Source organism: Panthera uncia, chromosome D2, assembly GCF_023721935.1.
Source record: "Panthera uncia isolate 11264 chromosome D2, Puncia_PCG_1.0, whole genome shotgun sequence".
Taxonomy (NCBI): domain Eukaryota; kingdom Metazoa; phylum Chordata; class Mammalia; order Carnivora; family Felidae; genus Panthera; species Panthera uncia.
In genome coordinates this window covers 8,416,479-8,477,426 of record NC_064818.1, presented here as the reverse complement: position 1 = coordinate 8,477,426, position 60,948 = coordinate 8,416,479, and the positions used below count along the sequence as shown (strand labels likewise).

Sequence of the window (60,948 nt, the reverse complement as noted above, 5' to 3'; positions counted from 1 at the left end):
TTTAAGGGAAGAAGCTGTCTCCCTGACATCACAGGGCCAGGTGGAGGGGCACGTGTTAGTGTGGAAGCTGTAGCAAGTTCTCCAGAAGATCCAGCTGAGAGAGTTCAGGAAGGCGGCTACACCGAACACATTTTCAGTGTAGACAAAGCAGCCTTCTATTGGAACAAGATGCCGTCGAGAGAGAGGTCAACACCTGGCCTCAAAGCTTCTAAAGAAAGCCTGACTCTTGTGAGGGGCTAATGCAGCTGCTGACTTTAAACTCGAGACAATGTTCATCTACCATTCCAAAAAGCTTAGGGTCATTTACAATTATGCTGAATTTACTTGGCCCGTGTTCTATAAATGGAACAAAGGCTGCATGATGGCACATCTGTTTACAACATAGTATACTGAATATTTTAAGCCAACCGCTGACAATTATCACCCAGATAAAAAAGATTCTGCTCGTGGACGATGCAGCCGGTCACCCAAGAGCTCTGATGGAGATGGACGAGATTAATGTTGCTTTCATGTCTGCTAACATAACATCCATTCTGCAGCTCATGCTGCAAGGAATAATTTTGACTTTCAAGTCTTACTATTTAAGAAATACATTTTAAAAGGCTGTAGCTGCCAGAGATAGTGATTTCTCTGATAGATCTGGCAAAGTAATTGAAAACCTTCCGGGGAAGATTTCCTATTCTAGATGTCAGTAAGAACACTTTGTGATTCATGGGAACAGATAAAAACATCAACATTGACAGGGGTCTGGAAGAAGGTGATTCCAACCCTCACGGATGACACTGAGGGGTTCAAGAGCTCAGGGGAGGAAGTAACCACAGATGTGGTGAAAGAGCAAGAGAACTGGACTCAGAAGTGGAGCCCGAAGACGGGACTGAATGGTCGCATCTCATGATCACACTTGAACAGATGAGGAGATGCTTCTTACGGATGAGCGAAGAAAGTGGTTTCCTGAAATGGAATCTGCTCCTGATGGAGATGCCATCAAGACTGTTAAAATGACAACAGAGGATCTGGAATATCTCACAACATAGTTGATAGACCAGTGACAGGGTCTGAGAGGGATGGACCCCAAATGTGAAAGTTCTACTTGAAGCAGAATACTAGCAAACAGCAGCACGTGCCCCAGAGAAACTGCTTATGAAAGGAAGAATCCACTGAGGTGGCAAACTTTGCACTATTGTCTTAGGAACTTGCCACAGTCACCCGACCTTCGACAACCACCACCGTGATGGGTCAGCAGCCATCAGCACTGAGACAGGAACCTTCACCAGCCAAAAGTTACGACTCCCTGAAAGCTCAGATGATGGTTAGCATAATTTAGAAATAAAGTATTTTTTTTTTATTCTTAATGCTTATTTATTTTTGAGAGAGCACGTGCAAGTGCGCCTGAGTGAGGGAGGGGCAGAGAGAGAGGGAGACACAGCATCCAAAGCAGGCTCCAGGCTCTGAGCTGTCAGCACACAGCGTGACGTGGGGCTCGAACTCACAAACTGCGAGATCATGACCTGAGCCGAAGTCAGACACTTAACCAACTGAGCCACCCAGGCGCCCCAGAAATAAATTATTTTGAAATTAAGGTATGTACTATTTCTTTCTTTAGATATAATGCTATTGCACGCTTAATAGATTACACTATAGTGTAAACATAACTTTCATATATACTGGGAAACCCGAAAATTAATTTACCTTGCTTTATTGCAATATTTGCTTTATTTTTATGGTCTGGAACTGACCCTGTGATATGAGGTATGCCTGTATCTGACAGAGAACTACAGTCCAGAATATATGGAGTACTCTCAAAACTCCACAGTAAAACCACAACCCAGGTAGAAAATGGGCAAAAGACAATAGAACCTGTTTCACACAGACAGCAAATACACTGATGAAAATATTTTAAACACCATTAGGGAAACACAAAGTAAAATGACAATGAGCGTTCACTACAAACCTATCAGAATTGCTAAAACAAAATATAGTGATAACACAAATGATGGTGAGGATGCAGAGAAACTGATCACTCATACATTATTGATGGGAATATAATACCGTGCATTCATAGCAGCGTATTTCCAATAGCCAAAAACTGCAATAAAACCAGATATCTATCGATGAATGAATGGTTAAGGAAACTGTTATATATATATATAAAATGAGGAACACTATTCAGCAACAAAAAGGAATGAACTACTGATACACATAACTTGGATGAATATTGGAGGTATTATATCTAATGAAAAAACCCGATTCCAAAAGGCTACGTAACATACATGTTTACACATAAATACAAATTTCTGAACTGACAGTGCGGCCACATCAGAGTAAAGGCGGTGTGGTTACAAAAGGGCAACACAAGAGGCCCTTGTGATGAGGGAACAATAGAGTATTTTGACTACAGTGGCAGATACATACAACCTACAAAAGTGACAAAGCTGTATTGTACTCAATATATACACGCAAACAAATGAAAAATATCTGGAGAAATCCGTACAAGACCTGAGGATTCTATCAATGTCATTATCCTGGATGTGATATTTAATCCAATGGTTTTGCAAAATGTTACCATTAGAGAAAACTGTGTAAAGTTTTCACAAGACTTATATGCATTGTTTCTAAAAACTTCATGTCAATCTACAATCATCTGATAAGAATTAAAATTTTAAAAAATAGCAAGATGGCAATGTTCAAATAAAAACTTACTCCAAATAAAAGCACTCAAATAGAAGGCAGAGATTATCAGACAGGATAAGAAAGTAAGTGCAAACTCTATCCTACAAAAAATTCACTTTAAATATAAAGACAAGTACAGATTTTTTAAAAAAGATGGCATTAGATATACCATGCAAACACTAATCATAAAAAGCGTAACTGGTTACATTATTATAAAAAAAAATTCAGGAAGATAAGTTTTGCCAGGAATAAGTAGAAAAATTTCACAATGAAAAAGAAGACCTAACAATCTTAATGTGACTGTACCTAACATTAGAGCTTCAGGTTATATGACAAATGACAGAATAGAAAAACACAAAGTCACAATTACAGTTGGAAACCTCAACATGCCTTTCTCAAAAATGGATAAAACGGTGAAAGGGAAATTTATCATAAATACATATAATTTGCAAAACATTATCAACCAACTCGACCTGACATTTTATTTATTTTTGCTTATTTATTTAGAAAGACAGTGAGAGCACATGAGTGGGGAGGGGCAGAGAGAGAGGGACAGAGAGAATCTCAAGTAGGCACCACACCCCCGGCATAGAGCCCCATGTGAGATCGTGACTCAAGCTGAAACCAAGAGTCAGACGCTTAACCAATGGAGCCACTAGGCACCCCGTTTTTGAACATCTCGCCTAATAACAGCAGAATACATAACCTCTTCAAATGCGCATGGAACATTCACCAAGAAAGATAAACTTCAGTGAAGTCATAAAGATTATATTCTCAGAACACAAACAAATTAAGTTAGAAATGAATAATAGAAAAGTATGTGAAAAAATACCCATATATTTAGAAATCACACAAGGTTTTTCTAAATAACCCATGGTAGGGGGCAGGACATCTCAAGGTAAATTAGAAAATATTTTTGAACTAAATGAAAATGAACACATAACTGTCCAAAATTTCTAGATGCTAGAGTGAAATTCAGAACTTTAAAAGCTTATAATTAAAATAAAAATAATATCAAAACCAATGAAAAACCCAGGTTTCATTATAAGAAGTCAAAGAAAGAACAAACTAATCCCCTAGTGAGTGGAAGGATAAAAATAGCAAAGAAATGAAGTCAATGAAATAAAAAAAGGATAAATAGAGAAAAATCAATGAAACCAAAAGCACGTTCTTTTGAAAAACATAATCAGGAAAACTGGTAAATTTCCTTGAAACTGATGAAGAAAAAGAGAGAAAACCAATTATCAATGTTATAAATGAAAGAGGTGACTAGTATAGTTCATACAAACATCATTCTTCATGAATACTGACACAACCAACTTTTTAACACAGTGTCTGCAAACCAAACTCACCCATGTATAAATGACAGGTCACAACCAACTGGATTTTATTCCAGAAATACAAGGTTATTTGAACATTTAAAATATATATAAATTAATCATATTAGAAAAATTTAAAAAGGAATCATATGACTATTAGAGTTTGTGCTTAAAAGACCGATTGACAAAAATCAAACTCCATTCATGATACAACTCTGAGCAAACTCAAGTAGAAAACACCATTCATGGCGGACATGAGACATGCGGTGAATGACTCAATGCTGTCCCCAAAGACAGAATAAGACAAGAATATCTTGTCACCAATTCTCTTCAGCATTGTAGTGAAAATGCAGAAAGGGCAAAAAAAAAAAAAAAAAAAGATATAAAAAGCATAAAGATTAAAAAGGAACTGCAGGAGACATGGTCATATACCATCATTAGAAAACCTTAACCAAAAAGCCACCAAAATGAAGTTTGCTTATCAAGGTTACAGGAAACAAGGTCAATACACAGGGATCAACTGTGCTGCTACTGATTAACAAAGAACAACCAAAAAGTGAAAGTACATAAACAGTACTGCTTATAAGACACAGACCTAGGGATAAATCTAATAAAACACACAATATCCATACTCTGGCAATACAAAACGCTGCTTCAAGAAATTAAAGATCTAATTAAATGGAGGGAAAGAGATCATATTCATGGATCAGAAGACTCAATATTATTAAGATGTCAACTTTCCCCAAACTGACTTACATAGTCAATAAAATCCTAAAGCAGTATTAAAACAGCCTTTCTTTTCTTTTTTTGGAAATCGACAAGTTCATGCTGAAATGTATGTGGAAACACAAAAGACTTAGAAGGTCCAAACGATACTGGACAAGAGAACAAAGTTGGAGAATTTATACAATTTCATTTAAAGACTTATTAACAAAGGTACGGGAATACAGACAATGTAGAGAAGATAAACAGGTTAGTGAGACAGAAAAAAAGCGTCCACAGGTAGAACCCCCAAAAACACAGACACAAATACAAATAATCAACTGGGACTTTTAAGAAGGTACCAAAGTAATTCAATGGAGAAAAGACAGTCTTTTCAATAAATAGTACTAAAACAAGTGAATGTTCAAATGGAAAAATCTAAATCTCGACGCTTAACACACACTATACACAAAAATGTATTCAAAACAGATCATACACCTAAACATAGAGCCAAGGCATTTAGAAAACAGGGGGAAAATCTTCGATGCTACTGGGTCTGTATAGATTTTTTAGAAAATATTAAAACCAATAAGCTGGATTTTATCAAAATGAAAAACTTAAAAAAAAATTATGCTTATTGATTTTTGAGACAGAGAGAGACAGAGTGTGAGTGGGCAAGGGGCAGAAAGAGGGAGACGCAGAATCTGAAGCAGGCTCCAGGCTCTGAGCTATCAGCACAGAGCCCGATGTGGGACTCGAACTCACGAACCGTGAGTTCATTACCTGAGCCGAAATCAGAGGCTTAACCAACTGAGCTCCCAGGCGCCCCATCAAAATGAAAAGCTTTTTGGAGTTCCGGAAGATGGCGGTGTAGGAGGACGCGGGGCTCACAACGCGTCCTGCCGATCACTTAGATTCCACCTACACCTGCCTAAAGAACCCAGAAAACCGCCAGAGGATTAGCAGAAGGGAGTCTCCGGAGCCAAGCGCAGACGAGAGGCCCACGGAAGAGGGTAGGAAGGGCGGCGAGGCGGTGCGCGCTCCACGGACCGGCGGGAGGGAGCCGGGGCGGAGGGGCGGCTCGCCGGCCAAGCGGAGCCCCCGAGTCTGGCTGGCAAAAGCGGAGGGGCCGGACGGACTGTGTTCCGACAGCAAGCGCGACTTAGCGTCTGGGAGGTCATAAGTTAACAGCTCTGCGCGGAAAGCGGGAAGGCTGGAGGACAAAGGGAGGGAGAGCTGCTGAGCCCCCGGACGGCAGAGCTCAGCTTGGCGGGGAACAAAGGCGCCAGCGCCATCTCCCCCGCCCATCCCCCAGCCAAAACCCCAAAGGGAACCAGTTCCTGCCGGGGAACTTGCTCGCTCCGCGCAAACACCCAACTCTGTGCTTCTGCGGAGCCAAACCTCCGGCAGCGGATCTGACTCCCTCCCGCTGCCACAGGGCTCCTCCTGGAGTGGATCACCTAAGGAGAAGCGAGCTAAGCCTGCCCCTCCAGCCCCCGTGCACCTCGCCTACCCACCCCAGCTAATACGCCAGATCCCCAGCAACACAAGCCTGGCGGTGTGCAAGTAGCCCAGACGGGCCACGCCACCCCACAGTGAATCCCGCCCCTAGGAGAGGGGAAGAGAAGGCACACACCAGTCTGACTGTGGCCCCAGCGGTGGGCTGGGGGCAGACATCGGGTCGGACTGCGGCCCCGCCCACTAACTCCAGTTATACACCACAGCACAGGGGAAGTGCACTGCAGGTCCTCACCACGCAAGGGACTCTCCAAAATGACCAAACGGAAGAATTCCCCTCAGAAGAATCTCCAGGAAATAACAACAGCTAATGAACTGATCAAAAAGGATTTAAATAATATAACAGAAAGTGAATTTAGAATAATAGTCATAAAATTAATCGCTGGGCTTGAAAACAGTATACAGGACAGCAGAGAATCTCTTGCCACAAAGATCGAGGGACTAAGGAACAGTCACGAGGAGTTGAAAAACGCTTTAAACGAAATGCAAAACAAAATGGAATCCACGATGGCTCGGCTTGAAGAGGCAGAGGAGAGAATAGGTGAACTAGAAGATAAAGTTATGGAGAAAGAGGAAGCTGAAAGAAAGAGAGATAAAAAAATCCAGGAGTATGAGGGGAAAATTAGAGAACTAAGTGATACACTAAAAAAAAATAATATACGCATAATTGGTATCCCAGAGGAGGAAGAGAGAGGGAAAGGTGCTGAAGGGGTACTTGAACAAATTATAGCTGAGAACTTCCCTGAACTGGGGAAGGAAAAAGGCATTGAAATCCAAGAGGCACAGAGAACTCCCTTCAGACGTAACTTGAATCGATCTTCTGCACGACATATCATAGTGAAACTGGCAAAATACAAGGATAAAGAGAAAATTCTGAAAGCAGCAAGGGATAAACGTGCCCTCACTTATAAAGGGAGACCTATAAGACTCGTGACTGATCTCTCCTTTGAAACTTGGCAGGCCAGAAAGGCTTGGCACGATATCTACAGTGTGCTAAACAGAAAAAATATGCAGCCGAGAATCCTTTATCCAGCAAGTCTGTCATTTAGAATAGAAGGAGAGATAAAGGTCTTCCCAAACAAACAAAAACTGAAGGAATTTGTCACCACGAAACCAGCCCTACAAGAGATCCTAAGGGGGATCCTGTGAGACAAAGTACCAGAGACATCACTACAAGCATAAAACATACAGACATCACAATGACTCTAAACCCATATCTTTCTATAATAACACTGAATGTAAATGGATTAAATGCGCCAACTAAAAGACATAGGGTATCAGAATGGATAAAAAAACAAGACCCATCTATTTGCTGTCTACAAGAGACTCATTTTAGATCTGAGGACACCTTTAGATTGAGAGTGAGGGGATGGAGAACTATTTATCATGCTCCTGGAAGCCAAAAGAAAGCTGGAGTAGCCATACTTATATCAGACAAACTAGACTTTAAATTAAAGGCTGTAACAAGAGATGAAGAAGGGCATTATATAATAATCACAGGGTCTATCCACCAGGAAGAGCTAACTATTATAAATGTCTATGCGCCAAATACCCGAGCCCCCAGATATATAAAACAATTACTCATAAACATAAGCAACCTTATTGATAAGAATGTGGCCATTGCAGGGGACTTTAACACCCCACTTACAGAAATGGATAGATCATCTAGACACACAGTCAATAAAGAAACAAGGGCCCTGAATGATACATTGGATCAGATGGACTTGACAGATATATTTAGAACTCTGCATCCCAAAGCAACAGAATATACTTTCTTCTCGAGTGCACATGGAACATTCTCCAAGATAGATCATATACTGGGTCACAAAACAGCCCTTCATAAGTTTACAAGAATTGAAATTATACCATGCATACTTTCAGACCACAATGCTATGAAGCTTGAAATCAACCACAGGAAAAAGTCTGGAAAACCTCCAAAAGCATGGAGGTTAAAGAACACCCTACTAACGAATGAGTGGGTCAACCAGGCAATTAGAGAAGAAATTAAAATATACATGGAAACAAACGAAAATGAAAATACAACAATCCAAACGCTTTGGGATGCAGCGAAGGCAGTCCTGAGAGGAAAATACATTGCAATCCAGGCCTATCTCAAGAAACAAGAAAAATCCCAAATACAAAATCTAACAGCACACCTAAAGGAAATAGAAGCAGAACAGCAAAGGCAGCCTAAACCCAGCAGAAGAAGAGAAATAATAAAGATCAGAGCAGAAATAAACAATATAGAATCTAAAAAAACTGTAGAGCAGATCAACGAAACCAAGAGTTGGTTTTTTGAAAAAATAAACAAAATTGACAAACCTCTAGCCAGGCTTCTCAAAAAGAAAAGGGAGATGACCCAAATAGATAAAATCATGAATGAAAATGGAATGATTACAACCAATCCCTCAGAGATACAAACAATTATCAGGGAATACTATGAAAAATTATATGCCAGCAAATTGGACAACCTGGAAGAAATGGACAAATTTCTAAACACCCACACTCTTCCAAAACTCAATCAGGAGGAAATAGAAAGCTTGAACAGACCCATAACCAGCGAAGAAATTGAATCGGTTATCAAAAATCTCCCAACAAATAAGAGTCCAGGACCAGATGGCTTCCCAGGGGAGTTCTACCAGACATTTAAAGCAGAGATAATACCTATCCTTCTCAAGCTATTCCAAGAAATAGAAAGGGAAGGAAAACTTCCAGACTCATTCTATGAAGCCAGTATTACTTTGATTCCTAAACCAGACAGAGACCCAGTAAAAAAAGAGAACTACAGGCCAATATCCCTGATGAATATGGATGCAAAAATTCTTAATAAGATACTAGCAAATCGAATTCAACAGCATATAAAAAGAATTATTCACCATGATCAAGTGGGATTCATTCCTGGGATGCAGGGCTGGTTCAACATTCGCAAATCGATCAACGTGATACATCACATTAACAAAAAAAAAGAGAAGAACCATATGATCCTGTCAATCGATGCAGAAAAGGCCTTTGACAAAATCCAGCACCCTTTCTTAATAAAAACCCTTGAGAAAGTCGGGATAGAAGGAACATACTTAAAGATCATAAAGGCCATTTATGAAAAGCCCACAGCTAACATCATCCTCAACGGGGAAAAACTGAGAGCTTTTTCCCTGAGATCAGGAACACGACAGGGATGCCCACTGTCACCGCTGCTGTTTAACATAGTGCTGGAAGTTCTAGCATCAACAATCAGACAACAAAAGGAAATCAAAGGCATCAAAATTGGCAAAGACGAAGTCAAGCTTTCGCTTTTTGCAGATGACATGATATTATACATGGAAAATCCGATAGACTCCACCAAAAGTCTGCTAGAACTGATACATGAATTCAGCAAAGTTGCAGGATACAAAATCAATGTGCAGAAATCAGTTGCATTCTTATACACTAACAATGAAGCAACAGAAAGACAAATGAAGAAACTGATCCCATTCACAATTGCACCAAGAAGCATAAAATACCTAGGAATAAATCTAACCAAAGATGTAAAAGATCTGTATGCTGAAAACTATAGAAAGCTTATGCAGGTAATTGAAGAAGATATAAAGAAATGGAAAGACATTCCCTGCTCATGGATTGGAAGAATAAATATTGTCAAAATGTCAATACTACCCAAAGCTATCTACACATTCAATGCAATCCCAATCAAAATTGCACCAGCATTCTTCTCGAAACTAGAACAAGCAATCCTAAAATTCATATGGAACCACAAAAGGCCCCGAATAGCCAAAGTAATTTTGAAGAAGAAGACCAAAGCAGGAGGCATCACAATCCCAGACTTTAGCCTCTACTACAAAGCTGTCATCATCAAGTCAGCATGGTATTGGCATAAAAACAGACACATAGACCAATGGAATAGAATAGAAACCCCAGAACTAGACCCACAAACGTATGGCCAACTCATCTTTGACAAAGCAGGAAAGAACATCCAATGGAAAAAAGACAGTCTCTTTAACAAATGGTGCTGGGAGAACTGGACAGCAACATGCAGAAGGTTGAAACTAGACCACTTTCTCACACCATTCACAAAAATAAACTCAAAATGGATAAAGGACCTGAATGTGAGACAGGAAACCATCAAAACCTTAGAGGAGAAAGCAGGAAAAGACCTCTCTGACCTCAGCCGTAGCAATCTCTTACTCGGCACATCCCCAAAGGCAAGGGAATTAAAAGCAAAAGTGAATTACTGGGACCTTATGAAGATAAAAAGCTTCTGCACAGCAAAGGAAACAACCAACAAAACTAAAAGGCAACCAACGGAATGGGAAAAGATATTTGCAAATGACACATCGGACAAAGGGCTAGTATCCAAAATCTATAAAGAGCTCAGCAAACTCCACACCCGAAAAACAAATAACCCAGTGAAGAAATGGGCAGAAAACATGAATAGACACTTCTCTAAAGAAGACATCCGGATGGCCAACAGGCACATGAAAAGATGTTCAACGTCGCTCCTTATCAGGGAAATACAAATCAAAACCACACTCAGATATCACCTCACGCCAGTCAGAGTGGCCAAAATGAAGAAATCAGGAGACTATAGATGCTGGAGAGGATGTGGAGAAACAGGAACCCTCTTGCACTGTTGGTGGGAATGCAAATTGGTGCAGCCGCTCTGGAAAGCAGTGTGGAGGTTCCTCAGAAAATTAAAAATAGACCTACCCTATGACCCAGCAATAGCACTGCTAGGAATTTATCCAAGGGATACAGGAGTACTGATGCATAGGGGCACCTGTACCCCAATGTTTATAGCGGCACTCTCAACAATAGCCAAATTATGGAAAGAGCCTAAATGTCCATCAACTGATGAATGGATAAAGAAATTGTGGTTTATATACACAATGGAATACTACGTGGCAATGAGAAAAAATGAAATATGGCCTTTTGTAGCAACATGGATGGAACTGGAGAGTGTGATGCTAAGTGAAATAAGCCATACAGAGAAAGACAGATACCATATGGTTTCACTCTTATGTGGATCCTGAGAAACATAACAGAAACCCATGGGGGAGGGGAAGGAAAAAAAAAAAAGAGGTTAGAGTGGGAGAGAGCCAAAGCATAAGAGACTGTTAAAAACTGAGAACAATTTGGGGGTTGTGGGGGGTTGGGGGGTAGGGCAGGGTGGGTGATGGGTATTGAGGAGGGCACCTTTTGGGATGAGCACTGGGTGTTGTATGGAAACCAATTTGACAGTAAATTTCATATATTAAAAAAAAAAAAAAAAATGAAAAGCTTTTTAAGAGGCCACACTCTGGGGGAGAATATTCACAATCAATACAAATAAGACAAATAACCTAACTATGAAAAGGGCAAACGATTTGAACAGATGCTTCACAAAATAAGATACACAAATGGCCAGGACTTGAAAGATGCATAACATCATTATTAGGGAAATGCAAATGAAAAGCACAGGGAAATTCCACTAGGCACATGAAAATGGCTACAGTCAAAAGTCATGGTACCAAAGTAGTGGCAAAAATGTGAATAACTGCGACTCTCACGCAAGGGTGACGGAAATGCAAAACGTAACAAGCACTTCAGACAAGTCAGACATTACATATACTAACCTACAAACCCAGAAATTTTACTCCTCAATATTTACCCAAGAGAAATAAAAACACGCCTACATTAAAATGCACAAGAAGTTCACTGCAGCTATGTTCTTAATAATCAAAAACTGGAAACAGAATGGATAAAGAAGCTGTAATATATGCATACAATAAAATACAACTTTGCAATAAAAACGAATGTGTGACTGATACGTGCTAAAACATGGATGCATCTCAAAATCATGCAGAATAAAAGACAGATGAGCAAGAGGACATCTTGTATAGATCCATTTACGTGAAATGATATTAAGAACATCAATCTAACCTAGTGACAGAAAGCAGATCACTGGTTGCCAGGGGCCAGGAGGGAGGAGGAAGTCCCAGGAGTGGATGGGAAGGGGAAGGAGAAACCCTCCTGGTGATGAGGGTGTTGTCTCTCTTAATTGTAGAAGTAATACGTGTGAGTATACTCTTACTAAAATTCAAGTAGGAGGTGACAGGGTGGCTCAGTTGGTTAAGCTGGACGTCCAAATTCAGCTCAGGTCATGATCTCGCAGTTCGTGGGTTCAAGGCCCACATCCGGCTCTGTGCTGACAGTTTGGAGCCTGGAGCCTGTTTCAGATTCTGTGTCTGCCTCTGTCTCTGCCCCTCCACTACTTGTGCTCTCTCTTTCAAGAATAAATAAATATTTTTTAAAAATGTTTAAACAGATCTTTCTTAAAAATATATATATCCTCACAAAAAACAAAAAAAAACTAAAAAAAAAAAATATATATATATATCCTCAAAAAACTAAAAATAGAACTACCCTGTGACCCAGCAATTGCACTACTACGCATTTATCCACGGGATACAGGTGTGCTGTTTCAAAGGGGCACATTCACCCCAGTGTTTACAGCAGCACTATCAACAATAGCCAAAGTATGGAAAGAGCCCAAATGTCCTTCGATGGATGAATGGATAAAGATGTGGTGTGTATATATACAATGGAGTATTACTCGGCAATCAAAAAGAATAAAATCTTGCCATTGCACTACATGGATGGAACTGGAGGGTATTATGCTAAGTGAAATTAGTCAGAGAAAGACAAGCATCATATGACTTCACTCATACGAGGACTTTAAGAGACAAAACAGATGAACGTAAGGGAAGGGAAACAAAAATAATATAAAAACTGGGAGGGGGACAAAACAGAAGAGACTCATAAATATGGAGAACAAACAGAGGGTTACGGGAGGGGTTGTCAGAGGGGGGATGGGATAAATGGGTTAAGGGGCACTAAGGAATCTACTCCTGAAATCATTGTTGCACTAGATGCTAACTAATTTGGATGTAAATTTATACACACACACACACACACACACACGCACATATATATATATAAAATAAAACTCAAGTTGGATACTTAAATAGGGTATATTTAACCATATTTAAATGACTACCCAGAGTTGATTTTTTTTAATTTTGAAACATTATTGTTTTAATCATGAAACTCTTAAAATTTTGAAAATCACAGACAGGAAAATAGACATTATTGTTACAGTTACATAATCATATATTATGCTTTATTAAAACAAATCAACTAAAGCATATGTATAAATATCAAAACCATACATCTGAAGACAAAAACAAGTTACAAAACACGTGTTCCCACCGATACCCTAGCAAATCAATCACACACACACACACACAAACATACATTAAAATATTATTGTATAAGTAATGAGACATGGATCAATATTAAGTAAATCGAGAAAAGTGCTGAAGGTGGAAAAAGTCATAGGGTATGGGATAGTTTTGAGGACGGTGTGCAGATAATTCAACTATTCTCGTAGTACATCACTTCCAACCTGCAGCAGGCACACAGGCACACAATGGTTATGCTATTGCTCATAATTTGACACACATAGGAAATATGTCAAGTTTCTCCCCCCTGGAAAGCCAGGCTATCATTGGGTCAACAGGCTTGAATTCAAGCAACAAAGCTAAGATGCTCTTCCTGTAAATTTGAACTGGGGCACAAAGGTCATATGCACTAGAGTACTACAGAGTAGACACTCAATGTTATTTCTGGTTCCAGAACCTACGAAGAGGAAGCAGACACATCCTTCAGACTGCCCCTGGCTGGTGGCGGTGTACATTCTGGGCTGGGCTGGTCCACGGTGGGAACCCCTATAGTAGATCCCAGGAGGAACCAGACCATCACACATTATTTGCAGAGGTGACAGCATAGTTGGGGGGGGTGGACTAATCAAAAACATACGATGGCTCATGATAGGGAATGTCACGGGGTGACACGTGTTTCTCCAAAAGTGAAATCAGAGACTGAGAAGATTATTCTGTTTATTTGTTCTTTTCCAAAAGCTTCACGTTGCATGGTTAGTATTTTTATAAATGTCTACCATCAGCTTTATTTCTATTAAAGAATTTTGAGATCAGAGAAAAGCATAACTTTAGGGATAAGAGATCTAAAGGAAAATTTCTGTCCATATTTCCTAAAGACATACTTCCTTCAATACAATCTTCAGATATAATAAAGTCTGGATTTTGTTAAAGCCTGTACATTCAAAACACGTTTAGGACTTCCTCTCACTATCAATTGTGTTGCTCAACAAAGGGCATTTCTGATAAAGTTGCTCAACTACGTTTGCTGCATTGTTTGGGTATCCCCCCTATTACTCCTCTGACCTACAAATGAGTACAACTTGTGGACGAAGGTCTCAAAAAAAATTAAGATGCTGACAGTTTTTCCCAAATGTGGTCTGATTACTAATGGCCAAATTCTGGAAGAACATTTTCATTTCTCTGATTGACAGGATTACCTCCTATGTAAATTCTTGGTTTAATAAGCTCTAATTCATAATAAAATAATCCCCCATACTCCCTACCCGTATTAGTAGGCTTTCTTCCACATGCAGTCATTTTTAGTTGTCTTATTTACATCAGATTTTCAAACATTCATCAAATTCAGAGTGTTTTCCCCTATGAGTATTCTCGTTTGCTCTGGAAGATGACTTCTGGTAAGAGATTTGCCATGCTTTACATTCTTTGAGTCACATCCTTTGTAAATTTTCCATGGTATTTTGAGGTATGACTCACGAGAGAAAGATTCCTCTCACCGCTATATTTACTAGTTTTCTTCCTCTGTGTGTAACCTTGGATGTGCTGTGATAACTGATTCCTTGGCAGTTACCTCGCACTCAATACATTCATAGGGTTTCTCTCTTACGTGTCTTCTCTGATGTACTTTGAGGCCTGAGTTGCAACTGAAGGTTTTCCCACAATGCTTACACTCATAGGGTTTCTCTCCTGTGTGTGTTCTCTGATGCTTAGTGAGATCTGACTTATGACAGAAGGACTTCCCACATTCGTTACACTTATAAGGTTTCTCCCCTGTGTGTATCCTCTGATGTACGGTGAGAACGGATTTCTCCGAAAATGATTTCCCACACTCGTTACATTCATAGGGCTTCTCACCTGTGTGAGTTCTCTGATGTGATCTGAGGACTGAACCGCAAGTGAAAGTCTTCCCACACTGATTACAGTGATAGGATTTCTCCCCTCTGTGTGTTCTCTTATGTACTGTATAGTCTGACTTAAGGTAGAAAGTTTTCCCACATTTCTTGCACACATAGGGTTTCTCCCCTGTATGACTTCTCTGGTGTACTGTAAGGTATGAATTCCTAGAGAAGAATTTCCCACATTCCTTACATTCATAGGGTTTCTCACCTGTGTGAGTTCTGTGGTGTTTAGTGAGGTCCGATTTATTGTAGAAGGTTTTCCCACATTCATCACACTTGTAAGGTTTCTCGCCTGTGTGTATCCTCTGATGTACTGTGAGAACTGATTTCTCAGAAAAGGATTTCCCACACTCGTTACATTCATAGGGTTTCTCCTTTGTGTGAGTTCTCTGATGAACTTTCAGGCCCGAGTTACGACTAAAGGTCTTCCCGCACTGATTACATCCATAGGGTTTTCCCCCTATGTGAGTTTTCTCATGTTTCGTGACATCTGACTTGTGACAGAAGGTTTTCCCACAGAGCTCACATTCGTAGGGCTTCTCCCCTGTGTGAGTTCTCAGATGTACTGTAAGGTACGAGTTTCTGGAGAAGAATTTCCCACACTGATTACACTCATAGGGTTTCTCGCCTGTGTGTGTTTTCTGATGTATTGTGAGGACTGAGTTGCTTATGAAGGTTTTTCCACATTGGTTACATTCATAGGGCTTCTCCCCTGTGTGAATCCTCTGGTGTACCGTGAGATAGGACTTATGGTAGAAACACTTCCCACATTCCTTACATTCATAGGGCTTCTCTCCTGTGTGAGTCCTCTGATGAATTATGAGGTGTGAACTCCTAGAGAAGCATTTCCCACAGGCCTTACATTCGTAGGGTTTCTCTCCTGTGTGGATTCTCTGATGTAAAGTGAGGAGGGATTTCCGAGAGAAGCATTTCCCACATTCCTTACATTCGTATGGTTTCTCTCTTGGATGTATTTTCTGGTGTTTGGGGAGTTTTGACTTTTTGCAGAATGCTTTTCCACATTCGTTACATTCATGGACTTTGTCTCCTACGTGTGTTCTCGCAGTTATATTAAGAACGGACTTCTCCCAGAAAGGTTCTCCCAAGTTGTTATATTCAAATACTCTATCTCCTGTGTCAGGGAAGTCTGATCTCCTATTGAAACTAACCACTCTATCAATGTACTCATAACCCTTCACCTTTAAATGAACTCTAGGTTTCAAGAGGGAGGACTTCTCAAATGTTTTACCGTATTCATTAAACTCATGAAGATTTTCCATTCTTTGTGCTATCTTACGGACCACGAGGGTTGCATTATTACAGAACGTTTTATCAGATTCATTATGTTCACGAGGACTCTCTCCTATACAAGCTTGGTTATATGGGACAAGTGCCTTCTCATGGAACTCTTTCGCGTATTCCTCATATTCCTTATTCCTTTGAATTAAGCATTGTTGTACATTTTTAATTTTCTGATATGGAATGAAATCTTCATTACGACTTACATATTTTTGATTTTGAATGAATTCACAAGGTTTCTCCCCCATTTGAGTTTTTTCAGGGTTACTATGAAGGAACAATTTCCCACATGGATTGAGGTCATCAGGCTTCTTACTTAAATAGTTTTTCTTATTAATAATTAATTCTGAAATACATTTCAAATTCATACCACATGAGTCACATTTACAGGGTATTTTTATGGAAGGAATGCTGTCTGTGCTGAAATTAAAAATGTTTCCTAATACATTACCTCTGTGTACAGTCAGTGTTTTGTTGTTGATAAATGGAGCCTGCCAGAAATGTCTGTGCTGGATTTCTTGATTCTGTTCTAGTTGGTTATCAACTTTGCAGACTTCTAGAAATGAAGGAAAAAAACAAAACAACCACAACAATCATAAGTAATGAATCTTATGGTAATTATGATGAAATTACACTTACAAACAAATGCCCCTTTACACAGTTGACTTAGTTTTATGAAATAAGACAGATCCAAATAGTCGTGTTGCCCCATCCTTTTGTATCAGAAGAAATAAAACCTGACAGGGTGGAAAAAGGGGGATAGAAACTTATAACAAACACAACTATATTTGGCAATTTACAAATAGGTACTTCAAGACTTCATATACACAGTAGAAATAAATATAAAGCACGGTGAAGAAAAGGAAACAGTCATTGAAAAAAAAGGGGGCTGATCTAGGAGTGGGAAATACAGAGAACTAGAGAGGCCCTAAAGAAGTAGATGAGAATGCCCTAAAGAGGTACCAGAGGGATGATCTGATATTCTGAAGGATCAGACTTTAGGTAATTTTCTTCCCATCCTTACATTGTGCACCTAAATTCTATGGTTTACATGTTTCCAGTTTCATCCCCTTCTTTTTAAAATTACCTCTGTTTTGGGGTGCCTGGGTGGCTCAGTCAGTCAAATGTCTGACTCCTGGTTTCAGCTCAAGTCATGATCTCACAGTTCGTGAGTTCGAGCCCCACATCGGGCTCTGTGCTGACAGCATGGAGCCTGCCTGGGATTCCCTCTCTCCCTCCCTCTCTTTCTGCCCTTCCTCCAGTCTCTCTATCTCTCAAAATAAATAAACTTAAAAAAAATTTTTTTAATTATGTCTATTTTGTTACACGTTAACTTATTATACTGTCAATGCCAAATTAAATCCCCAAAACACCAATTTCTTTGTGCTTATGAAAGGACTCCTGTAACGTAGCTTCTAAGTTTCCCTCCAGTCATGTTACTTACAAATGTCTACCAGGAAATATGAAATCAGATGAGAAAGAAGGCTGAAATGACCAAATCCATCAACTGTTTTTAGTTGTGGTATATTCAGCTTAGTCTCAGAGTCTGTTCAAAAGGGAACATCTACTACCACCAGATGCTAGTTTTCCCCCATTTTAAACATGCTTTGATATAATAGTAATAATTTTTTCTTGACACTCAGATCTCTACCTTTATTGGTTTTATTCATAACCATGGAAGACCTGACCTAAAACACTTACCCTAAGAATTCTCAGCCATACTTCACGTTACCTTCTTGCTTAGTACATACAACGTAAAACCTATTCACAGCTCATTATCTCTAAGTGCCATCACAGCAAACAGACTGCAGTTATAATTCTGGGGGGGCGGGGGGGGGGACTTTTTACCAACAATATACATAATTAGCTGTTGTTCAACTAATTATGTTGTTCAACATAATAAACGTCTTCTTTCTACAAATGCCAGACTATTAATTTGCCAAAACTTGTTCAAGTTCAACCAAGACTTTTCACTCAGCGAGCTTACATTCCCACTTTGGACTTGCTCACAACTTCATTCTTCAGGAAAATGACATGTCTCATAACTCATGTCTTCACAAACTTCTCTACAATTTCAAGTCCCACATACACTGAAATTTAAAATCAATCACATTCTATACATCTCATTCTATCACAATGTTAGATTACACTCCCTTGAAACATAAACATATCCTGTTAATTGCTGAAATTTAGAATACTCAGTAGTCTTTTTTTTCTTTTTCCAACCGCAAACTATGGTATCAGAAGTATTTATATCTGATTTCCTCTAAATTCATCTGAGTGGATTCTGGAAGTAATGGTCCTTAACAAGTGGTGTGCTTTCCAAAACAAAGATCAAGTTTGTTCTTGATCAAATTTATAATTTTGGACAAGAATCTACAGGTTTATAACCCAACATGTGGGTTTAGAAATTAATTTCTCATAGTATTTTATGAATGAATGTATATAGGCTCTCTCACTCAAGAGTCACAGTTAATGAATTAAGTAAGGATCCAATATCTACTCTATGTTATATAACAAAAAAAAGTATGCTCTCAGAAAAAATTATAATCCAGATAATAGCTTCATTCAAAATCCATACACCATCAGGAACCAGGTTCTACAGCAGATGATGTAAACCAAAGCAATGAAGGAACATTTTACATTACAAAAGGTGTGGAAAGCTGAGTGTAAACTTAAAATTCATGACGATGATATTCACAACAGGAACAGTAACAGACCGTTTCCGTGAGCCAGGTACTGTTCCATGTACTCTTCATGTATTAATTCTCACAAGAATTACCAAATACATTAGAAATGAAATGTGACGTTGTAGGGCAGGAAAGCATATCTGGGGGTAAAACTCAGGAAGAAGGATTAAATGGGAGTTTAGCACCAGTTCTGTGCCACACAGATGAGATGTAGCCATATTTAAGGGTCATTAAAGGAGGAAAACTTAAATTTGCTATATTACATATTGGGGAAAATATAACTCAGGATATTAACATGATAAATCAGATGCTTTGTGGGGCAAAGTCTAATTTCATTTAGGAATTAGACCATCAAAGGGTAAAACAGTATGCCCAAGTGTTTTGGGGGATGTCAGTGCAAAATGAGAATAGAAAATAATTTGCAAAGTTTACAAAATAACAACAATACTGATCTAACATTAGGAAGGAAGGAAGAAGGCAGAAAAATAAAATACCGTGACGGTCAGTTGTAAGAGTGGAAGACTCAGAGAATGTAACAAATCAAGTGGGGAAAATCTATGATTTGTAAATGCTAATTGTAATATTAGTTCTTGCCACACTGAAGGGATCAGGATATCCTACCCAGGACGTCCTACACACAGGCAAGTAGAACGCTGAATGTTGAGTGGGCAAAAGATGAAGACAGAAACATGGACTTCTCAGGATAAATGAAAACCTGGTATCTCAGCCATAGGAAGGCATTACTCTATTCTGAAGATCCAATTTGACAAGATGTCTTTTAACAGATAAATTTAGTCGGTTCGATGGTGATAATTGAAATGTTGCAAAGTCCTCTCTTGCATTTTACTTGGTACTTTACATTGGCCACAGTTATCCATTCTATTGATTCTCCTTTCCTTTTTGGGCTAATTTTGTATCTTTTCTACTTTTTCTTCTTTACAACTTTGAAAGTTACACACACTGGTTTCTCAGCTTTAGGTGGCTTTCTGTTAATCTTACCATAAATACTTAACTTAAAATCTGAAGTAATTCAAAATCTTGAACCTCTTTTTCTGAATAAAAGAAATATCAAATTTAATTTGACCACCCCTCACCTCATTTATATGCAGTTATTGTTTTGCAGATCATAGTGTCTTTTTTAGTCCCACACATTAGATATCTTCATCATGTTATACACATTATTGTTCAGATTTACCTGGATGTTTTCTAATTTCCTATCACTAACTGCTCTTTCTCTCATCTCCAGCATCCTTTTGGGGATCATATTCTCTTTTCTAGTAATCTCTCCATTAGAATTTTACAACGAAATTACACAATAAAAGGTACGGCTTCTATCGTTTATTTCAGGATCAACCCAAGTTTTACAATATGCTCCGACAAGAACTCTCCCGTTGACTAAACCTTAGTTAGGCTCCACTGAGCCCTGTTCTCAACTAGGCCTTTCCATGTTTATCCAGGCTGAATTCGGTTCTAGCAAGAGTCCTTTTAAGTCAGTCTAGTGGGAAGCCCCTCACCCTTGATATCTGATCAAGTTCCTTATTCCCTGCCCTTGATGTGCCTGGTCTGCATTTAGCAAGAATCCCCCTACCCCTGATGTCCCTCTTAGTACTGTTCTATCCAGTGATCCCCCCAGATTGTTGGCTGTAAGTCCCCAGCTGCCTTAGCAGTATTTGGAGTTGAGCTCAGTTTTACTGAAGCTTCTCACTTACTATTCCCATAGCTATTGAATAAAATCTGTATCTATCACCTTTAGCTGGAGTCTGGCTTTATTCCTCTTTGAAATAGCATCAGCTCAGTCAACTGCTGCAAGAGGAACAGGAGCAGAGAGGTAAACCCTCTGTGACACAGGCTTGGAAGGGCGGCTGAAAATGCAGCACAGACACTGATGAAATTCTCCTGACACAGGACAGTCAAGGACTATGGAACACAATCAAATACAGCCACACATAAGTAACTGCAGTCCCTGCCAAAAATAAAGGATGAAATACATCAAACCACAAATTTAAGAAACAGAAAGCAGGGGCACCTGGGGGGCTCAGTCAGTTGAACATCTGACTCTTGACTTTGGCTCAAGTCATGATCTCACAGTTCTCGAGTTCGAGCCCCACATCGGGCTCTGCGCTGACGCGCGGAGGCTGCTTTGGATTCTCTCTCTCCCTCTCTGCCCCTCCCCCACTCGTGCTCTCTCTCAAAATAAACAAACTTAAAAAAAAAAAGAAAAAGGAAACTGAGAAAACAGCAAGGAATACCCAGAAAACCTCAAAATCAAATCAAAGCTAAACAGCTGAAAACCAAAATGAAAAGAAAATCTTGAAAGCAACAAAACAGAATATTAAAGAACAGAAGAACAAACACTTGAAAATCACAGGACGAGGGACGTTAAGCCAGAAGAAAATGAAGTGAATCTTTCAAGTATGTGCAGAAATGAGTGTCAATGCAGAATTTTGTATCTAGAGAAAACATGTTTTATAAATGAAGAGGAAATAAAGGCTCTTTGGACAAATAAAAGTGGAGAGAATTCACTGCCAACACATCCATGTTGTAAGAAATACTAAAAGGAGTATTAGAAAGAGTAAGCTGCACAAAGAAATACAGTGCTAATGGTTTAAAAAAAGAAAGTAAATAAAAGATGCCTTGTGGGGTTTGAAGTAAAATATCACATAGAATGGGAGGAACAGAAGTATATTGACATAAGATTGAAAAGCTACATGTAAACTAGTATGTCATTTGAAATCAGACTGATAAATTAAAGATGTTGTATTCCATAGGGCAAACACTTAAATGCTTGAAATATTCTTATTAAAAAATAGAGGTTTTCACACTAGGTAAAATAGACCCAACCATACGGGTCTTTGAATGCTATCGATAGAAAATCCACTCTAAATATAAATAGGCTAAAAGTTAAAAGATGGAGGGGTACCTGGGTGGCTCAGTTGGTTAAGCCTCCAACTCTTGATTTCAGCTCAGGTCAAGACATCATGGTTCGGGAGTTCAAGCCCAGAGTTGGGCTCTGAGCTGGCAGTGTGGAGCCTGCCTGGGATTCTCTCCTTCCCTTTCTCTCTGCCCCTCCCCCACTTGTGCTCTCACTCTCAAATAAATCAACTTAACAACAAAAAAAGTAAAAAGATGGAAAAAGATATACATGGAAACGTTAACTAAAAGAAAGGTGAAGGTACTATGTATGCGTCTTTCTTTTTTTGCCTCCAGCATTCTGACTAAAAACTGAGGGTTCCTGTGACTAGCCAGCCCACCTCAGATTTGATAATATGCTAGAACAACTCACAGAACTCAGAAAACAATTTACTTATTTATTACTAGTTTATTATAAAGGATTCAACTCTGGAACAGCCAGAAGGAAAACACACATTGGCAAGGGTTTGGGACGTGAGCAGTGTGTGAGCGTGTGGAACTCCGGGCACGCAACTCAACACTCCTCAAACTCTGTTGTTCAGAAGTGTTTATGGAGGTTTCATTGCCCAGGCTTGAATGATTAAATCACAGGCCGCTGGTGGCAGCCAGCCCCTTGCTGAAGCGGTCTAGTGGCCCCCAGCATCTGGTCAGCCCAGTATACCAAAGACCGTCTTTTCATGCCAGAGACCCCAAGGGATTATGGAGCCATGTGTACAAGGAATCACATGTGAAGTTCAAAATTCTGTTATATTCTAGCCTCTGTCACTACCTAAAAACTGCAATAGACCCCCACAGTTTTATCTGAATGAAATTCAAATTTAGCGGCATGGCTGAGAACATCAAGATCAAGTTCATGCTGAGGTCTCCAACTTTACTCCATGCTGTTGCTCACTGCACTTGCCACGCCAGAGCCACACCAGCCGTCCTGCCGTTGACCCAACAAGTCAAGCACGCTCCCCTCTCTCTCAGAAAACGCTCTTCTCAGGGATCACATGGTTTAGGTCCTTTTCAACTAAAATTTTGAAGAAGCCACGTGGACCACTTGGCTTAAACAGTCCACCTATCCCAAATGCCCTCGATCACATCACCTCATTTTCTTATCTTTAAAACCCTTCATAATGGGGCGCCTGGGTAGCTCAGTTGGTTAAGCATCTGACTTCAGCTCGGGATGATCTTGCGGTTCATCAGTTCGAGTGCTGTGCTGACAGCTCAGAGCCCGGAGCCTGCTTCCAATTCCGTGTCTCCCTCTCTCTATGCTCCCAACTCACGTGTGCGCGCACGCGGGGGCTCTTTCTCTTTCTCAAAAATAAACATTAAAAAGAAAATTTAAAAAAATAAAAAATAAAACCCTTCATAGCATTCAGCATGACCTGAAATTATAAGATTAAATTATTTGCACCCTTGTTTATTGTCTACTTCTTCGTCTATGGTCCTTACCTCTATGCCTCCCTCCTGAATCTAAGCTCCACGAAAGCAGAATCCTTGATGTATCTCTGATGTATCCCAAGCTTTTAGGAGGGCATTAGTTAAATGTTAGCTGGAGGTGTAAACTTCCTGAATGCCTATTTTAGCAAGGCACTGTGATTTGTATCTTGCCTCATCTGATGCTCGTACGTATTGTGACAAAGGTCTTACTACTGAAATATACAATGAGGAAACAGAGGCTCACAGAGGTTAAGTGACTTGTCTAAGCTAATAAATGGCTTACCTAGGATTTGTGGAGTAGGCGTATGAATATCAAAGCACACTTCAGAACAAAAAGTTCTACGAGAGATAGAGACATCATAACGGGGTCATCTCATTAAGAGAAGAACATAAAGATTCTTATATTTATACACTTAATAATAATTCTTAATGATTCTTTAAAAAAAAGTTTTTTTAATGTTTATTTTTGAGAGAGAGAGAGAGAGAGAGAGAGAGAGAGACAGAGCACAAGCAGGGGAGAGGCAGAGAGAGAGGGATCCACAGTCCAAAACAGGCTCCAGTCTCCGAACTGTCAGCACAGAGCCCAACGCGGGGCTCGAACCCATGAGCCGTGATATCATGACCTGAGCCGAAGTCGACGCCTAACCAACTGAGCCACCCAGGCGCCCCAATAATAAATCTTTAAATAGATAAAGCAAAACCGAACAGAACTGAAAGGAGAAATAAATGAATACAAAATTCTAGCTGGAGACTCGAACGGTGCTATCTCACTGTGTCACTGACAAAGCTTTTGAGTGTTCTAGCCCCAATCCCATTTTGCCATCAGCCCAGTGACTTTTAGTTTACTGCTTCATATGGAGCAGTGATTTTTCAGGAATGCACATATCGTGTTATAACAGGTGTATTCATACACCTTCATTGCTCTCCACTTGTTTTTAGCCTTTTATCTACACAGACACCCAGCCTTTGTGTTGCCCAGATTTGCAACTGGTACATTCTCTTCTGTCAGCTAGCTCCCACAATTGCTTTAATTAGTTCTTCAGTTAAATTCAAAGCCCACCACCAGTCTTTTTACCATGCTTTCTTTCTGTCACTCCTTGGTTACCTGATACTCATTCTCTAATAGAGGCTTCCAGGAACAATGATCCTAGGGTTCTTGCCTATTCGAAAAAGGTTTGTTCCTCATTAAAGAAGATCCTCTTAAATGGGTATAATACTGTCAATGGAACACACTAAGGATTTTGTAGGAACTGCTGTGCTAATTCTTACCTACAGATTTAACTATGGAAAAGTCTGAAGCTAGTTGGACTTTCTCTCATATTGGCTGGTTATCAAACTCTTTGTTTTTGAAATCCCGTCCCTTTATTAGAATCTATCCTAATGTGGATGCGACTGGCCCTTTTATACAGATTCAATTGCACCTCTCCCTCCAACCCCCCCCACAAAAAGTGTTCCTGGGTTATTTTAAATACTTGTTCTATTTCCTTTACTTTCCCATTTGGGGGACGAACTGTAGGCAGAGCATGCGGGGGAGCTCTAATCTTCAGGACTCATTTCAGCTGCTTCTCGCTCACATGTCTCACTTCCTTCTGAATGTAATTTCAACACTATCTGTTTTTTCTTGCGATTCCTCCGATTTCCTTTCTTGACTGTGATTTTATTTTTTGTTTCAATTCTTTTCTGACTTTGACACCCCACAATTTGTTTTCTATTAACATCTTCCTTAAAAACTCGTATCACAGAGGTAATTAATTCCATTAGTTCTCTCTTTTGAAACTCATTATTTAATATTTGGTCACACTATTTATCTACTTTATGACTACTTTGATCAAATGACAATTCAATCACCTACTATCTTTCTTGCCGATCTTTGTCCTCCCTTTTTTCTTGCAACAGTTTCGTATGTATTTTGTGCTGGTTCCTGTTCAATTACTCAGGCTGAAAGGAGGTGAGCTTTGTAAGGAACAGCACGCTGCACAAGGTTTACTCGAGAGAAGGGAAGAGAGTCACGTCTTAGGCTGACAAGGTAATTCCTTATGAACAAGCATTTTGCACATGTACTGGACTCAGTTTATAGATCAGCCAAACTCTGCCTTCCTTCGTAGCCAGAGCGGCCTTGGCAGCGGCTTCTCTCTTGGCGATCCCTGCGTCGGGTCACCGGGCTGGCACTGCTGTCGCTCCAGAGTGAGGAACGGCGGGTGTCGAGCTGACTTCCAGAAACTACGTGCCCCGGTAACCGAACTGGACCCACGGAGGCTCTGGGGCCCCAGCATCTGCCCAGACAAACCGTCTGATGCAATCCAGAAAAGAAAGGTAGTCAAACCTCTACAGAACAATTGCATCTAATAAAGGAGAACAGGAAGAAGACCACAGATCTATCGTTCTCCCTTCCACCTCTCCGACGCGCCGCTCTGGGACACAGCGGTTCACATGAAGACTCTGACAATACCCTGTTGGTCCGAGCGACCCGATGCGCTAATTACAGAGCTCTGGTCACCAAGGCAACTGCCGTCTGGAACTTTCCTTTCCTCCTAACCGCTTCCCTCATTTTTGTAGAAGGTCTGCACATCCTTACCAATTGTTACCGAGCGAGTTTTTGCTTCAAATCCTGTGGCCTGCAAGTACCCGCTAAGAGAGCGTAAGATTCTCTCTCCACATTTAGACGTCTGTGAGGCGGTTTTCCCAGACGTAAAGCCTCTCTTGCGCTATCACAGAAACAGAAGAGGCTACTGGAAGATATGTTTGGTTTCTACACTTTACTACATCTGCTTGGCAAAAGCAAACTGCATCCGAGGGAGCTCAGCCATCTAGAGCACAGCACTGCTGTTAATCTAAGTTTTACGTTTCACACCTCAGACTACGTACTCTGTTCACGAAAAGCACTGCGCCAGTCCCCAGAGCATCAGAAATGCTTTTGTTTTCTACCCGCCTGCTGATACACACGCTCCTTGATTTGTCCAATTTCGCACCGTTTACACCTGCACTGATTTGGGATTTCAGATATCCTCTCGTGTCATAGTGACATGTATGTGGTTCATTTTCCTTAATGCTTCTGGATGGTTTGTGAGCAGAGAGAGAAAAAAGGCTGACGTTACATATTCTTCAAAACGTTCATTTTGTTTTTGAAAACTGTCTTAATTTGGCTACAGGACGCCACATTCTCTGTTTCCACCTTATCCCCAAAATGCTTGTCTCTCTTCTTCACTGAGCTTTCTCATTTTAATGACTTCTGAAAGCCGGTAGCCCAGGGGACAGTCTTCAGACCTCTCAGATCTGTTCATTGGTACCTCTAAGGAGAGGCTGTCTGGTCCCTTAGGCTCAGACACTAAATTTAAAAACTTTAAGTACTACCATAAATTGATAATTTCCAAATAAATCATCTCCAACCTGGGGTCTCCCCTAAACTACCTCTGTTCAAACAGTCAAATGCTTACTTACTCCCAGGTAAACCTGGACAGTTTATAATCACCTGAAACTTGGTATGTGCAGTCTAAACTCCTATGACTTCTAAACTGCTTCTCCCCAATCTCCCCCCATCTTGGCAACCGGTACCCATTCATCCAATTGCTCTGGATGAAATCCTTGGAGTCGCTGACTCCTTTCTTTCTCTCACGTTCCTCATCCAACTCACAGCACATCTTATAGGTCCCACCTTCAAACCATAACCAGAAGCCAACCATGGCCACTCTTCTCCGCCACTCCCAACCGGGGGTAACCTATCCCCCCTCCTCAGAGACTGCAGTACTGTCCTGCTGGTCTCCCTTTCATCCCTCTGCCCCAGTAGTATTTTCTTTGCCCAGTGGCCAGAGAGAAAAGTTAAAAGAAAAATAAGCATATGTTGCTTAGTAGGTAAAATCCTACCAATGGCTTTTCATTTGACTCAGTATAAAATCAGTCTTTATCATGGCCTGAACGGCCCTATGTAATTTGAGCTCCGTTACCTCCACAATGTCAACTCTTACCACTCTCTGCTCACTCATTTCCCCTAGTCCACAGTGACATGTGTGTGTCCTCAAAAACACCAAGCACATTCCTGCCTCGGTAGACTGACATTTAATGTCTCCTCTGCCATCCATAATCCTCACCTCATTCCGTTCAAGTTGATATCACCCAAGTGCCTTCCTGAACCTCTTTTCTCAAGTATAACATTTCATTAGTTTTCATCTTTAACTTCTTCGCTATTTTATTGGCATATCATGCATTTGCGTGTTACGTATGAAGTGTTGTTTGTTTCTTATCTTTCTCTCCCTATCAGAATGCAGGGTCCACGAAGTGAGGAGCAAATTTAGTTTGCTGAAGTATTTCTGGCACCTAAAACCTTCGTGCCACACAGTGGGTACTCAGTATTTGCTGAATGTGAAAATGAACATACAAGCAAGCACCTGAGAATAAAAGGGATTCATACCATGCCATCAGGTGTCCATCCGTTTAACACATACTAACTCACCTGGGCAGCTCTGGTCTAGGGACTCTTCCTCTACGAGCCATGGCTGCTGTCCTTGTTCCAGCCTGAAGATCACGTCTGGTTTAGGGACGCAGCACCCTGTGAATGGGAAACGACATGGCAACTGGGCTAGGCCCATGGGTTTCAGGGCCTTTGAAGAACACAGAAAACGAAGCTTCAGGGGCCAAATACAATCTTTCATTGAAATAGAAAACATTCTTTTTTTTTTAATGTTTATTTATTTGGGGGGGGGGGGGGCGGGCAGAGAGAGGAGACACAGAATCGAAGAAGGCTCCAGGCTGAGGTGTCAGTACAGAGCCTGACACAGACCGTGAGATCATGACCTGAGCCAAAGTCAGATGCTTAACCGACTAAGTCACCCAGGAGCCCCAAAAAATAAAACATTCTTTATGGTGTTTCAACAATCCTTCCCCTTAATACTTGAGTATCAAGCCTCCATATCACTAAATTCAATGAAGCTTCTACAGGTTTCAAATCAAGAAAGGATGTGCATACTAGGAGTCTACATGGCAAACAACCCCTTACCCACTGCGACAAGGTGGCTGTAGTTCTCCAGCATCACGTCCCTGTACAGGGTCCTCTGGGCAGGGTCCAGGTGCTGCCACTCTTCCTGGGAGAAGCCCACAGTCACATCCTCAAATGATAAGGATCCCTGAAACAGCACGTTTGTGTTTAAGTGTAAGAAATCAGAACTGGAAGGCATGGAACAGCTGTCAGAGAACCGTCAGGGAGTTCACCATGCACAGGCAATTAGAAAATGTGTTATGGCAAGTCTACTTGTGCACTTGACTGGAAAGGTCCTCACCGTTGTGCCAAGTTACCGGGGTCGTGGTACATGCCTACGTGCCATAAAGACCTCTCCTACTCTGAGAATCTGAAGACCAATAACACCACGTCACTGTCCTCAAGGAGCACATAATCCGACAAACACACATAAACGTGTAAGCATGTAACTGCGATGAGATGTTACTACAGGAAAAAGATGCACGATGTAGATGGAGGTTACAGAGGGGAGAAAAGTTCTACTGCTGCTACTGGGGTGAGTTTCACTGATAACAGAGTATCATTCACAAAACTCGGGCAAGAGCATCACCATGTATACGTCCAAAATATGTAGTGAAAGCAGTAACAATGAACACACAGGGGAGTACTGTTGGGACTCTGAGAAGATAAAGAGCTATAGCGGTATTCAGGGAACGTGGTACGAGAAATTCTGGACGTAACTCCAGTAGAATAGGGGCATCCAAAATATTTGGTTACTCTTCTAAGAAACCTTTCTTTCATAGGATTGTCAACTTATAATGTGAATCTATATATTGTTTCCTCATTATTTTTTTTCTAAGTCACTTTTATTGTTTTCAACTGAATAAATTTGGCACGTAACATTGTGTAACTTTGATACACCTACATGTTATAATGATTGCCGGCATAGCTCTATTTACCACATTACCTAATGATAATATACGGTATTACTGTCTATATTCATTTCACAGTACATCAGATTTCTCCATTCTTTTTTTTTTTTTTTTTGGATTAAAATAAATGTAGGGAGGCATCTGAGTATTTTCTTCCCATAACTGAACAGACTCTTGCACAGTCCCTGGGTTATATATGACCCACTTAGGAGATGACCACCGTGGAAAATATTGCAAGAAACAGACATAAGCAGGCAGAGACAGAGACGTATCATTCCCAGGTTATCAAAACAAATAGCTAATAAATGCTCATGCCATATATTAAAAACTAGTTAACAGGGAAAAGATTAGACTATTACCCAGAAATTTTTTAAGTATTATTGAGAATAAACAAGGAATACCCGAATAAATGAATACACTATATGCATGGATTGGATAACTCAATATTACAAAAACCTAATTTCTCCCCAAATTAGCCTATAAATCAGAACGACTGGTTAAATCCAGACAATCAGAATTAAAATCTTGGCAGATATTTCTGTGGAAGCTGACAAGTTCATTCTCAAACTTATGAAGAAACTCAAATGACCAAGAATAATCAAAGCCATCTTGGAGAACAAATGAGTAAACTCACAATGACGTAGGCAGAATTCCAAGATGACCTCCAAAGAGCCTCACACTGATATAATCTTCTCTTAAGTGGGAGAGACTTGTGTTCCAGTGATATTGTGTTCCTTGTGTTATGTTATATTCAATGGCAAAACAGGTTTTGCAAGTATAATTAAGATCCCTTAATTAGCTGACTCTGATCTAAATGGGAGATTGCCTTGGGTGGGCCTGACCTAATCATGTGAGTCACTTAAAGAGGGTAAAATATCAGAGACATTCTTCTGATCTGAAAGAAGCAGGCTACTCTGAGTTCTAGAGCTATGTAGAAATAAATTCTGCCACATATGTATGAAAGGGAACCCAGGTGACACTTTGGTTGCAACCTTACGCCTAAGAGGACCTAGATAACCTATTTCAGACTCCTTATCTACAAAAACTGTGAGATAATAAACTTGTGTTGTTCTTACCTGTAAAATTTGAGGTAATTTATTATGAAGTACAAAACTGATGTACTAGTGGATATAAAGATTTATTCCAAAGTTAGAGTAATTTAACAGAGTGCACTATCAGTAAAAGAATAAACTGAAAGATCAATGGAATTAAATTTATAATCTAGAATCTGACCCACAAACATGGACACCTGGTTTATTAAAAAAAAAAAGAAAAAAAAAGTGTTACTAGTAAAGCAGTGAGAAAAGGACATTGAAAAAAAATTTTGATTTCAATCTCACATAATATGTGAAAATCAATTCCAGATGGACTGTAGGTTGATCAGTAAAACTTCCAGAATATTACACAAAAAACTATCTTCACAATCTGTAGACAAGCAAAAAAAATTTAAGCAAGACACCAAAAACACTAAGCATAAAGAAAAAGAGTGAAATTAATAGGAGGACAGTGAAGTTAAGAACTTCTATTAATCAAAAGGAAATAATTTTTTAAAAAAGCAAACCAGAGAACAGGAAATTTTAGCAACATCTTGAAATGATACAGGGATTATATCCAAAATATATAAAATGCTCCTAAAATCAGTAAGGAACAACATGAACTAATGGAAAAATGGGAAAAGGACCTAACACAGTGACTTCACAAAAGAAAAGATCCATGGCCAATCAACATGAGAAAAGTGCTCAACCCACACCATCAACCACTGAGTGAAAGGCTACTGGGAATAAGAACATGCACACAGTCTCCAAGTGTCCTGTGACAGATTATGAGTTTACAAAAGGAGACAAGAAAACTCTACTTTTCGAGTGGGGTATTTGGTGGTATTATTAATAATGGTACAGTCATACCTTACAAGTATACAATAAATGAGCCTAATAAAAATACACAATCTGACTCTAATCATGAGGAAAAACAGATCCGTCGAACCAGACGTGGGGGCCACAGACCACAGACCTGCTTCTCGACATGGCTGCCCACAGCCAGGCATCATCCCCAGACCTTCGGACTTAACTGGTATGAAGCATAGTCTGGGTCCAGGAATATTCGAAGAGTTTCAGATGATTCTAAAGCATTAAGTTCAAGAATAACTACTCAGCAAGACATGTGACCAGGACTTAAAAAATAAAAATCTATCATATGAAAGAATATAAGGGTATGATCTTTAATTGGATCCTAAACCCAGTAAAGTTTAAAGGACACTTTGGGTACAAATAGGGATATCACAGACAAAGAAAGTATGTGGGGAAAATGCTTTTATCTTTTTAACTTTGAAAATATAAAAGCTGAAGTAAAATACTTAGACATGAAGTCATAACAAAAAATGAACAAAACCTACATAAAGAAAGCTGTGAAAACACTCCTTTAAAAAGCTATTAGAAGAAACTGAAAGCTAGCCCATGTTCTCACAGAAGAAATCTTAGCATCAAAAAGATTTTGATTCGTAACATTAATAGGGCAATTTAATGCAGTCTCAAAAAAATACCATCAAGCTTCTAAGTGGGCATAAAACAAGTTGGTTATATATTTAATTGCAAGAAAAGCAAAGTAAGCCAAGAAAAACCTGAGAAAAGAGCAATGAGGAGGAATTAATCTACCGGAAAGTACCAGATATAAACATAAAGCTTCCATAATTAAAATAATGTGGTACAAGACACATAAATAAAAAAAGGGATCAATGGAAAGAGACTCAAATGCATCTGGAATTTAGTAAATGATAAAGACAATATAATAGAGTAGGAAAAAGAATCTTTCATTAACACTGATAAGATAACTTGGAGCACCTGGGTGGCTCAGTTGGCGAGTGACCAACTTCAGCTCAGGTCATGATCTCACGGTTTGTGAGTTCGAGCCCTGCATGGGGCTCTGTGCGGATGTTTCAGAGCCTGGAGCCTGTTTTGGATTCTGTGTCTCCCTCTCTCTCTGCCCTTCCCCCGACTCACCCTCTGTCTCTGTCTCTCAAAAAATAAATAAACGTTAAAAATTTTTTTAAACAGTGATAAAATAACTTAATAGGATAAGAAAGATAAATGGGATCCTTTCTCATCTATACATCAAGAAAACTGCAAACGGATTGGTCAAGGTTAATGTAAAAGACTACGTAAGGTATAGAAGAAAACATGGGTGAGTTCCTCGATAACTTAAGAATAACATTTTCCTAACCATGACTAAAAATCCTGATGCAATAAAATAAAATAACAAATTTGACCAAAAAAATTAAAAAACAAGCAAAGAAAACCTTCTGCAGAGTTAAATAAAGTTAAAAACAAAATCAAAAGTAAACAAAAATGACAACTCAGAGGTAAGTATTCACAACTTAGGTGACAAAGAAAGGGTTAATATCCCTATATAATGAGCTCCTTAAAAGGAAAAAAGCAACTGCCCCATGAAATATGGACAAGAACTGAGAAGAGAAAACTCACAGGAAGAGAAACACTAATGGCACTAACTATATCTTATAAAATCAAGCTCACCCTTTAAAAAGAAAAGTGAAAATAAAAATTATACCGAACAATTTCACTATCGGACTGGCAGAAATCCAAAAGAATAACAACATATACACTTAATTTAATTTGCTGTTGACATAAAAGCATCCTGATATCCTGCTGTTGAGAATGTAAAATGATTAACCACTAAGAAGTGGAATATGGCAATAGTTAGCTAAATTACAGATGGATTTACCACTTAACGCAGAAATCCCACTTCTGGGAACCAACCACAGGGCACGCTAGCCAAAGAAAGAAAAGACATAGGCGCAAGGCTACATCACTATTTATATTTACAAAAGACTAGAAACCACCCAAATTAATAAAGAACTGGTTGAATGTGTTATGATAGACTCACACCATGGAGTGGTGCGGAGCGACTGGAAAAAGAACTGGGGAATATCTCCGTATAGTGCTACAGAGTGAACTCCATAATATATTATTAAGTGACAAAAAGTTTAAGTGAGAAAATCAAGTATAATATGCGACCCACAAAGACCTACACATGGGTCTGCTTAATTAAAAATAACAAAATGAGAATCACTGAATTGTACAAGTAAAATTAACATAACACTGTATGTTAATTAACTGGAATTCAAATAAAAACTTGGGGCACCTGAGTGGCTCAGTTGGTTGCCTGCCTGATTCTGGATTTCGGCTCAGGTCAAGATCCCAGGTTGTGGGAGCGAACCCAACATCAGGCTCTGCACTGAATGTGGAGCCTGCTTGAGATTCCCTCTCTCTCTCCCTGTGCCCTGCTCATGTGTGCTCTAAAATAAAAAAAAAAAAAATTTTTAATTAAAAAAAAAAAAACTTAAAACAAAATGGTCACCCTCAAAAGGTAAGGGAAGGAACAAGAAACAGGATGGAGGGGACAGAGATAGAAGCCAGACTGATTCTGAATATGCTGTGTATTATATGTACAGTTCATCTTCAGAAAACTGTAAGTGTTTTTTATACTTAAACAAAAATAATTATCAAAATGAAAACAAAACCCTAAAACAAATAGCAAATGAAACAAATGAATCTAATTGTGTCTCAATTTGATGGTACACCTCAGTGAGAAAATATCTGCTGAATTTAAGGCATAGGAATGTGACTACATATCACAATGGGAATATACCCAAAGGATAAAAGGACTGCAGAAAACAAACAAAAACAAAAAACGCAAAAAAAACCTAAAAACCCAACAAATAAAAACAAAAACCTTGAAAAAAAGATTCACAAATCTGCCTACATCAAAATACAACATTTCCACATGACCAACAATACCGTAAAGTTAAAAGATAGAACAAACCCTGGAGAAGATATTTACAACGAATAAAAACAAAGATTACTATACAAAACTCATAAAGGATATTTACAAATTAGTAAGAAACACAAGAACGAAATCAAGAGAAAAATATGTAAAAATATACAAAATATATAAGCCAACGTTTCACAGAAGAAAACTGAAAGACACAATCTGATAAAATAATCAGAGAAATACAAATCACAACAATGAGGCTTTCATTATCCATCAGACTGGCCATAATTTTTTAATTTTTTTTAAAATGTTTATTTATTTTTGAGAGAGAGAGAGAGCAGGGGAAGGGCAAGAGAGAGAGGAAAACACAATCCGAAGCAGGCTCCAGGCTCTGAGCTGTCAGCACAGAGCCCGAAGCGGGGCTGGAACTCACGACCTGTAAGACTATGACCTGACAGGAGCTGCAGTCAGAAGCCCAACGGAGCCACTCAGGTGCCCCAAGCAATAATTTTTAAATAACAATAACCATCAATAAGGAGGTAAAGAACTCTGTGCTATCCTATAAGCTGGCGTGAGCGGTATGGTTACTTAGGAGACCAATCAGGCAGTACCAAGTGACAGTGCAAGTCCTTTCCTTTCATGGTCCAACAATATTAATCATGTGTGTAGGCTCTGGTGTGCTTGAAATGCTTGCTCTTATTCGGGGAGAGAAAATGTAAAAGATGTTCACTGGAGAATTATACATAAAAATGAAAAATGAAAATGGCATGCCTTAAAGAAACGGACAACTAAAATGTATGGTGTCATAACAACATTAGAAAGAATTAAGTATTAATCAACTTGGATAGATCTTAAATGCAATATTAAATTTTAAACACAGAGCTGAGGTAACATACACATCAAATGAGATACAGCCTTCAGAATTCTAAAAATCATATACAACAAAAATATATATTCCTTCATGATACATACACACGGTTGTCTCCCTACACAAATGGAATGACAAATCAATGTACATGCACAAATAGAAGCGAACAGTGAGTCAGGGATGAAAAGCCAGGAGTGGTAGGGTGATTAATGGCCCCAGAGATATTCACATCTAATCCCCGGAACCTGTGAACATTCCTGCACATGGCTAAAGGGGCTTTGCATATATGATTAAGGTAAGAATCTTGAAAAGAGATTTTCCTGGATTATCCAGATCTTGCCTGGAGCATAATGACAGGTGTCCTAACAAGCTGGCAGAGACTGGACTACAGACGGGAAGGCGACGTGGAGACAAAAAGGCAGTGATTGACGTAATGTGCTTTGAAAATGGAGGAAGGTGCCACAAGAGCCAACCCCTCCACCCCGCCAAAAAAGCAAGGAAACACATTCTCCCCTCAGAGCCTCCAGAAGATACCTGTCCTGCCACTGCCTTGACCTTAGCCCCGTCAGAGTCATTTCCGACGTCAGACTTCCAGATCTGTAAGAGGACAAATCTGTGTCGGCTCCAGCCACTACCTCCGAGGTAATTTGTTACAGCTCTAGTAGGAAATTAATGTAGTAGGAAACATGGTCTGCCAAGATGAGGGAAATCTCACTGACAGGAGGAAGGGGCTTGTGTGGAGTCACAGGAGCCAGCAGTAGGGACCGCACAAGAGCACAGGCAGAGAGGTCGAGCAACTCGTGCCCTGCAAACGATCCCCGAAGCGGGTCTGGGTCAGGAAGGTAAGAGCGGGGAACTGCCCGGGGTCCATCCCTCCACAGAAACATCAGAACAATGGCAACAACTATCCGAATGAATTTTATCAGACCTCTGGAAAAGAGGCAAAGGTTGACAACCACCTACCGAAGGACGGATACAGAAGGCAGCTGAAACCTGGTAGGAGAGACCCGTGTGGCTTTGACTTAGCCTTGCTCCACCTCAGCCTCGCAGGGGGCCCTCGTGGGCCAGAGCCGCCACAGCAAAGAACGCAAACTGGGCGGCTGTCCTAACAGAAAGTTACGGTCGCAGTGCGGAGGCTAGACTCCAAGACTATGGTGCTGGCAAGGTGGTTCCTTCTGCGAGGGAAGAAGCCGGTCAAGGCTTCTTCCGTGGGCTTGCAGGCGACCGTCTCCCTGTGTCTCATCATCTTCCCTCTGTACGCAGCTCTGGGTCCAAATCTCCCTTTGATGAGGACACCAGTCATACCATATTAGGGCCCACCTAATGATGTCACTTTAACTTGATTACCTTGGTAAAGATCCTACCTCCAAATAAGGTCACATTCTAAGGTATCGGGGGTTAGGGCTCCAACACATGAATTTTCGGGAGACACAATTCAACCCACGAACTGGCTCAGCAACAGTCTTGGAAGATGAAATCCCACATTCTCGGTGTGGATTCCTGGTGCTGGAGAGAATAGAACAGAGCTGGTTCTCAAACAATGGGGACTGCCTGTTTTGACCTGCCTAGTGGAGACATGAAAAGACTAAGGCAAAATACTCCTATAACTCTCGCACAACACAGGATACGGGGAGGGCACCTGCTGAAAACATGTGAAGGCAAATGAACCAGCTGCTGCCACCAGGGGCAAAAGATAACGCATGGGGCGAACAAGACATGCCAAAAAAGTCTGGTGAGAAACGCTGGGGAGTGGAATAGCTTGAGACTGAAAAGCTTCCACATGTTCCTGGAAATCTAGAAGACACACGTATTCAGGACAGGATGCATGTTCAGAAAAGACCCAATAAAGCCCCAGGCTCTCACCTCTGGTGGCCATCAGCTCTGCGCCAACAGGAAGTGAGCGCGAGGGAAGAGTTGTCAACGGCCCGGTCTTGTGCCGGTGGTGGTGGTGGTGGTGGTGGTGGTGGTGGTGGTATAACCCAACACACCTAGACCCCAGCAGCAAGGACTCAGAGATTTTTGGTTTTGTTGGCCCCAGGCATTTAAGAAAATCTCTAGTTCACCACTGGGGGACACCTGGGTGGCTCAGTAGGTTAAGTGTCCAACTTGGGGTCAGGTCGTGATCTCGCGGTTCATGAGTTTGAGCCCCGCATCAGGCTCTGTGCTGCCAGCTCAAAGCCTGGAGCCTGCTTCGGATTCTGTGTCTCCCTCTCTCCCTCTGCCCTTCCCCCACTTGCATGTGTGCGCACTCTCTTTCTCAAAAATAAATAAAAACATTAAAAAAAATTTTTTTTAATTACTAGTTCACCATTGGTAAATGGAATACACTTCTGTAATGAAATGGAGCAAATACAGTCTTTACAAAAAAGTCTTTCTTTACACAAACTCATTACACAACAACGAAACTGCACCTTACCTAACAGTAACAAGCCTAAGGGGTGTGGGAGAAAAAAAATAGTCTCTTCAACAAATGACATTGGAACTGGATATCCACATGCAAATGAATGAAAATGGACCCCTCCCTCATATTATACACAAAAATTATCTCAAAACAGATCAAAGACCTACATGTAAGAGCTAAAAACTATAACTCTTAGAAGAAAACAGGAGTGAATCTTCATGATCTTAGATTTGACATGGATTCTTAGACAAGACATCAATGGCAAATGCAATAAAGAAAAAGAGAAACCAGATTTTACCAAATTATAACCTTTTGTGAATCAAAGGACATGCCATCAAGAGAATGAAAAGACAACTCACAGAATGAGAAGAAATATTTGAAAATCATACATCTGATAAAAGTCTAGTACCCAATGGGGCGCCTGGGTGGCTCAGTCGGTTGAGCATCCGACTTCAGCTCAGGTCATGATCTCGTGGTTTGTGAGTTCGAGCCCTGCGTCAGGCTCTGTGCTGACAGCTCAGAGTCTGGAGCCTGCTTCGGATTCTGTGTCTCCCTCTCTCTCTGCCCCTCCCTGACTAGTTCTCTGTCCCTCAAAAAATAAAATAAAAAAAATTTAAAAAATCTAGTACCCAAAATACTAACAAAAAATCCAATTTAAAAAATGAACCAAGGATTTGAGGGGCACCTGGATGGTTCAGTCGGCTGAGCATCTGACTTTGGCTCATGTCACAATCTCACGGTTTGTGGGTTCCAGCCCCACGTCAGACTTTGCGCTGACAGTGCAGAGCCTGATTCACATTCTGTCTCTCCCTCTCTCTGCCCCTCCCCCACTCTCACGTAATCGCTCTCTCTTTCAAAAATAAACATTAAAAAATAATAATACAGAAAAAAATAAAAATAAAGGGTGCCAGGAGTAATAATAATAATAAAAATGGGCCAAGGATTTGAACAGACATGCATGCAAAGCAGATATCCAAATACCAAACAAGCACATGAAAAGGTACTCATTAGTCATTAGGGAAAAGCAAATCAAAACCACAATGATATATTACTTCATACCCACTAGGATGGCTAACATAAAAAGACAGCAAGCGTTGTCAACAACGAGGAGAAACAAACTTGCATACATTGCTGGTGGAAATGTGAAATTGTGCAGCCACTGTGAACAAGTCTGACGGTTCCTCAGTAAGGTAAGAATACAACTAACATATGGTCCAGCATTATCACTTCTGAGTAAACACCCAGAAGAACTAAAGACACATATTCAAGCAAAACTTGCACATGAAATGTTCAGAGCAGCACTATTCACAATAGTGGAAAGGCAGAAAAAGACCCAATGTCCATTAACCAATAAGTGGATAAACAAAATGTGGTCCTCCATCTGTGCAATGGAATATTATTCACCAATAAAAAGGAACGAAGTCTTGGTAAAAAGGCACAAACATTCAGCTATAAAATGAAGAAGGCTTGATGATCTAATGTGTAACATGGGGACTAGAGCTGGTATCCCTGTATTGTACAATTAAAATTTGCTATGCCAGTGATACCTGGGTGGCTCAGGCAGTTAAGCCTCCGAATTCAACTCAGGTCATGATCTCACTGTTCATGGGTTCGAGCCCTACATAGGGCTCTGTGCTGACAGCTCAGAGCCTGGAGCCTGCTTCAGATTCTGTGTCTCCCTCTCTCTCTGCCCCTCCCCTACTCAAACTCTGTCTCCTCTCTCTCTCTGTCTCAAAAATAAACATTAAAAAATATTGTTTTTAATAATAAAACATTAAAAAAAAAGTTGCTACGCCAAGAAACGAAGAACTATGTGAGGTAACGGACGTGTTTGCTAACTAGACAGGAGGAGTCCTTTCACAATGTATACAAATATCAAAATCATCATGATGTACACTTTAAATGTCTTAGAGTTTTGTCAAATACACCTTAATAAAGTTGGATAAGAAAATGAAGTCTGTAACATCCTACAATACGAACAAACTTTTAAAGCTTCTGCTAAGTGAAGGAAGACACACACAAAGATACGTATCATGTGACTGTATTTATATAAAAGACCCAGAAGAGGCAAGTCTACAGCAACAGAATGTATTTTACTGGTTGCCAGGGACTGAGAATTCCAGAGTAACTTTTATCGAGGGAAAACAAAACCAAAAATAAATCAAGATCATCGGAAAGCTGTCTACGTGGCTTCAGTAACATGGTGTCCTAAAAAACCTCATTAACTGGGCTCTGCTCAGCTTTGTCTTTTGCTTCCACTGAAAGATAATTATAGGCATTCTGGTTGCCACCAGAAGGTTGTTTATCATCTACATAAAAGAAACAAAAGTTGTTTTATTCACCTCTCAATGCCAGAAAGTCTTTAGGCTCCAAATGGAGTCAGATTGCTCGGTGCATGATCAATGTTAACAGTCTTTTTTTTTTTTTTTTTTTTTGGTCATGGCTAAAAGGTCAGAAATATTTGCAACTTAAGTTTGCTAACCATCTAATTTCATTTGAACTGTGTGTGTGTGTGTGTGTGTGTGTGTGTGTGTGTGTGTGTGGTCAACTTTGCCCTATTGATCTGTTACTCCAATGCTACTGGTCTATAGACCTCAACATCACCTGCAATCCTGTTCAAAATGAAAATTTTCGGGTCCCATTCTATGGTTTAATAAACTTTCCAGTTTTGATCTGATGTGCACTAAAGTTCAAGAACCATTGTGTCATGCTGTTTCCCTCAGGTTCATTTTATCTATTTCTACTTTTCATTTAAAATACAGGAGTCGTTACCCTCAAAAAATCCATTATAAAACAAAGCATAAAATGACTTCAACAACAACTCACATAGGATTTCTTCATAATTTGCTGGTCTTTCTTGGAAAAATGTTGAAATCTCTGAAAGTATAGCTGGGATAGAAAAACAGGAATGAAGTCATTAAAGATACAGATTGCTTTGCAGTTCCTGGATTTGCCTTCTTAAAAAGCCACCAACATCACCAGGATAAAATGTCTCTCTATAGGCATTTTATATCCTTTTCACCTTGGAGAAGGGGCAGGAAAGGACATAAGATAAAGCACCCACATGGCCACATGTGACTGTGATTTGGCCATGCAAAGCTTGGGTGTGCAATTTTTCACTGGGTGAATGGAACTCTTGTCTATTGATATTTTGCAATATTGATATTTTAAAACAGTTTAAAATAATAACCCCTTTATTCTACTTCAAAGAAGTTTTAAAAATCAGAAAATTGGTTAAACAAATGACAATATGCTAAATGAAGGAACACTACACCTTCAGCAAAGGTTTTATAATAAAAGTTGTTACATGTATATTTCCTTGTTTACTCCCCAAATTAGAGAACTCAACCGAAGCTGTGAAAAAAAAGGACGGAGGCACTTTCAGGTAAGGGTACTTTTTAATTGTTTTTCTAAAATAGATGTACACTCTGAAACGGCTGTCTTTTAAGAAATGTGTTTCCACAGTGATGATGTGGTCAGCACTGGCCTGGGTGTGGGGAGATTCAATATCTACTTTGGGCTCTGCCCCTAACATAAAACCAGGGAAATTCACTTACACCCTCAGCACCAATTTTTCCTCACCTTTTAGGAAGAAAAATAAACTCTTCTTGTACTGCTATCCTATAAAGAACTCATCCGCACACCTTTAAATGTCAGATTCATCATGTGAAAGACAGCTCGGAATCTGGGAAGAGTGAGTGAAAAATAAAGAGAGTGGGGGATGAGCTGGGATTGGTGAGACAAGACTGATTCAGATCTGGTTTTAAGGCCCTTTCCTGCATGTCCTTGGAGCGCCTCCAATGAAGCCTAACTGTCCTCCATTGGTGCAACCCAGATGCCTCTCTTCTGAAACCTGGTCCAGACTTCCCTTCATTAGGCAGCCCTGAAGGATTCTGAAGGTAGCAACATTCTCAAATCTCACTCATTCTGAACAGGCTGTGCAAACCTAGTATCTGCTCCTCTCTGGGAACTACACTGCCTCTGCTCAAAAACTCAGTCAAATCATGGAATGGTTCTCTCCAGGTAAGATTCTGTTCCCAGAGACTCTTCCTTACTTGACAAAACGTGCTTCATTCAAAGGTAGATGAGAAAAGTACCCAAGGGGCAAATTCTTTTTAACTGAATTGTCATCCAGGCCCACAGTTCAACTGTATTTGTTGCTCCATGGAATCTCTCAGGTCAGACCTTCAATAAACTCAAATCAAGGCTTCTGAGAACAGTTACAGACCTAACTCAGAAACAATTATGCTGTCTATCAGAGGCTCTGAAGACACCTAGAAATCCCTCAAACAGAACTGCCATGGTAAGATTCAATCGTTCAAATTGTTTCTTCACATGCCAAATTACTTCTGCTAAGCGTGCAGGATGCAGTGCTGGCTTTTATAACCAAGATAGTAAATTGCAAAGACCAAGACATTTGGAGAAACAACTAAAACTGTCTTCTAGTTTATCTGCTAATGTTGTGACTTCGGGCATATAACTTTCCTCTCGGTCTCAGTTTTCCAATTTGTTACAGCAAGGAGAGCTATACCCACCTAAGTGAGCATAAAGTAACGAATAAGAAGTCTGTTAACAGTCGCTAATATTTACTGCTAGGCCTCTGAACTCCAGGAGGCAGACGTTATGAATACCTTCAGTTTTACAGACGTAAAGTCTCAGGTAGGTTATTTTTCCCAGATGACTCTTTTATACCCGGTGCTGCCCTGCATCAAAACACCCGCTCAACCCGGGCCCCCTCTCTCTGCGGCTGAGCGCACCCACCACGCATGCGCACCGGACGCTCCTCCCGCGGCCGCACAAGCCACGCCCCGGGATCCACGCGGAATGTGCATCTTCCCCGGGGTACCTGGTCCCCGCATCCCCGCATCCCACACCGGCCCCTCCCCCTAACATAAACTCTCCGGTCCCGGAGTCCCTCCACCCGGCAGAAGCCTCCCCCACCCAGTCTCTCGGGTACAACAGCCGAGGGTCCCGCCGGGGTTCGCAGGCCTCTTCCCCACGCTAGGCACCTTTGGGAGCTCGGGGATCCTTTGGGAGCTCGCCAACCCTCTGGCCTCGCCAACCCTCCCACTTGGGCCGCACCAGCTCCCAGAGCGGCAGGCAGACCTGCAGGATTGTGGAGGTTCCGCACCGTCTCTCACCGTAAGCGGGAGAACCTAGAAGGGCCTGCGAAGTACTGCCCATGCGCAGAAGGAGCCGCAAGAAGACCCGTTCCCATGACCACGCGCGGCGGACTCTGAAACTTCCGGACTCCATTTCCCACAAGTCCGCTCGCTAAGGACCTGGAGAATTTTGAAGACGTTGATGTTTCTTTAGCAATTCAGAGACTGTGGCAGGTGGTTGTCACTTCTGTATGCAGCCCTGTATTTTTTCAGTACCTCAGAGAAAAAGTCTTAAAGCCTATGTGCCTTTTGAACACCAAGCTACCAAAGGAGGCAAAAATGTAAATCGATGTATGTTATTAACATAAATAGGAAAGTTACCTTGAATAGTAGAAAGCCAAACGAATTAAATACTAGAAATGCTAGAAATGAAATAAAAATAATAGTAAACAGTATATAAAATAATAGCATTTCTCTCAGCAGTGAGGAAGATAAGCACTGGACCCTTCAAGTATCAAATAAAAATAAATCCAGACTTCGGTAAGGAGAAACTTATTTCAAAAAGACTATTGCAATAGGAACAATGCTCTGACTTCAATCTGAAAGCATCTCAAAATTGAATAGAAAAAAGGGGCCACTGGCTGGCTCAGTTGGGGGGAGCATGTGACTCTTGATCTCAGGGTTGTGAGTTCAAGCCAAATGTTGGGTGTAGAGATTACTGACATAAGGAAATAAACTTTAGAAAAAGGTTTTTCTTTTATAGGGAGGATGGAAAACGCTCAGCAGAAATTTTTGAGAGAAAACTGGGCAAGTGAGTTGGGGAGGTGAACAAAAAGCATGATGGGGTAGTCTGACATGAAATGTTCCCACTGTAGTCAGCCAACCTTGGGATGAGCTGTTCAGGGTGCATGTTCAGGGAGCTGTTCAGGCTCAGATCTGGGGACAAAACAAAATTCAGGGCTTGTGAAGGGAAGAGAGGCCTGACCAAAGTTTAGTCAAGCTAAGTCAGTGTAGACCTGACCTATAAGAAACTCTAAAAGGCCTTCTTTAGCCTGAAAAGGAAGGGCACTAGACATTAGACAGTAACTTGAAGCCATATTAAGAAATAAGGAATACCAGTAAAGATAACTACACAGGTAAATATAAAAACCAGTATCACTGTATTTTGTGTTAGTAACTCCTCTTTTTATTTCTCATGTAAGGTAAAAGACAAATACACCGACAATAGATGTCAAACAATACCAAGAAACACATAAATTACCTAAACTCAAGAATAGAAAATCTCAACAGATCCATAACAGACAGAGGTTAAATCAGTAATGAAAAACCCCTCAACAAAGAAAAGCCTAGGATCAGATGGCTTTACTCATAAATTCAACCAAATATTTAAAAGGATAATTAACATCAATCTTTCCAAACTCTTCCATAAAATAGTGGAGAGAACATTTCATTCATTATTATGCCAGCATTCTCCTTATTAAGAAGAGACAACAAACAACAACAAAAAAGAAATCACAAAGAAAAACTACAGATGAAAATTATTAGTATAGTTATAAAAATCCTTAATAAAATACTAGCAAATAGCCCTAGTATATGAATTAGGTTAATTTTTAAGATACGAGATCAATACTGAAAAATCACTCGTGTTTCTGTACAGCAGCAATGGAAAAGGAAATTAAGAAATTCCATTTCCAATAGCATACAAAAGAATAAAACACTAGTAACGATCTTAAGAAAGAGATAAAGAAATTGTAGGTTGAAATCTGCAAAACATTGTTGCAAGAATTGAAGTAGACTGAAATAAATGGAAAGACATTCCATGTTCATGCTATGGAAGACTTAATGTTCTTAAGACGGCAATATTACTCAAAGCCATATACAGGTTCAATGCAATCGCTATCAAAATTCCAAAAGCCATTTTACAGAAATGAAAAAACCAATTCTCAAATTCATAAAGAAATAAGCATCTTGAATAGCAAAGCAATGTTGAAAAAGAACAAAGTTGGATGACTCACACTTTGTGATTTATAAACTTACTACACAACTACATAAAAGAGAACAGTGTGGTGCTGCTTTAAGGATAGGTATATAGGAAAATAAATAGAATTGGGGGCCTAGAAATAACCACACACATCCATGGTCAATTGATTTTTGACAGTATGTATTAGCAAATAAAGACATAGATCAATGTCTTTATCTGTCTTTAGAACAGATTCAGAAACCCACACACATACAGTCAACTGGTTTTTGACAAAAGAGCAAAAGTAATTTAATGAAGAAAAGATAATTTTTCAACAAATAATGCTAGGACAATAGGACAAACATGCAAAACAAATGAATCTAGACATAGAATTTACACTTTTCACAAAAATTAACTCAAAGTGGATCATAGACCTAAATGCAAAATCGCAAACTAAGAAACTTCTAGAAGATAACAGGTGAACATCTAAGAGACCTCAGGTTTGGTGATATATTTTTATATACACTACAAAACAATCCATGAAACAAAATGGATAAACGGGACTTACTGACATTATAAACATCTACTCTGTGGAAGACAGAGTAGTGCTAAGAGAATGAAAAAACAGACAACAGATTATAAGAAAATATTTGCTAAACACACATTTGATACAAAATTTGCAAAAAAAATTCATATCTAAACCATACAAAATATTCCTAAAACACAATAAAAAATGAGCAATCCACTTATTGTATATTAAAGTATATTATAAGAAATAACAAAAATGTAAGGATTTAAAATACCACATAATAATTCTTATGACATGTAAGATTGGCAACATTTTTGAAAGTTATATGAAAAGTTAAATTAAACAAATTGACATTATTTATTTTTGAAGGAGACAGACAGAGCATGAGCGGGGGAGGGGCAGAGAGAGAGGGAGACACAGAATCTGAAGGAGGCTCCAGGCTCTGAGCTGTCAGCACAGAGCCTGATGCAGGGCTCAAACCCACAAACAGTGAGATCATGACCTGAGCTGAAGTCGGATGCTTTACTAACTGAGCCACCCAGGCACCCTCAGCTCTTTTTTCATATGTCCTCCTTTTGTAATCTAATGATATTAATAGAAGTTTAAGTTCTTTCATCATTCATTTAGTATTTTAGTTGCCCTCATCTTCAACCCATGAGCTCACCCTTTTTTTTTTTTTTGAGTCATCAGATTTCCTATACTATCACCCTCTGCTATTTTTCTAATGAAAAAATTCAGGACTAATACTTTTTATGTGGTGTTCCAAGAGAAGAAAAAAAGGAAGACATTTTTTCATATGCTATAACCTGTATGAAACTTGAAGACACTGTGCTAAGTGAAATAAGCCAGTCATAAAAAAACAAAGACTGTATGATTCCAATTATAGAAGGTCTGTAAAACAGTCAAGTTCATAGAAATAGAAGGTAGAATGGTGGTTGAGGGGCTAGGGAAAATGGGGAGGTGTTGTTTAATGGGTTTAGAATTTAAGTTTTGCAAGATGGAAAAGTTCATTCCCCAACAATGTGAATATACTTAAGACTACTGAACCATACACTTAAAAATGGTTAAGACTGAGGGACACCTGGATGGCTCAGTCAGTTGAGTGTCCGACTTCAGCTCAGGTTGACCTCATGGTTTGTGTGTTCAGGCCCCACATTAGGCTCACTACTGTCAATGCAGAGCGTGCTTTGGATCTTTTGTCCTCTCTCTCTGCCCCTCCCCTGCTCATGCTTGCTCTCTTTCAAAAATAAATAAAACATTTTTTAAAAAATGGTTAAGATTGTAAATTTATGTTACATGATTTTTTACCATGATTTTAAAAGTTATACAAAAATAAGCTTTTATATGTAGCAGTCCCCCACTTATCTGCATTTCCTTTTCTGTGGTTTCAGTTACCCATGATGTATTATCAAAAGGTCAATGGTAACGTAATGCTATGTCACAATGTTTATGTCATTCACCTCACTTCATCTCATCATGTGGGCATTTTATCATCTCGCATCATCACAAGAGGAAGGCTAAGTACAGTACAATAAGATATTTTGAGAGAGACCACATTCACATAACCTTTATTATAGTATATTGCTATAATTTTTGTTTCATTATTAGTTATTTTTGTTAATTTCTTACTGTGTCTATTGTATAAATTAAACTTTATCATATGCATGTATGCATATAGAGGAAAAAATTAGTATGACTAAGGTTTGGTACTGTATGTGGTTTCAGGTATCCACTGAGGGTCTTGGGACATATCTCCATGGCGGAGGGTGGACTACCGTACCAGGAAAACAAAATATGTTTGTAGTAAGCCCTAGGACAATCAATAAGGAAATAACTCAAAAGTTATTATGAAAAAAAATCACTAAGGAAATTGAAATGCCACATTAGAGAATATTCACTTAATGCAGAAAATAGTAAAGAAGGAGTAGGTTAAAAATTAGATATTTAGAGGAACCTGGGTGGCTCAGTTGGTTAAGCGTCTGACTTCAGCTCAGGTCATGATCTCACAGCTCGTTGGGTTCAAGCCCCACGTCAGGCTCTGTGCTGACAGCTCAGAGCCTGGACCCTGCTTCAGATTCCATGTCTCCTTCTCTCTGCCCCTCCCCCACTTATACTCTGTATCTCTCTGTCTCTCTCTCAAAAATAAATAAACATTAAAAAAATTTAAATGAGATATTTAGAAAACAAAAAAATAAAATGGCAGATATAAATCTAACTATATTATAATAACACTAAATGTAAGTGGATTAAACAATATAATCTAAGGGAAGTGTTTGTTATATGGGCAAAAAAAGCAGTATCCTCCTATATGCTATCTACAGGAGACATATTTTAGATCTAGGCTATAAATAGATTTAAAATAAAAGGATGGAAAAGCTGTGTCATATAAATAGCAGTTTCAAAAAAGTTGGAGTGGCTATACTAACATCAAATAAAATAGACTTTGAAGCAAAAAATGTTACTAGACATAAAAAGGGGCATTTTATGGGTCAATCCATCAGGAAAATATAACAATTATAAACACATATACACCTAAAAACAAAGCTCCAAAACACATGAAGCAAAAACTGCGAGGTTTGAAGGGAGAAATAGACAACTGAAAATAGTAGTCAGAGACTAATATTCAATATCTCACTTCCAATAAGATACAACTAGGCAGAAGATTAACAACAACAACAAAAAAGAAGACTCGAACAGCACCATGAACCAACTACACCTAAGAGATATCTATAGAACACTCCATCCAACAACACCTGTATACACATTCTTCTTAAGTCCACATAAAACATTATTCAAGATAGACCATATGCTAGGCATAAACAAACCTAAGGAAATTTGAAAGGATAGAAATAATACAAAGTATGTTCTCTAACCACAATGGACTGGAACTATAAGTCAATAACAAAAGGAAATCTGGGAAACTTACAAATAGGTAGAAATTAAACAACATACTCCTAATAACCAATGGTCCAAAGAAAAAAATAAGAAAGAATTTATATCATACCTTGCGATGAAGGAAATTGAAGACACAACATAACAAATATATAGAATGCAGTTAAAGCAGGGCTTAGCGAGGCATTTATAGTTGCATATGCCTATATTTAAAATAAGAAAGATCTCAAATCAATAAACTAAACTTCCACATTAAGACATTGAAAAGAGGAAGTAAAATAAACTTGAAGCAAGTATGAAGAGTTTAATAACAAAAGATTAGAGTACAAATTAATAAAATAGAGACTAGAACAACAGTGGAGAAAATCAATGTAACCATAAGCTGGTGCTTTGAAAAGGTAAAAAAAAAAATTGGCAAACATTAACTATACAGATGAGACGGGAGTGGACAGAGGAGAAAGTGGTACTCAAAGTACTAGAATAAGAAATGAAAGAGTGGACTTTACTACCCACCTGACAGAAACAAAAAAAAGATGGTAAGAAATAATATGAGCAATTACATGCCAATAAATTAGATACCTTAGTATGAATGGGAAAATTCCTAGAAAGGCATAAAGGACCCAAACTGACTGAAGAAGAAATGGACAATCTGAGTAGACCTACAACATATAAAGACACAAAGTCACTAATCAATAACTACCAGCAAGAAAAGCCTAGGTCTAGATGGCTTACAAGTGAATTCCACCAATTCTTTGCAAACACTTCATCAAAATAGAGGAGGATGGGGGCGCCTGGGTGGCGCAGTCGGTTGGGCGTCTGACTTCAGCTCAGGTCACGATCTCGCGGTCTGTGAGTTCGAGCCCCGCGTCAGGCTCTGGGCTGATGGCTCGGAGCCTGGAGCCTGCTTCCGATTCTGTGTCTCCCTCTCTCTCTGCCCCTCCCCCGTTCATGCTCTGTCTCTCTCTGTCCCAAAAATAAATAAAAAACGTTGAAAAAAAAATTAAAAAAAAAAAAAATAGAGGAGGATGGTGCTTTTCCCAACTCATTCTATGAGGCCAGTATTATCCTATCAAAACCAAAGGCATGACAAAAAAAAAAAAAAAATAGGGGCACCTGGGTGGCTCAGTCGGTTAAGTGGCTGACTTCAGCTCAGGTCATGATCTCATGGTCGTGAGTTCAAGCCCTGCATCAGGCTCTGTGCTGACAGCTCGGAGCCTGGAGCCTCCTTCAGATTCTGTGTCTCCCTCTCTGTCTGGCCATCCCCCGTTTGTGCTCTGTCTCTCTCTGTCTTTCAAAAATGAATAAGTGTTAAAAAAAATTAAAAATAAAACAAGACAAGTATCTTTTATGAATTTGGGCACAAGAATCCCCAGCAAAATAATAGCACACTGAATCCTGCAACATACAAAAACATTACACATTGTGATGAAGGGGAATTTTTCTCAGGAATGCAAGGTTGGTTTAACTTTCAAAAATCACATGATCATCTCCATAGACACACAAAACAAGGAACAAAACCCAATATCCTTTCATAATAAAAGCACTCAACAAATGAGGAATAAAAGGGAATTTTTTCAATCTGAGAAGGATCACCCAGGAAAATCTACAGCTAATAATATATTCAATGATGAAATACTGGACGCTTTTCCAACAAGATCAATTAAAATTCAAGGACGCCAGTTATTGTCAGTTTTATTTAACTTTGTACTAGACATTTTAGCCAGGGCAATTAGACAATAAGAAATAAAATCATCCAGATGGGAAAGTAAGAAGTAAATCTCTTTTCATCCAAGATGACATTATCTTGTTTATATAAAATCCTAAAGAATCCTTGAGTTCAGCAAGGTGGCAGGATACTAGATCAATATAAAAAAATCTATTGTATTTCTATATACTCGTAATGAACAACTTAAAAATAAAATTAAGGAAACAGTACTATTTATAATAGCATCAAAAGAATAGGATACTTTGGAATAATTCTAACAAAAGAAGTACAAGACTTGTGCTAAAAACTACAAGACACTGATGAAAACTTAAAAACCTAACAAAATGGGAAAACGTCCCATAGTTTTGAAGCAGAAAAGTTAGTATTGTTAAGATGGCAATCCTCCTCAAGTGAATCTACAGATTTGATGAAATCCTATTATAATCCCAACTGGCTTCTTCACAGAAACTGACAAGCTGATTCAAAAAATGATATGAGTTAGCAAGAGACCTAGAATACCCAAAGTAATCTTAAAAAAGAAAACAAAGTTGGAGGACTCACACTCACCAATCTCAAAACCTACATAAAGACAGCATAGTATGGACATAAGGGGACAATGGAACAGAACTGAGAGTCCAGAAATAAACCTACACATCTATGGTTAGCGGGGTTTTGGTCAAGAACATTCAGTGGGGAAGGAATAATATTTTAAAAAATGGTGCTGGGGGCGCCTGGGTGGCTCAGTCGGTTGAGCGTCCGACTTCGGCTCAGGTCACGATCTCGCGGTCCGCGGGTTCGAGCCCCGTGTCGGGCTCTGGGCTGATGGCTCAGAGCCTGGAGCCTGCTTCCGATTCTGTGTTTCCCTCTCTCTCTGCCCCTCCCCCGTTCATGCTGTGTCTCTCTCCGTCTCAAAAATAAATAAACGTTAAAAAAAAATTAAAAAAAAAATGGTGCTGTACAACCAGATAGCCACTACAAATAAAGGTGGACCCTTACTTCACACCATATGAGAAGATTAACCCAAAATGTATCAAAGACCTAAACATAAGAGCTACCACTATAAAACTCTTAGAAGAAAACTCTTAGATAGGGGTGTAGCTGCATGATCTTGAAATTGGTGATGAGCGCTTAGATATGACACCAAAATCACAAGCAATATAACAAAATATACATAAACTGTACTTCTTTGAAATGAAAAACATTTGTGCTTGAAAGGACACTATCAAGAGAATGAAAAGACAACCCACAAAATGGGATTACATATTTGCAAATCATATATGTTATAAGAAATTTGCATCATGAGTATATAACAAACTTTTACAAATCAGTTCTTTATTTTTTAACGTTTATTTTTGAAAGAGAGAGAGAGAGAGCACCCAAGCTGGGGAGGGCCAGAGAGAGAGGGAGACACAGAATCTGCAGCAGGAGCCAGGCTCTGAGCTTTCAGAACAGAGCCCAACGTGGGGCTCGAACTCATAGACCATGAGATCATGATCTAAGCCGAAGTTGGAAGCTTTAACCAACTGAGCCACCCAGGTGCCCCTACAAGTCAATTCTTAAGGCAATAACTCAATTAAAAATAAGCAAATGATCTGAATAAAAACTCTCCAAGGAAGATAACAAATGGTCTACAAACTTATGAAAAGATGTTAACTTGATTATTCATCATGGAAATGCAAATCAAAACTACAGTGGATATCTCTTCACACCTACTAGAGTGACTAGAATAAAAATGCCAGGTAAAAACAATGTGCGTAAGGGTGTGGAAAAATAGGAACCATCATACACTCTGGTGAAATTGAAAAATGGTGAATCCTTTGGAAAACAGGCTATCAGTTCCTCAAAATATTAAACATATAGCTACCATCTGAATCAGTAATTTAATTTTTAGGTAAATACCCAAGAGAAATGAAAACATATATCCATACAAAACTTACATATGAATGTTCATAGCAACGTTACTCATAATATCCAAAATGGAAACAACTCAAATGGCCATCAACTGACAAATGGGTAAGCAAAATGTGGTACATCTAATGGAGTATTATTTGGTCCAAAAAAAAAAAAAAAAAAAAAGAATGAAGTACTAAAACATGCTAAAATATGGATGAATTTTGAAAAACATTATGCTAAGTGAAAGAAATCAGTCACAAGAGGCCACATACTGTTTGATTCCGCATATTTGAACTGTCCCAAAGAGACAAATCTATAGAGAGAACAATAGATTACTAGTTGCTTAGGATGGGGACGGGGGTAATAAAGGTTTGGAGCTTCTTTTGAGGTGATGAAAACGTTCTAAGTTTGACTGTGGTGATGTTCACTCTTTCCTGTGAATACACTAAAAATCATTGAGTTGTACACTCTAAATGAGTCAGTTGTGTGTTATGTAAATTATATTGCAATAAAACTTATTATTTTTATTTTTGTAATGGGGGAAGGGTAGCACAAGAGCTAACCAAAAGAGCCCCAGTGGCCAAAACTGGAACAATTTGAGCAATAAAATAAGGTAGGATCAAAGTGCCTGTGAGGCTCAGTTAGCTGAGCGTCCAACTTCGGCTCAGGTCATGATCTGATGGTTTGTGAGTTCGAGCCCCACATGGGGTCTTTGCTGTCAGCACAGAGCCTATTTCCGATTTTCTTGTCTCCCTCTCTCTCTGTCCCTCCCCTGTTTGCTCTCTCTCTCTCTCAAAAATAAATAAACATTAAAAAAAAATAAAGTAGGATTGTGTAAAGCATAAAGTAAATATCCAGGAGTCCATACTGTTATAAATGATTGAATAAATTAGTAAATGAGGAAGAACACACAAATTTTCTGTAAGAATTCCAAATACATTCGAGATATTCTGCCCACAAGGAGGTGAAGCATAAGTCTCCCTCCTTAGGTATGGCCTACACACAGTGACTTCCTTCCAAAGAGGACAGTATGAAAACAGGAGAGCAAAGAGTAACTTTATAGAGGAGAAACCTGAACAATGCTACCTTAGCCAGGTGACAGGTGATTAACAGGGACACCTCAAAAGTGATAAGGCATGTTGATAGCATGTGCTCAAATAACACTTCAACCCTGGGATCTTCCTCCCCAAAACACAGAACTGCAGTCTAATCATGAGAAAAACAGCAGTTTCTAGTAGGACATTCTACAAAATACCTGATCACGACTCCTCAAATTTGTCAAAATCGTCAAAAATGAGGAAGTCAAAAAAAGTCAGAAAAACTGTCACAGCCAAAAGGAGCCAGAGGTGACAAGTATATGTATTCATCCTGGATAGCATTCTAGAACATAAAAAGGCATAGGTAAATAGTAAGGTGCTCTCAATAAAGTATTAATGTATTGATTCATTAATTATGACAAATGTACCAAACTAAAGTAAGATGTTGATAATAGCGAAAACTAGGTGTGGAGATACAGAATCTCTTGTACTATCTTTGTAATGTTTCTGTAAATCTAAAACTACTCTAAAATAAAAAATTTAAAAAAGCAATCAGTGTAGCTTGCGATATTAACAGCTGAAGAAGAAAAGCCACATGCACATCTCAGTATATGTGGAAAAAAACACTTGATAAAATTCATCATCCATTCATGGTAAAAACGTCCTGTATACTAGGAATAGAAGAGAACTTCCCTAACCCGATACAGGGATTGAAACCGACTTCCAGCTAACATCATACTTAATGATGAAAGAATTCGTGTTTTCCTGCTAACACCAGGAACGAGGCAAGGATGGCCTCTCTTACCACTTTTACAACATTGTACTGGAATTTATAGCTAGTGCATAGGACAAGAAGAAGAAATAAAAGGCATACAAATAAAAAATAAGAAATACAAACAATGTCTACTTGCAGAGGACAGGTTTGCCCATGTGGAAAATCCCATGGAACCCATAAAAAAAGTTCAAAGAACACCTGGGTGGCTCAGCCAGTTAAGCATCTGACTCTTGATTTTGGCTCAGGTCATGATCTCATGGTTCCTGAGATGGAGCCCTGCATTGGGCTCTGCGCTGACAGCACGAAGCCTGCTTGGGATTCTCTCTCTCCCTCTCTCTCTGTCCACTGCTCATGTTCTCTCTCTCTCCCTAAATAAATATTTTTAAAAGCTCAAAATATAACAGAAGATTGCAAGATACAAAGTGATCACACAAAATCAATTGTATTTCAGGTACCAGAAATGATCTATTGGAATTTGAAGCTATACATACAAAATATATGCCATATGTATATGTAATATATATATATATATGTAATTATATATAATTTAGTGCTTTTTAAAATTACAGGTGTAGGGGAGCCTGGCTGGCTCAGTTGGTGGAGCATGCGACTCTTGATGTTGGGGTTGTGAGTTTGAGCCCCACACTGGGCGGTGTAGAGATTGTTTAAAAACAAATCTTCCCCCCAAAACAAACAATCCAGTGAAGAAATGGGCAGAAGACATGAATAGGCACTTTTCCAAGGAAGACTTCCAGATGGCTAATAGACACATGAAAAGACGCTCAACATCATTCATCATCAGGGAAATACAAATCAAAACCACAATGAGATACCACCTCACACCTGTCAGAATGGCTAAAATTAACAACTCAGGAACAACAAAAGTTGGTGAGGATGTGGAGAAGGGAGAAAACTTTTGCACTGTTGCTGGAAATGCAAACTGGTGTAGCCACTCTGGGAAACAGTATGGAGGTTCCTCAAAAAATTAAAAATAGAACTATCCTACAACCCAGCAATTGCACTGCTAGGTATTTATCTACAGAATACAAAAATGCTAATTCTAAGGGGCACATGCACTCCAATGTTTAGAGCAGCATTATCGACAGTAGCCAAATTATAGAAAGGGCCCAAATGTCTAACAACTGATGAATGGATAAAGAAGATGTGGTATATATACACAATGAAATATTACTTGGTGATCAAAAAGAATGAAATCTCGCCATTTGCAACAATGTGGATGGAACTAGAGGGTATTATGCTAAGCGAAATAAGTCAGTCAGAGAAAGACAAATATATGACTTCACTCATATGTGGAATTTAAGAAACACAACAGATGAACGTAAGGGAAGGGGAGGAAAAAATAAGGTAAAAACAGAGAGGGAGACAAACCATAGAGACTCTTAAATGCAGAGAACAAACTAAGGGTTGCTGGCAGAGAGGTGTGGGATACACTAACTGGGTGATGGGCATTAAGGAGGGCACTTGTTGGGATGAGCACTGGATGTTATATGTAAGCGATGAATCACTGGGTTCTACTCCTGAAACTATCATCACACTATATGTTAACTAACTTGGATTTAAAGACAAACAAACAAAGGGAAAGAAAAAAATAAAATGCTTTTTAAAAAAAAAATGTTTATTTTTGAGAAAGAGAGAGACAGCATGCATATGTGTGTGCGCGCAGGGGAGAGGTAGAGAGAAGGAGAGAGCTTCAGAAGCAGGCTCCATGGTGACAGCAGAGAGCCTGATGTGGGCCTGGAACTCATGAACCTCGAGATCATGACCTAAGCTGAAGTTGGATGCTTAACTGACTGAACCAACCCAAGTACCCCTAAAATGCTTTAAAAAAAATCTTCAAAAAAGAAAATTACAGGTGTATGATTTTTGTAAACATGTGTATGTATATAATTTTTAAAAGTGTCAAAAAACAAAATACCCATGTAAAATTTAACAAACATGTATGAGAACTATATGGTGAAATCTATAAGCACCGATGAAATAAATTAAGGAAGATTCAAATAAATAGAGATATACTATGTTCCTGGCTTCTAACACTCAATATTATACATTAATCCTTCCCAAGTTAATCTATAGACTCAAGTGTAATGCCAGTCAAAATCCCAGCAAAACTATGTACAGATATGACAAGCTTATGAAATTAATATGGAAATATAAATGATCTACAATAGTCAAAACAATTTTGAAGAAAAATAAAGCTGGTCTCACACTACCCAGTTTCAAAACTTACTCTAAACCAGTAATATTAAAGACAGTGTGATATTGGTGAAAGGGTAGACAGAGACATCAGTGGAACAGAACAGAAAGAACAAAAATAAACCCACATAAACATGGCCACTTGGTTGTTGACATAGGCACAGAGCCAGCTCAGTAGAAAGGACAGTCTTTTCAACAAATGGTGCTGGAACATTAAAACATTCATATGCAGGGGCACCTGGGTGGCTCAGTCAGTTAAAAGTCTGACTTCGGCTCAGGTCATGATCTCACACGGGTTCCTGAGTTCGAGCCCTGTGTCGGGCTCTGTGTTGACAGCTCAGAGCCTGGAGTCTGCTTTGGATTCTGTGTCTCCCTCTCTCTCTGCTCCTCTCTGCTCATGCTCTGTCTCTCTCTGTTTCTCAAAAGTAAAGGTAAAAAAAAATTTAAATATTCAGATGCAAAAACCAAAAACAAACAAAAAGAAGGCCAACCTACACTTCACAGCTTGTGCATAAATTAACTTGAAATGGATTTTAGACCTACATAAATTTAAAATTCTAAAACTTCAGATAAACTGGACTTTATGAAAATGGAAGCTTTTTGCTCTAAGAAAGATACTGTTAAAATGAAAAGATAGGCCACACACTGGTTAAAAAAAAATATGTGCAAGTCACATTTCTGACAAAGCATTTGTATCAGAATAAATAACGAGTTATTGAAAACAAAAATAAAATAAACAATTCATCTTTAATACAGACAAAAGGCAGGGGGAATCTGGGTGGTTCTGTCAGTAAACTGTAATCCCAGGGTTGTGGGATTGAGCCCCAGTTTGGACTCTGTGCCAAGCATAGAGTCTGATTGATTTTCTCTGTCTCTCTGTCTCTCTCTCTCTCTGCCCCTCTCCCCAGCTTGTGCTCTCTCTCTCTCTCTCTCTCTCTAAAATAATAAAAACAAAGAATAATTTTTAAAAAATGGACAAAAGGGGCACCTGGGTGCCTCAGTCGGTTGAGCGTCCAACTTTGGCTCAGGTCACAATCTAATGGTTTGTGAGTTGGAGCCCTGCATCAGGCTCGCTGCTGTCAGCACAGAGCCCTCTTCGGATCCTCTGCCCCCCTCTCTCTTTTTGCCCCTCCCCTGCTCGCACTCATTCTCTCTCTCAAAAATAAACCAACATTTTAAAAAGTCTATTAAAACTCATTAGAAAACCAAACGGGCAAAAGATGTCACAAGTTCCTAAGGAAGATTCATGGCTAGCACATAAGCATGTGAAAACATGTACATTAGTTTATAAGGAAATGCAAATTTAAGCTGCCATAAGGCCTTCACATCCCAACTAGAATAGAAAAACAAAACAAACACTGAAAATACAAAATGCCACCGCTGTGGACTTTGAGAGACAGGAACTCTCACACACTGGTGGTGGGAATGCAAAATCATACAAACATTTTGGAAAGGTTTTAGAATTTCTTATAAATTTAAACATATACTTACCATACAATCTGGTAATCTCACTCCTGTGTATTTACCCAAGTGAATTGCAAACTATGTCAAACACAAAAGTATCAACACAAATGTTTATACTTATCTATTCACTATCACCAAAACAGGTAACAGCTCAGATATCCTTCAATAGGTGAATAAACTGTGGATCATCTATAAATGGAATACTATTCAGTACTAAAAAGAGGAATGAACTAGTGCCTCACATACCACAGGAATAAATCTTTTTTAAAAAATGTTTTTAAATTTATTTTTGAAAGAGAGAGAGAGCGCGCATGAACAGGGGAGGGGTGAGAGACGAAAACACAGAAATCTGGGGCAGGCTCCAGGCTCTGAGCTGTCAGCACAGAGCCTGACGCCGGGCTCGAACTCATGAATTGGGAGATCAGGATCTGAGCTGAAGTCAGACGCTTAACTGACTGAGCCACCCAGGCGCCCCCTAGTGACTGTGTTTTTACAAATGTATTATCACACAACCTGAGTTTAGAAAGTGGGGAAATAGGAGCAGACCTAAATAATTCCATAAAGCCACATTTTGACTGGATACATTATGACTCAAAACAAAGAGAAATGTACATAAACACTCTAGTTTGGTAAATTCTCACAGGGGTTAGCAATTCTGAAACTACAAGTACATTAGGGCAAAAAGAATAAACATATTGTACATAATGGTAGGCAGGTGTCTCAGTGTCTAACTGTGAAGTTAAAAATAAGCAAGGGGTGGGTGGGAAGGCTAGAATGAACCCTGAGTTAGACGAAAAGGTATCAGTGTTAGCTTACTAATTTTCACGTAGGTAGTCACGTGTATGTATACTGTGGATACTGTGAAACAGATACTGGGATGGATACAGTGGATACTGTGATACAGGTTACTAGCATGGATTAGTACATACATGTATTTCTTAGCTGTGTCAGCTGAGAGGGTCTAGAAACAATTTCACCCAGCACCAATGAGCACACCTAGAGCTCAGATCTTGATTTCTCCGATAAAAGGAACCAGGGCTCCTTGGAGAAAAGGCCTGATTCTAGGGCTGGACAGGGAGAATTCAAGGAGCCGGGAGCACCTTGTGTGTCAAAAAGTAAGGAAGTGCTTTAAAAACAGTTATACGGATTTGTTAAAAGGACCCCAAAGCTAACGTGTGGTAGCTCTCAATGCCAAAGCTGGGACAATTTGAGCAACATAATAACATGATAGCATTGGATGAAATGGAAAGAGTGGAGAGAAAGGAGCCAATTTAAGAAAAAGAGCAACAGCACAAATGAGTCCTAAATGGATTTTGCCAAGTGAAAAAAGCCACACCCAGAAGATACATATTCGATAATTCTGCAGACATTCTGAAAAGAGTAAAATTATAAAATGTAAAACACATCACAGAGTTGGGTGCAAAAGGTGGGGTTGAGTAAAAATGGTTGAGAATAAAATAAATATCTACGAGCCTGTACTGATGGAAATAAACGATGGAATAAATGGGGAAAACGAAAATTTTTGCTTTACAGAAGAATCTCAATAAATAAATATAGAAGAAGTAAAATAGAAAAGTCACCATTTAAAACACTGCAGTAAAAGTGGTTGCAGGCAAGATCCAGCAATGAAAGCTAAAATTAGTGGCCAAAACTCTAAATACAAACAGTATACTTGTGTAGCCTCAGAGGGTCTCTCCTCAAATTTACTAATAAATATTTGAAAATATGAGCAAAAATTCGAGATACGGCTTATTTCCTCTGCCCCTGAGTGTGCACTGGACTTAGAAACTCACTTTTTTAAAAGTTTATTTGAGAGAGAGAGAACAAGCTGGGGAGGGCCAGAGAGAGAGAGAGAGAGAGAGAGACAGACAGACAGAGAGAATCCCAAGCAGGCTTGTCCTGACAGTGCAGAGCCTGATGCAGGGCTTGAGCTCACAACCTGTGAGATCATGACCTGAGCTGAAACCAAGAGTCGGACACTTAACCAAGTGAGTCACCAAAGCGCCCCCAACCCACTTTAACTGTAGACTGAAAAGGGAAAAATCCTAACCATATAGTGGAGAAACCTGTCAGACACTACCTTAACCAAGTAATCACGGTTAGTATGTCACATCATGTTTACATCCTGTGTCACCTGATACGTAGGTAGGGCACATCCTCTCAGGGGGAATCTTCCTACAAATATATAACCTCAGTCTAATCAGGAGAAAACATCAAACATAAATTCAGGGACATTCTTCACAATACCTGACCATTATTCTTCAGCCATCTGAAGGACGTGAAAGATCAAAAAAACTCTTACAGATTGGAGGGGACAGTGACGGATGGTGACTGTACAGTGGTATGCTGGATTGATCCTGGACCAGTAAAAGGACATTAGTGGAAAAACTGACGAAATCTGAATAAACTCTGTAGTTTAGTTAAAAGAATTGCACCCGAGTTACTTCCTTAGTTTTGATGAAAGTATCGTAGTTCTGCAAGACGTTCACATCGGGGGAAATTGAGTGAAGCGTATAGGGGAGGTCCTGGGAAGATGAGAGGGTGCTTTCTTCGAGTTTGGTATAAGAACACTTCAATGGCTTTTAGCACGAATACCGAATTGCTAGCTTGCTTCTTCCCTCATTCCAAAGGATAACCATGCTGGTCACAGATCCCACGTTTATAACTGAAATCCATGCACACCTTTCCCTCTCTTGGCTTGTGTCTAGAAGGCGCACTGCTTTGCTGCAGGCGTCGGGGGCACGGACAGAATGCTGGCTCCAGGCAGAAGTGAAGATCTCAGATGATAAGCTCTGAACTCAGCAGACTCGGCAGCTACGCTCCAGCTGATTTCTCGAGGAGTGGGCAGGTGTATATCGGGAAAGGGAATCTTGAGAGAGGTACTGAACAATTTAGGCAACATCCTAAGGGCTTTAACAACGCAAATGCCTCCAAGCTTCACTAAAACCCTGTTCGCTGGCTACTACCACTAGCTTTTACAACTTAGGAGTGAGACGTCGCTTCTAAGGAGGATACGGGCACTTTCCCAGCCCAAGCTGCCAGGAGCAGAGAGCTCCAGCTCTCCGCCGCAGCCGCGCCGCTCCCTCTCCTCTCTCTGCGCATGTGCATCCCCGCCTACTCCTCCCGGCTCGTCCTTCCCCGGCCTCCAGCCCCTCGTGGGAAACCTTCCCTGGCTTCCGGGTCCACGCGGCGAGGGAGCTGCGGGTGAGCCCCGGAGGGAGGGGGCGAGGGCCCAGGGGGCCCCGCGCGGCTCGGGGGTCCGGCGGGGGCGGCGGTGCCCAGTGGTGGGTAGGAGCCCCGCGGACATAGGAGGGACCCCAGGCTTCTGCGGCGCCTGCAGAGTGGAAGGGACGCGGGGTGTGTGGGGTGGGGGGGCATGGGCGTCTCAGATTAAGGGACCGGGGTCCCGCGTGGGAACGTGGTCTCTCCGGCTCGCAGGGTCCGCAGGTGTCCAGCTCCAGCGCTAAGCGGGCTGCGCCGTCGTGCGGCCGCGGGTGGGGAGTGCGCGTGCGTGACGTGTGCGCTGGGCCCACGGGAGGGGGTGGGGCTGCGGAAAAGAGTGAACGCGCGTGCGCGACGTGCGTGCGCGCTTCACGTTGTGACGTGTGCGCGTGCGTCTTATAGGCGCCTGGCTACCTAAGGAGGGGCGCGGTCGTAGGAGAGAACGAGTGAGCCAGGCAGGGCTTCTGATGTTAATGGAAGGGCTCTGACCGAATAGCCGACGTGAGGCTCGGGCTCCTTATCTGTAAAGTGTGGGTGTCCGGAATCCTTGCCGCACTGCATTGTTCTGAGCACTCGCAT

General features: G+C 39.9%; 2 protein-coding genes across 11 annotated transcripts in view; one reads left to right on the top strand and one right to left on the bottom strand.

Moving 5' to 3' along the window:
• Window positions 1-12,583: 12,583 nt before the first annotated feature.
• On the bottom strand, window positions 12,584-42,829 carry LOC125933201 (zinc finger protein 260-like). Of its 6 annotated transcripts, XM_049646056.1 has the most exons (6): window positions 42,683-42,825; window positions 41,159-41,261; window positions 40,403-40,465; window positions 28,633-28,759; window positions 28,090-28,185; window positions 13,128-17,173 (listed from the first exon to the last, which is right to left on the bottom strand). In XM_049646056.1, exons 3-6 carry the CDS (start codon window positions 40,415-40,417, stop codon window positions 14,928-14,930), a joined length of 2,484 nt encoding a protein of 827 aa, XP_049502013.1. In that variant the 5' UTR covers window positions 40,418-40,465; window positions 41,159-41,261; window positions 42,683-42,825; the 3' UTR covers window positions 13,128-14,927. The 6 variants fall into 6 exon arrangements, with proteins under 6 accessions (XP_049502016.1, XP_049502018.1, XP_049502015.1 ...); XM_049646058.1 differs by having other exon boundaries at window positions 13,122-17,170; window positions 40,403-41,261; window positions 42,683-42,828; XM_049646057.1 differs by having other exon boundaries at window positions 40,403-41,261; window positions 42,718-42,825.
• A 17,439-nt stretch (window positions 42,830-60,268) lies between these two features.
• Window positions 60,269-60,948, top strand: part of ZNF248 (zinc finger protein 248) — a 23,106-nt gene continuing 22,426 nt past the window's right edge. For 2 of the 5 annotated variants that reach the window (XM_049646070.1, XM_049646067.1), the window contains exon 1: window positions 60,385-60,948. This exon is cut by the window's right edge. The gene's annotated coding sequence lies outside the window, so the exon portion shown is untranslated. Of the gene's footprint in view, window positions 60,352-60,384 lie in introns of those variants that run through there. The other 3 variants (XM_049646069.1, XM_049646068.1, XM_049646071.1) reach the window with 3 other exon arrangements.

Bases quoted from the DNA above. Each gene is read 5' to 3' on its own strand.
- LOC125933201 (XM_049646056.1), bottom strand. The intron at 28,186-28,632 runs GTAAGGGGTTGT...TCCCATTCACAG, and splicing joins CAGCCACCTTGTCGCAGTGG to GGTGCTGCGTCCCTAAACCA. The intron at 17,174-28,089 runs GTGAGTTAGTAT...CTTCATTTCTAG, and splicing joins CCTAGACCAGAGCTGCCCAG to AAGTCTGCAAAGTTGATAAC.